The sequence below is a fragment of the Amborella trichopoda genome, chromosome 6, assembly GCF_054954075.1.
Source record: "Amborella trichopoda isolate Santa Cruz 75 chromosome 6, AtrichopodaSantaCruz75HAP2 v2.0, whole genome shotgun sequence".
NCBI classification, from domain to species: Eukaryota; Viridiplantae; Streptophyta; class Magnoliopsida; order Amborellales; family Amborellaceae; genus Amborella; species Amborella trichopoda.
Window position 1 is genome coordinate 33,277,208 of NC_142341.1, and position 72,089 is coordinate 33,349,296.

The 72,089-nt window shown below is 38.2% G+C and overlaps 2 protein-coding genes across 2 annotated transcripts; one reads left to right on the top strand and one right to left on the bottom strand.

The window, feature by feature from the left end:
- The first annotated feature begins 855 nt into the window (after window positions 1-855).
- LOC18435002 (uncharacterized) lies at window positions 856-3,511 on the top strand. Its single transcript, XM_006845059.4, has 3 exons — window positions 856-1,002; window positions 2,216-2,304; window positions 3,181-3,511. Exons 1-3 carry the CDS (start codon window positions 964-966, stop codon window positions 3,326-3,328), a joined length of 276 nt encoding a protein of 91 aa, XP_006845122.1. The 5' UTR covers window positions 856-963; the 3' UTR covers window positions 3,329-3,511.
- Window positions 3,512-11,781: 8,270 nt separating this feature from the next.
- On the bottom strand, window positions 11,782-30,127 carry LOC18435003 (uncharacterized). Its single transcript, XM_088870485.1, has 3 exons — window positions 29,993-30,127; window positions 28,735-29,868; window positions 11,782-13,508 (listed from the first exon to the last, which is right to left on the bottom strand). The coding sequence occupies exons 2-3, from the start codon at window positions 29,449-29,451 to the stop codon at window positions 12,117-12,119; spliced, it is 2,109 nt and encodes a 702-aa protein (XP_088726611.1). The 5' UTR covers window positions 29,452-29,868; window positions 29,993-30,127; the 3' UTR covers window positions 11,782-12,116.
- Window positions 30,128-72,089: the final 41,962 nt, after the last annotated feature.

A 72,089-nucleotide genomic window follows, 5' to 3' on the forward strand; every position in this document is an offset into this window, starting at 1 on the left:
TACCAATAATGCTCAAGTGATTGTATGCTACTGGGAGTTAAGGGAATAGAAGAGCACATTTGCTCACTCTAGCACTAACACGCTAAAAAGATTATCCTTTTTCGCATGGGAAAAATGATAGAAGCATGAAAATCCCAAAAACCGTGAAAAAAAATCTGGCGCAACATATTCTTATGGTTGGCAGCCTGGCCCTAAAACTAGGGCCTGGCCCACAAAATGTGGCCCAATGGTAGGGCTGGCCTAGTTTGGCCTGGTCAACCCTCATATGTTTTTATTTTTTCTTTGAAACTTTATTTAGCCTAGCTGGCCTTGAGAAGGCTAGGTTTGGGCTTGAGCCAAGGCCTCTTTGACCCGGTTAGGATTGAGCTAGGCATGGGCCGACCCTATAGGGACTAGGGTCAAAGCTAGCCCAACCCAATCCTGGCCCCGATTGGCAGCCCTCGATATTCTATCACAAAAACCTATTTCTCTCAAGTCATTTATATGTTGTTCCCTCGACCAAAATAAATGGTTACAACAAACTTTATAAACCACCCAAGGTGACCAAATCTTTGTCCTTAATTTGGTTTGGCAAGGCCCATGTCCTACTGTTGAGGTTGCCATGTGGTTCATGGCCCTCGTCGCCAAGACCAATTGCTTAGCCTATTTAAGGGCAAGTAATTGGACTTTTTGACTGGTCATGAAGCCCCGTAAGTCCCATTCTCGTGTTATAAATTGTTACTCCTAAAATTTGGAGTGGAACACAAGGTAGGGAGGACGAATAGGGTGGAGAAGAATTAATACAAACCACTTGATGTGGTCAACCACTTGCCCCCCACACTCTCTCAAAAAAGGGCCTTTCCTCTATGAAAGGGTGGGGGCCGAGGTCCGGAGGGAAGAGAGAGAGAGGAGGAGATCCGATCGTAAGTGGCCTGTCCCTTTCTCTTTGTTTCTGTGTCTCTCTGTCTTTGTGCACCTTTGGCAATGGCTTCTTCCACCTTTAGCCGATGGTTGAGGCCAGAGGTACTCTTTCTCTTCTTTTTACTATGTTGTTTCATGTTGCGCAGAGTGCATTTCAAAATCTCATGCTAGGAACATTGTTTTAGAACTTAGGACTAGGTTTTGAGCCGACACTTGCTGAATCGGTTCTGATCATCGAGTCGGACAAGTTTGTTAGGTTAGATTGCAGTAAGATGATAACTAAAGATTAACAAGGAAAAATAAGAACCGGGGAATAGGCGATTCTAGCTTTTCTTAGAACTAGATTTTCCCTCTGCTAGTTTTAGGTTGAAGCAGATGATTATGGTTCGATTTCGATCCACTGATTTTTCAAACATTGCTCGTATGAGTCCTTGCAAAACAAGTTTCAATGCTCTGCTTTAAAGAAAGGAAACTAAATCGATCCTCAATCCATTCCCAGTTTTTTTGAAGAATTTTTTGAAGAGTAAAGCTACTAAAGAAATTCAGGTCGACAGGGTCTTCAAAGACATCCGACAAAATTAGAATGATACAAGAAGGAATTCAGGTCCATAGTCTTCTTCAAGACAAAAGTATATTGCAAGTGATGGGAAAATGAACTGGCAATCCAAAAAGATTCAATCCGTTGAGGTTGGACATGACCAACATGCCGTCTTTATAAATCTCTACATGATAAACATAACTTAGTTTGATTATTATAAAAAAGCTTCAGCTCATTCTTTGTTCTTTTTTTTGGTGTTGAAAATTATTAGGATGGTGTGATAATATATTTTTATCTCTAATTGTAACATTTTAAACTCCAATTAATTCAAATCGAGCAGATCTATAAACACATAAAAATCTTAAAAAAAACAGTCCAATTAATGTGTTGCAAGGTGTATAATTTTTAGGACTTGATATCTTTCTTTTCTTCACTTCCATACATGTCAATCTTGAGATAAATAATTGGGTTTTTTTTTTTTTGTTTTTTTTTCCAACATTAAAATAGCCTTTTATTTAAGGGATTTTTTAAATGAACTTTAATTCTACATTTTAAAATGTCAAACCTAAATAAACTCTTTTCTTTTCTAAATCTTTCTTTAAGCTCTTGAAGTCATGAAGTACAACTACGACATTAGCTATTGACAAGAGGTTCTGACATGCTTAGAGAGAAAATATTATGGCACCTATTTGCTCTCTCTCTCTCTCTATATATATATATATATATATATAGGTGTAATATATTAAGTGAGTTCAATGCTGGTGTTTGTTTGAGCAGGTGTACCCAATCTTTGCAGTCGTTGGGACAGCAGTTGGTATATGTGGCCTCCAACTTGTAAGGAACATACGCACTAACCCAGATGTCAGGTATAATACCATTCAACGCTTAAATTCACAACTAGAAGAACTACTTCTATTTCCAAAATTGGAGAAAAATGTAATTTGCATGGCTGCAAATCTCAAGTTTGATATGACAACCTTTTTTATCATATTACTCATGGAGCCACCTATCTATATTACTTTCTTCAGAGAGTAAAAGAGTAAAAAATAGTTCCATCACCAAATTATACCACATATTACATTTTAATTGTATGACACCCCCACATATTATTCTTGCCAGAGTACCATGGCTTTAACCTAATTCAAGTCAATTGGAAGTTTGAAAAATAATAGGAGAGAGATAAACATGTCCTTTGGGCTCAATTAACATATCCGTTCTGGTGAGGGAGGTCAAGGGCTCAAATCATAAAAGTTTGTCCCAAAGAACCATACAAAATGACTTATCTTTTATTAAATGTAAAAAAAACATAAATTGCTTACGATAACAAAAGAAAATGACTTAGATTTTTTCAAAATTATCATTAATATAATTTTTTTCTAATTAATTGGGGTCGGCTATACCATTCTACTCTATTAAATGCCATACCCTTGGTGAAGCCATAAGTCCCTATACTTCGATCCACATGCCTTTGCCCTTGTCCTCTCAAGTCCTTTTACTTGAAACTCACGCCTCCTAATAGGTGTAATACTTGGTAGGCGCCACATGTGACCAGCCCACCTAAGTCTATTTTCTTTTATATTATCGCTTAACCTAAATTCTCCTGAATGGATTCATTTCGAATTCTATATCTTCTTGTCTTTCCACTTAGATTTTTTTAAAGATAATAAAAAGTATATTTTATATACTTGGAAAAGAATGGAGCATGAACTCATATTGGATCTGTTTGCATTGATGGGCGGCAGGGTTACCAAGGAGAAGAGAAGTGCGGGAGTGCTAGAGAACTTTGCAGAGGGAGAGAGATATGCCCAACACAGCCTCAGAAAGTTTGTGCGTAACAAATCTCCTGAAATCATGCCATCCATCAACAAATTCTTCACTGATCCGAAATAAAAAAGACACCCACCCTTTTGTGTATGGATTCATTGCTAATCATTCATTCTTTCTCTTGAGAGAGCACAATTGAGTCTCATAGGCGTAGTAATAGCTTTGTTTTCTTGTTTGTTGACATGATCTTATGTTGCTTGTACCATCTCAACCTTTTTTGAAATAAATCTTTTAGTCTTGAGGATGCAATGGGTTCATTCACAAAAAAAAGAAAAAGAAAATCTGCAGCAAAAGAGAGATGCTTGTGGGTCCGCGATGGGGATCACATCTCTATAGCAATGCGGCCTGTATTGCTATACCTTTTGAGCATTCGAAAGTCTCGAAAGAGTCAGTGTTGAATTTTGGAATTTTCTTCTCTTCGAGGTCTTTTTCGGGTTTTGATATGTTCCGTTCTATTCTAGGACCAAATAAACTCAATTCAACCCCATAAAGATTTAATCCCAACTGAACTCGAATTTCCTAACCCCATTGAGCTAGAGGTTATAAAAGGCCTACATAAATACCCCTCTAGTGCGTTTTAGAACCTAGTGAAAGTTGGACAAATGTGATATAGCATGGTGCATATAATTTTTTATTTTTATTTTCTTATCGACTAAAATACTTACAATGATTCAATTACAATAAATTCAACTCGAAAAGAATAAATAAATGAATCGGTGCTCACTTACTGCCTACATTTACAACTTTCTTTTATTGAATAAAACCAACACAATGGTTTATAAGAATAAGAAATAACCCATAAATTGTCCTCAGTTTTATTATATGCACAGATATTTAAGAGTTTTCCAACTCGACTGGCCTAGCTCGTCAAGCTAAGTCCGAGTATCGAAACATAGAATTTGCATATCATGGTCCACAAACGACCACACTCCCACTGAGTTTATGTTCCACTATATCATATATTGATTACATGCTCTCATAAGACTTTTAATGGCTACAGAAGCCCAACACCTACAAACCTTAGGATTTGAAATCCTAATTTCCCACCTAGAGAGCCATAACCTAAGCGTCAAAGCCCTAAAATTAGAATCTCATAATCTCAGAACCCTAATTCCATTCACAATCTATTCCATCATTCCATAAGTCATTCATCCAATCTCTATTCATCCCTTAGGTTAGAAAAACCTTGGACGCCTTAAATTCATTTTTTTCCCTAATCTTTGGCCAAAACATGCAATTTCAAACTTTAATTCAATTCAATTCATTATCATCAATACTTTGAGCAAGGGGAAGGGGAGCTTGTAAGAACAGCTCGATCCAAGCCCCCAACTCTACCTGCAGGGCCATGGGTCCAGACATGCAAATAAGAATTCTCCTCTTTTTGTTTTAATTTTAGTTTATTTCAGTTTGGTTTATCTTTCCTAGTCTTTTTCCTTGGTTTTTGCACGATTGCATTTTTTGAAGCTGGCCTTGCCGATGGTGTATGAGGATAAACATGTTCCCATAGATCTATCTTCTCTTTCATCAGATCCCACATATTTCTACCGATTTTTTAATTTTTTTTGTTGAAAGCATAAATAGGAGAGGATTTTTTCCGAGATCTCCTGAATTTGGCTATGACTAATAAAATTGAAAGAAGAGGTTGGTTAGGACATTTGTGAGGGATATTTTATTATTGAAATGTACAGGGCATTTGAGCTCTTGGTAAATTTGGGTACTTCCATGGTAGTTTACATTAAACTGATTGATTTTGTGAAATCTAAACTGCATAAACAATTTGAAGGGAGTCTTTTTCACGATTTGTTGATTTCCTGATGAAGAGATACTCCTTTGCTATCTAGAGGACCCTCTCCAACCAAATGTGACTAGTTTCTAACTTTAATCACTAAAATAAATATTGGATGCAAAAATACGGTTTCCTGGCTCTAATACATTGCTAGAAACTCCATCAGAGTTTAGTCGTCCTGCAAGATTCAAATTGGTGTATGACACTAACAATGTTTCTTGCATAAAACTCCATCGAAGGTGAGGTCTTCAATTTTAAAATGATATATGCCTCTAAATTTACATTTGAAAATCTTGTGGGTTGTGGTAGAATGTTTTTCGCACTTTTGACTTGACTCAAGTTTCAATCTCATTAGTGGAATACAAAAAGCTTTTACCACAAACCAATCAAGCTTTTCAAGGACTTCGCATTTACTCACATTTTGGTTTTTCAAGTTGGGGACAAATTTCAAATTTCTGATCACTATTTCTAATCTAGCAATTGTATGTGCCACGACGTTCTGATCACTATGTCCAGGTTGGTATGTGCCACGAAGTTTGAGAAACTCTTCTTTGGACTTAGAGTCTGGTTAAAGATACACTTACAGCCACGTTGTTTGAAATTTGATAGACAATAATGATTGTGACATCTATATATTAAAAATAAATAGTTTCTTTACATATGTTTTCGAAAAAAAAATCCATGCCCCTCAATACGAAAAAAAAAAAAAAAAAAACTATTTAACATCGATTTGACTCGCAGAAAGTTCAACCTAATAATGCTCCTTAGAGGAAAGGAGGTGCAATTCATTTAGAGATAGATTTCTTAAAAAACATAAACTATCATTGAACCAGGTCAAAGTCGTGCAATTTTTGAGGTTAGTCATCATATCCGACACCCCGTTGGATCTGAGCGACTAAAGCAAGTTCGAGCCCAAATCAGCCACTATAACTACCAATATATAACTATGGGTGTGGTTTCTATAATGTTACAATCCTAAACAATCCAATTAAGGCACACCTCCAAATTTTATCATAATGCGTAATTTTGGTTTAAAATTCTTAGGATTATCTCAAAATCTATTTTAATATGTAATTACAAAATTTTAAATTTCAAAAATGGTTAAAAATCAAGTAGATCTATAAACATATGACAATCTTGAAAATGGACGGTCTAAATAATGTGTTGCAAAATGCGCTATTTTTGGATTTCAAAAAATATATATATTTTTTCTTGATATTCATACATCTCGATGTCGAGATGATCAATTAGAGGGTGTTTTAATATTAAAACAACCCTTCCCAATAGATTTTTGAGATCCATCTTTAATTCTACATTTTAAGGTTGCAACCTTATATAAGCTTTTTTCTATAACTATGATAGATACTCATACGTCTTATTCATATCGACAACCATACGACTCTTCCGCATTGTGTTCCATAAACACATCATCTTTCATGTTGTATCGTGTGTTGTTACTTAAATGGGCCATCCAAACAGGTCGTGACATATAATTTTATTGAACTACAATACGCATTGATACTTGGTAGGAGTATCGTTGCTCGTTTTACAACTAAGGACTCATGGCCCATATATAAGATTCGATGTTTTCAAATCTAAATATTAGGGACGGGATTGCAACATGTGATGTTTGGGAAGCACCATGTGGAGGGAACAAGCGTGTTTGAGTATTAGTAAATTACTAATTATATAAGATATAAAGAGGTATTTAATGTAATTTTAGAATTTATTATTTAATTGGAAAAAAAAGAATGTCAAAGTTCTTATGCAATATTAATTGAAATTTAAAAATCTTTCCATATTCTGAATTATATATTATACTTCGCGGATGTTTGCATAGAGTTTGGAAGCATCACCGCCCCTTGGCATAATTAAATAAGCAATGGAAGCAACCACAACTTTTTGGCACCAGATATGTCTGAAAGACTGCCCGTGTATATTTATGGAGACAGGTTTCGTAGTAGGAAAATACAAGAAAATTAAGATTTGGGAAACCATACACAGCCCGTGTATATTTATGGAGAGATAACTTACAAAAAAACGGTTGATTTTGAGATCATGCATAATTTTGTAGTTCTGGTAACTTTACGGAACTATAACTTAGCCTAACAGGGGTATTTTTCCTGTGATGCTTGATGCAAAATGATCGAGACGGATTCCCCATCTTTTTTTGGTTGGAAAATAACAAGAAGCCGCAACATCTCAGAGAAATCGATCAAAATGTGCTTATAGAAAAGTGCATGAAACCCAAAATCGGAAAAATGGCTGAAAATTCGTCGACCCTTGAGGTTTTCGTATAAAACTTGTCTTAAAATTATTGCAGCAAGTCTGATCTAAATTTTCTTGGTGATAGATCAATTATTCTGGCACCCAAACATGCAAAACAAAGGCCCCTAGCATGTGGGTGGGAAGAGGCTCTTTTATAGACTAGATCATATTTTGGATGCTGTTCATATCTTTTTTTTTTTTTTTATCCACCCCTGAATGGGGGTGTCTATATAAACCCCGGCTTTAGGCCGATTTTTTCTTGCTTGATTAGAAAGAGAAATTCTATGACTAAAGCTTGAAGATTTCTCTCCTAGTGAGAGAAAATCCTACTCTTGCCCTTAATCCTAGTTAGGCATCCTAACCCACATTCCCAATCCTAGTTAAACCCCAATTAGGTCTCTTCATCTAACCCATTCCCCTCAAATCTTCAAACCCGAACCCAAACTCGAACCCCATCCCAACCTCAATTAGGTCTCTACACCCAAGCCACTCTCCTATACCTTGTATCAAACCAATAACTCAAACTCTACCCTCACCTCAACCTTGGTTAAGTCCCTAAACTTAATTGAGTCTACTTTTTCCTCAATCCTAGCTTTAAAAAAACGGATTGGTAACTCGAGTCGGTCACACTCATACCCGTTACGGATCGGAAGAATAGGTAATTTTTGTTTCGATTTTTTTTTAAAATAATCATCGGAATCGGCGGTTCCACGAAAAAATCGACGATTCTACTATTTGAAGCCGCCCGAATTCCCTTTTTTAGCCTAATCTAAAGCGTCTTGAGAATTCTGAACCCGAATTGCCTAATTCCAAATCGGATCACGAATTTTTTAAAGCCCGCTAGCCCCGATGACCAACTTCCCCAACTCTACCCCATATCCTAACCTCAAGCTTAAATCCTTACCCCAACTTTGGTTAAGTCTCTGCACTTAACCACACCACAACTTCCCTGACTCAACGCCAAGCCGACCATAGTAGGCCCATAAATAGGGCATCCCTTGTTTAAAACTCAAGGGAAGTCGAACCTGATTACGCAATTCTAAATTCATCTCATGACAATTAACACCTGCTCTGAGGTTTTTGGGTCACGCGGATCGGACTTAGGCTCCCCCTTCAGCAACTTTAGCGTGTTTGGCCCAAGGGCTCACCTTCAGAAGAAATTGAGACGAGTGCTCACCTCTCGAAGATATTTCCAGAGCACTCGCATTCTCGCTACCCGACCGCTGATCGGGTGGCGGAAGAATTCCCACGTATCATATGCACCAGGAGGACTAAGGGGACTCCAATCCCGGACTCGTCTGAACCATAGTTAGTAAATCTCTGCTTACAACACAATTTTTTTAAAAAAATCTTTGATTATTTGAAATAAGTTTAGAACCCCGAGTTTTTCAAAAGATATTAAAGAAGTCTTTGTTTTTTTTTAATTGAACTGATATAAGGGCAAGGTTTATATGCTTCTCCTATAGCATAGAAGTTCTATCTTTCCCTTTATCCAACCGTCCATTCTGAATGAAAGGTTAAGATTGTCTCAATCATAATGTCGTGTCTCTATACTATTTTATTTTAAATTTTTTTTCTATAAACTATTTTGACACCAAAGTTTGGACGTCAATTCCTCTATTAAACTTGCACTAGTGAAAAATATAAAAACAATATTTTCAATAAAATAAAATAACCAAAATACCCCTGAAATTTTTAAGGGGTATTTTGGTCATTATATTTTATCGAAAAATTATTTTTAATATTTTTTATAGGTGACCCCAATGAGAATATGACACGTACCAAATTTTATATTCATACAATTTGTATAAAAAAAACTAAAAATAAAATACTTTGAGACGTTGGATCTAAGATCAAACGGTGAGTGACTCTCTTGATCAAAATTGGACTGCTGGATGGTAGGAAGAGGATAGAACTTCTATGCTGTAGGGGAAGAATAGAAACCTTTCCCCTAATATAAATCTATGTTTTATCTTTTTTCAAAAAAAACTTTTCAAAAAAACTTCTTTCCTATAACTTTATTTTTTCATTAATTTAATATTATTGAATTTTTGTTTAAATATATGTACAATCGTGGGAGTAAATTAAGAATCTTGATTTAAAAAAAAATTCCATAAAAAATTTCTTCAACGAGTTCTTTTAAAAAAAGTGTACGAAAAAATACAAATAATATATTCCTAAAAAAAAATAATTTAAACAATCGTATGTTTTAAAATAGTAGGCAGAATTAGAAGAAGAGTAACCTAATGAAAAATCTATTTTTTTTCCTCTTTTAACCCGTAGCGTTCTTATAAGGAACAAAAGAGAGATTTAATAATATTAACGATTTAGGTAGCTAGGAATTTACTGCAAGATTCAAATTTTCTTAAGCATGGTTGTTGTTTTTTCTGCATAGAGAAGTTTGATTAATTTTATATTTTATTGCTATATACAACATAAAATTTTGGATGGACCACTTCTTTGAAAAATAATCCTATACGGTTCACAAATTCTTGTTATTTGCTAATTAGTTCGTGTATTGCTGTTGTTTCATTTTGTGCTCCCAATAAATCTATGATATATTTTGTAATGTGAAACAGATTAAGCATTGTTACTGGATTTATTGAAAGTTTCAACAAAATGTTTTAAGTATTACTCTAATGACACTAATAAGCTATAAAATTATTGTTTAATGGCTTCAATATATTTATACAATAAGCTATAAAATTATTGTTTAATGGCTTCAATATATTTACACAATAACTGCAAATTATAATCCTATAATGTGTCATCTTTACATATCCATTTTTTTCACTACGTTTTTTTTAACCAAATCCGAAATATTCACAATTCTATAGCTTTCCTTATTTTTTGACGATCTGTATTTTTGACCCGATTTTTTCTCCGACTTTTTAAAATAAAGCAAATTTGTTACCGATGTATTGGTATGCAATATTTATAATTATCAAACTTGCTAACTACGGTCCAAACCCCAACTCCAAAACTATAGCGTGCCTATTTTATATAAATTTGTTGGTCGTTTGTGCATTGCTTTATCTACTATACTTTTAAGGGAAAAGTTTATATAGAGTTAGAGGCTCTAAACAATCAAATTTGAGCTTACCTCAAAAATTTTACTAGAAAAGATTGTTTTGATTCCCAAATATTTTCAAATTGATCATCTCAACATCAAGATGCATGTCCATGAAAAAAAAATGGATTGCAAGTTTTAGAAATAATGTATTTTGTAACGCATTTTTAGACCGTCAATTTTCAAGATTTTCAAGTTCTCATAAATATATCGATCTACACTATTTTTGAAGATTTAAACTTTATAAATAACTATAAAAATATATTTTAAGGCCATCACAAAAAATTCCAATATTAAAACCACATTTCTCGATACTATTTGAATGTACGCTCTAATTTGATTGTTTAGAGCCTAGGCTCTATACAAACCGCACCCTACTTTTAATCCTTGCACATGGGTTCACATACACACATGCGGGCACACGCCTGTGCACGCACGAGCACACAACACGGCCACCCGAATTGAGCTTGGAACATTTTAGGGAAATATTAATAGTATTAGTTTGCTCTCAAAAAAATAATATTAATAGCATTAGTAACACAATCATAAAATTATTGACGATATTAAGAAAAATATTATAAGTATTACTAATAAGGTTTTAAAAGCATCATTTTGAAAATGAAAAATAGAAATAAGTATGTCTTTTATCTTTTTTTCTGTAAAATAGTTTTATATGTTCAAGTTTGATACTTGTTATATTTAAATTTCGATCAATTATCTTGATTCCTCGTGATTCTTTTGGCATGAGCCATAGCAATTGCCCCAACCAAGGCAACATTGGCATTGGTTTAGGTTGGCAGCGGATCACAAAATCTTGGTGATCTTAATCACAAAATCTTGGTGATCTTCGCTATCTAATCAATGGAAATTAATTGAATAAACAATTTAAAAAAAGAAAATTGCTTCATGCGGGCTGGACCGCATTTCTACACATGCGGTCTAGAAAGTGTAAAACATCCATATTAAAGATGATGCAAGTAGGTGGTCCATCTAAAAACAATGTAAACTAAAGGTCCAAGTATTTTCTTACTAGAATTATTATTTCTAATTTTTAAAATTATTTATTTTTTCATATTCATGATATCCATGTTAGAGATTACATGTCCTTCAAAATTAAATCTTAAAATCCATCTCAAAAATAGATTTATTAAGAGGCCTGCATTTCTACGTATGCAAGCATGGCCGGATAGATACCGGGTCCTTAGAAAAATCCAGATTCCTGTGAGATTCCTGGTATTCTATGATAGGTAATTTCAGTTTCTTCTAATAATGGAGAGTTTAACATACTATGTAGAATCAAAGACATTATAATGACATAATTTCCTATGCACAACTAAGAAGGTTCACGGAAATGTCACTCACATGGGTATCTTGAGGCAAGGAAAGCCAAAGATATCACACAAACAGGCTTTTATTAAAATAAAGCAGAACAAGAATTTTACAAGTGCATTAGGACACCCATACTTTTCTTTTTTCAGATAAGACTACAGCAGTTTAGAACACATTAAATCTACAGATGCTTACACAAGTAGGATCACTACTTCTAGAAATCGAGTTCCAGGACAGAAATAAGTTACCTCAATACACAATCAGATAGTGCTAGAAGTCGGTGCAAAGTTCCAGGACAGATAAAAACCTTAAACACACTTTCATAGTACTGATACCCTAATTGTCAGATGCAAAATCAACCCCCTCCTCGAGTCATTCTCCAAAACTAGAACTTCGATTCATTAAGCCTCTGAAAGGATTGAGCGCTTATAAAATCGGTTAGCACGGTGACCACCCACCATCTGGCTTTCATCATCATAAGAAAGCCCATGCGCTCCAAAACAAAAGTAATGGTTCATCAACCCATGAGTTGATTTACGGCCAGAATCCTCCTTTCCGTCCTTACTTGCAAACATAGTAGTAGTAATGGTAGTAGCACTAGAAGCAGCAGGAGCAGTGGATGGTGTTCTTTCAGAATCCGAAGTGAGCCCCTGGGTTTTATCTGAAGAAGGTGGAGACGATAACATTGGAGTCCTTGACAATGAGCTCGGTGACGACTGAAATACCAAATGGGGCATTGCCTGTAGGACACCATGAGTTAGCCCAGAAGCAAACTTCTTCTTTGTCATTGGACTTGGTAGAGCACTTCTAACGGAGAGGGTGCGCTTGTTATTGGGTAGTGACGGTGGCTTTGAGAATCGTAACCTCAATGGAGTAGGGATGTTTTCCTCTGGACTACATTTCCCAAATGAATCCAGTGAGGAGTCATCATCTCTGAACTTAAGAGACTTCTTAGCTTTGTCTCTTATCCTCTCTTTTCCATGAGACCACCCAAGAAGGATCCTCAATCTCCTTGCTGCAGAGTTCACAGGAGTAGATCTCTTGGTTGAGGCAGAACCATGGGTGGCCCCATTGCTTTCCAACAGACTTATCTCACTAGGTCGGCTGCTATTTGAGCATGAGCTTGGCCTTGCACTGCCTCTTTCATATAATTCAGATGGGTTTTCTGTGCCTGTGTACAAGAATATCTCTCCATCCGATATTCTAAATGAAGTTCCAGGGCTTCTACTACCAAGAGCCTGCATCTTCAAGTGAGAAACAATAGCACTTCTCATAGCATAATCCTTTGAATTTCCAATTCCTCCTGCCAAAATCAGCTGCCTTATGAGAAGCTCGGATGATGGAGAGCGTGGATGTAGATTAAGAACATCTAAAGGGGTCATTCCATTAGAGTCATGGATGTTGAGATCAATTCCTCGTACACTCATTATTAGTTCCACAAGGTTGGTGAGGATGTTTCCAGAGACTGCCATGTGGAGCACAGTCTTGCCTTCGGCATTCTTGCAATTTATGATGTCAGGCAAATGGAAAAGATTTGTCTCCGAGATCAAGTGTTCTATTAGCTCAATTTGTCGGTCTAACCTATGGAATCCGGGGGCTCGAAAACCAGCCACAGCCATGTGAAGGAAAGTCTCCCTTGCATTATTTGTGAGGGTGGGTAAAGATGGGGATGCACAAACAAGCTCTTCAACGACAGCCAAGTGGCCTCGGAAGGCAGCAAGATGAAGAGCAGTGTTTCCTTCATTATCTCTGGAGGCGATAATATTGAAAGACCCAATTAGATATTTCACTACCTGCAGGATTGAAATATGTGCAGCATTAACATGAATGAACTGAAAGCAGGTTCACTGCAAATAATGAACTCTTGAACATGTTCCAAGAAACATGTTGCAGATTTCCTTTATATATGAAAGAAAATATGGCAATAATATAGCAATGGATGCTCACAACTATTCATCTTTAGTATTTTTTGGTTCATGAACATCATATTTCCCATCAATTATGCACATACTTGTAGAAGCATTTAGTAGTTAGTTCATGAAAAGAATGTGGCTTATTGGTGTGATTTTGCATTAGGCTTGAATCAGCATGTTCATTGCATTTCTGTACTAGAATAGAACATTTGAAGCATTCTCTATGGCAATTAGACAGGGACTCCTCAAGAATACTTAAGGATATCACAAATCATGTTCTCATTGCAAAGTTAACAATTGCAGACAAAGATGAATGATCATGCATTAACATCAGATTTTTTCTCTTTTCATTGAAGTTTCTAATTTTGTCACCGTCAACATGTCACGATACATGCAAAAGTAATATATAAACCTGTAGGGAAAGGAACAAGCTCAAGGAGTATGTGGTATGAAACGAAACAGCACACAGACAATAGATGCATAAGTTTAAATTTGGTGTCTTCGAAAGATCATTTCCAGTAATTGGAAAGCATCAGAGAGCCCATTGCCCTGGAGAAGCAAATAAAATTTAAGACAATTCCTCTGATATCTTGCTTTCAAAGATGGAGATTATTCTGAGTACTTCTCATTGTTGAGCTTCTGTATACATGGAACAGAGTGTAGAGACATAGGAATGACAAATGATCAAAAACACCCCGAGTATAAAGTGAGGGCTACCAGTGGAAATAAACTTCCCTGCATCCAATAAGCTCAGATTTATTTTATAACAGACGCGTTTTCTTAGGCACACTATTTTCTTGTTCTTTCAATCACATGTTTACAGATTGCTTAGCTATAGCTCAGTAAAAAATCATATGTATTTATTGATTTGACATGGATGACCGAAAAGTCATTTTGCTCATTGTCCCAGATATGTACGAGTTGGAGATTGTTCACTCATAATAACATCAGGGGTATTTCGGTCTTCGAGAAGCTGCAATATTAATTTTATATATTCCTCCTAAATTTATTTCAAATTTTGCAGTTCTTGACATTGTCAGATATTACTTGAACTATATACTACTCACCAAGTGCTCTCAACACATTGTCAAGAAGCCTATAGAAGAGCCTCCCCGCTTCATAACCCCTGAGGTATTGACATTGCCACGGAAGATTCTCCCTCATGAGCCATAATCCAAAAAATTAAGAAATGTTTTCCCTACTATGGCCATCTGACATGAGTGTCACCCTTGATCCATGCCTCATGTGCTTGCCAAACCTCAGCCACCTCTGCATCTAAGCAAGGTCCACTAAGATCATATGCAACGGGGGCTTGATTTCAGGTCTTGCATAAACTAGCAAGGTATCATAGGCGTACTTATTGTTGGCTGCATTGAAAGGAATAGCAACATCGTAAAAGAACTATGCAGTCATCTTCTTCACTCGCATCCTTGTTGTCTTAGCAAAGCTGGACTTGAAGGTCATCTGCTTTGATGAAGCTTTGAAAGGAAATGGTCAACTTGACCATGGGCAAGCTGTGTGCATTCATCGGTTAAGTGGACTGAGGAGGTTCTCTGGCTTATTCTTTTCACCCCTGACTCCCCATGGACCTTTCAAAACTAAAGAAACTAATATCATCCTTCCTGTTCCTCCTAACCCCAGACTCCCAAGAAGGAGCCTCTTCTGACTGTGACATACTCCAAACTTGAAAGCTAGAGACCAATGAACAATTGGCAACTAAGTAGTCTTGAAACCTGAACCACACATAAAAATTTCAAAAAAATAGAAAAAAGCATAAAACATTTCAATGCAAAAAAAATTGTATTTTGTTAAAAAGACATTGTTTCTGCCAAATTGAACATGTTTACTTGGGGATTGCTTTATGCGTCAGGGGACATAACTACATTTGCATCTCCCAAGGCATCACTCACCCATCTTAAAGATGAATGTAAAGTGGTGGGCTCCCAAAACGGTTCAAAATTTTTCTTCAAAAAACTATGATTTTGAGTATTAAAATTTATTTATTTTTACATAGCAATTATCTCCATGATAGAGATTATATATACCTAAAAAATTAAGTCCAAAATCTATCTCAAAAATGGATCATGAAAAGGGGACACAGCTCTACATGAGTCATTGGACTCATAAAAACTGTGCAGTAAATAAAAGCAAAAAGCAATGCTCAAAAATTGGGGAATCTCAATTTTTTGAGAAATTATGTTCCTAGAGCTAATCTAAATGCATTTGCACGGATTCACATCCTTAAAAGCATCAAGCACTCAAAGACATGGAAATAAAAAATAAAATGCATCTCAATACTCAAAACATTTAGGGATCTTTTTTTTTTAAAGGAAAAAAAACCATTGTTTGTGCCTAAACTAAATCTATTTAAGTGGGCATTTGCATCCTTAAAAGCATCAAATATCTTAATACACATAAAAAGAATACTATAAAAAATTCCATGCAAAAAATGTAAAAAATACACAAAATTTAAAAAGAGTAGGGGAAAAACATGAAAAATGTAAGAAGTCCTAAAATCATGCAAATTTTAAGATAAATCAAGAATAAAATGGGAAGACCAAAGTATGGCAAAAAAAATAAATATTTACAAACATATTCCATGCTAAAATAAGAAAAAAAACTAACTTTTTGTCCTTTCTACAATGAATTTCTACATAATTTTAAAAAATAAATTACAAATTCAAATAAAGTAGAAATTTGAAGATAAAAATGTTGGGAATTTGTGGTCATTAAAGGCCTTATGAGAACATGCAATCAATTTTTTGATATAGTGGAACAAAGAACTTCTGTGGGAGTATGGTCTAGTGGGACCAAGATTAGTAAATGATGTTTGCCGAGACTCAGACTAAACATAACGAGTTAGGCCAATCGAGTTACAAAACCCTAAATACCTGGGCATAGAGCACATCTGATGAGGGTTAGTAGGGCTATCCCTTGATGAGATTGGAGTAGCTCAAGGTAGTGAGCCAAGGGACTGTGTGACCCTAGTGTGTGATGGTAGGCCTGTAGGGGCAAGAGCGAAAGCCTCATCTTGAACCATCACACAACATGTACATATGATAGCCATATTAGGAAAGTAAATCACCATTGAAGGTGATACGTGTATATGTGCAAGAGATAACCCCCATATGCACCATGGAGTTATGTGTGCATAGGTCTGTGTGACCTTGGATTGTCCTAAAGGGGAACCTGCAATCTATAGACTAGGATTGTGTCCCCTCACCTATTGACTGAATTTAGTAGCCCAATCACGAGTCCCTGCAATGGTCTGTAGGTCATGGGTACTAGTGGGTCAGTTTGAAAAATAGAGTATTGATTATTGTCCTCAATGGAAGATGGAGTGCTTCAGCAAAATTAATAATTCCTCAATATAGTTAGATCCAAATCCCATCAAATTAATTTATAATTAATTAACTTGATCTTAAATTATTTTTAGACTAATAGATTGAATTTTTAGAACTCTTTGGATATTTTATTTTCTCAAAATGAATTTATAAAATTGTTTAAAATTGAATTAATAGTATTTTAATATTAAGAGAGAAATAAAATAATTACCTTATTTTAAAAACCATTTTATATATTATATAAATCATAAAGCAAATGGGGGCCCATTATGGGCTATGGGGCCTACCATAAATATGCATGTTGGAAGTGCGCGGGGCCCACCAATTGGCCACCATTAAAGGCACGCCCCTCTTTTTGCATATAGTTTCTTATTTCGTAATGAGGCCATCAAGGCTCTCAATCAAGTTGAAACAAAAAGGAAAGTAAAATTATATTTTTCATATATTATTTATGTGATGGGATTAGTTTAGAGAAGCTAATGGATAAAGTTCTAGCACCTTCTTTTTAATCATGATGGCTGATCTAAAGATTGTAAGGCTTAGATCTCTCATCCCACCGGTCTCCTATGATCAATGGTCTTGATCTATTCTCTATAAGGATGGCTACCCCTAGAAACCCTAACCCTAAGAGAAAGTTTATAAATAGGCTCTATGGGGCCTCATATTCTCTACACCTTGAGCTCTCTCTCTCTCTCTATCATGAGCCACATGCCAGTCTCTCTTGGATCTCTCATCTCTCTCTAAGCCTCCCAAAATCAGTTAGAAATTTTAGTAAGAAAAATAAGGGGCATGCCCCAAGCATAGTGATAAGGTTCTAACACTTCTTTTTAATCATGATGGCTGATATAAAGAGTGTCAGGCTAAGATCTCTCACCCCGCAGGTCTCCTATGATTAATTGTCTGGATCTATTTTCCATAAGGATGGCTAACCCTAGAAACCCTAACCCTAAGAGAAAGTCTATAAATAGGCTCTTTGGGGTCACATATTCTCTACACCTTGAGCTCTCTCTCTCTTCCTTGAGCCACACACCTCTCTCACGGATCTCTCATCTCTCTCTAAGCCTCCCAAAATCACTTAGAAATTTTAGTAAGAGAAAACTAGGGGCAAGGCACGACCCAAGCATAGTGCTAAGAGAGGGGGCACACCCATGCATAGTGCTAAGAGAGAGGGCACGCCCCATAGAAGGTATTGAGGCCTTCTTGTTTTTGCTTCTAGTTCCACCATTGCTCTTTGATTTGATTAGCCTAAGGTTTCCCATACTTTGACGATCTAAGATAGACCTTGATCCCGTACACTATCGGAGGAGGAGACCTGGAATGGGGTATGAAAAGTTTAGTTGAGAAAATCTTCTAGCAATTTTATTTTATGCTTAGCAATTTATGTTTTCTTGTTCCAAGAGTCTTATGTAATTTTTGGATATTGAATAAAAGAGTTTTATTAGTGGCCGCAAGTGAGAACCTCTTTTGTAATTTATTCTTGTTTATTTTGAGTTGATTTTATTGTATTTGGACCACTGTATGTGTTCTAGCCGGTAAAAAGAAGAAAACTTAAAAAACCGCATATACTGTGCTAGGTCACCCAGTCCATCTTTCATTGGTATCAGAGCATAGGTTTCTTGCTGTCATTAGGTTGATTGATTTATTTTATTTGAGTCTTTTATTCATTTGGGACAAGAGCATATGGCTGCATGCAGTTTTACCTCAGAGATCCTAGGGACAAACTACTCCTCATGGAAGCACAAGCTTAGCGATGTGCTTTATGAGGAGGGCTTGCATGAGATACTTACTGAGCATCTTCCTTCCCATCCTAGAAGCGAAGCATCTCTTGTAGCCTGAGATGCATATGACGAGTGGAAACATAAGAATATGCACACAAGGCATATCTTGTGGGTTTTCAGGAATGAGTCATACATGTCTGAGTATGAGCTAATTAAAACTACTAAAGGCATGCACGATTGGCTCGAGGAGTATGCTAATCCTTCTCTTATGAGAAAATCATTGGCAGTGAAGAAGTACAACGATATGAAATGGTCGTGGGTACAAAAATAGCAAAGCACGTGCACATTTTCAGGATGCTTGTTCGAGAGATGGAGGAGATCAAGAAACGGCCTCTAGAACCCTTGCAAGTGGTTTACTTGCTGAGTACCCTCCCCACTTCTTGGGAGTATTCATCTCATCCCTTGTGGCCCAAGAGATTGCTCCTAGGCTAGAGGAGCTTATCACATTGCTCAAAGCCCAAGAGGAAAGGCAGAACGCACACAGTGCACCGGCACCCAAAGATGCGGTGCACATCATAAACTCTCAACCCTACTTTAAGCCTAATAAAGGGAAGGGTAAAATGAAAAATAAGAAGAGTGGAAAAGAAAAGAGAGAGAAAATAATATTAAGGGAAAGAGAGAGACTAGGGCTTACTACATATGCAAGAAAGTAGGTCATATAGCCAAGGACTATCGGTCAATAAGAACTCTGGGGTCAACAAAGAACTTGCATGTGTGGCATTCGAGAGATTATTAGCCGACCCCAAGGGCACATCTTGGTGTCTTGACTCGGGAGCTACAACCAACGTGTCAAATACCAAGGATAACTTCCGCACCTTTAAACCCATGGGGCCAAGTGAGCAACACGATTACATGGGAGCAACCAAAAGACCGATGTCCTAGGTGTTGGTGATGATTTTTCTCTTGAGATGAAGAATGGAAAAGTCCTGGCTCTGAAACAAACACTTTATGCTCCTGATATGTAGAAGTGTTTGGTTTCAGTCCCAAGGATGGCTAAGGTCGGGTTTATCAACACCTTCTTTGGAAATAAGGTGATCGTGAAAAACCATGATGAAATTGTCGTGAAAAACCATGATGAAATTGTCATAACCGGTCTACTTGTAGACAATCTTAATTCCATTGAAATAAAATAGGTGATTGCTCATGTCTCGTCTTTGAATGATGTTGATGCTTTCCTATGGCATACGAGATTAGACACATAGGATTTAAGATCATGGAAAGATTAAGAAAAGATGGAATTCTGGAAAATTATAAAGGAGATCTATCAAAGGTGTGTGAGTCATGCGTGCAAACAAAATTACTAAGAAAAAATTTCCTCCGGGGCACAAAGAGCTTCTAGCATACTAGAAATCATCCATAGCGACATTTACAGTCCTATCAAAAGCCGCAAGAGATACTTCATCACATTTATTGATTACCACCCGCAATATGGCCATACATATTTCATGCAAACAAAATCCAAAGCCATAGAGAAACTCAAAGAATAAAAAGCCGAGGTAGAGAACCAAAAAAAATCTGAAAATCAAATTCTTAAGAACTGATAGGGGCAGTGAGTACTCCTCACAACTCTTTAGGGACTTGTGTGTGGAGCAAGGTATTATTGACCAATACACCATGCCTTACACACCCAAGCAAAATGAAACTGTCGAGAGATAAAATAGGACCTTGGTAGAAATGGTGATAAGCATGATGGGACATGTGAAGCTCTCTCTAGATTTCTGGGGAGAAGCAATATTGACGACAGGATACATCCTGAATCGTGCACCCACTAAGGCTACCCCTCTTACTCACGAGATTTTCACTGGTCGTACTCATTCCCTTGATCACCTAAGAGTGTGGGGTTGTTCTGCCCATAGATTCCAAGACAATCAAATTTATATCCATTGGTTACCCTAACAATGAAAAGGGGTATCGATTCTTCAACCTTGAAATGGGGCAGTCATAAAAAGTTGTGCGCCCACTTCTTTGAGGATGAATTCCTTGAAACAAAAGCAAGACACAAGCAAGTCAATCTCTATGACATAGCTCGTGACAAGGTTGAGTCTCGAGAACCCGAACCACCACTTAGGAGAAGTAACCGAATTAGGAGACAGCCCGAATTCTTCACCTACCTAGTGGAACACTATGAGAAGGTTGGGGATGAGGCAAATCATGAGCCTTCCACTTACCAAGAAGCCATAACCTATTTTGAAAGAACCATTGGGTAGAAGTCATGAAAGATGAATACAATTCCATATCCCAAAACTAAGTGAGGGAACTAGGACCTCTACCTCAAAACCGTAAGGCAATAGGATGTAAGTGGGTGTTCAATAAAAAGCTAAATTCGGAGGGAAAATTAGAGAAATACAAAGCTAGGATATTAGCCAAGGGATTCACCCAGAAAGAAGGGATAGAATAAGAAGAAACTTTCTCCCCAGTTGCTAAGTTTCCATCTATTAGAATCCTGATGGCTATAGCTGCCCACTTTGACTTTGAGGTCCATCAAATGGACGTAAAGACAACCTTTCTCAATGGGGATTTTACAAGAGGAAATTTTCATGAAACAACATGAGGGGTTTGAAGAGAAAAGAAAGGGGAATTTAGTGTGTAAACTAATGAAATCCCTCTATGGCCTGCAACAAGCATCACGCCAATGGTACATCAAATTTTAGGAGACACTATTTGTGGCAGGGTTTACCTCAAATGAAGAAGACTAATGCATCTATAAAAAGATTAGTGGGAGTGACGTATTTATTTACTTGTATGTGGATGATATGCTGATAGTTAGTAGCTCGATTGCCCTCGTATCGGAAACAAAAAAATTCCTTACACAACACTTTGACATAAAGGATATAGGGGAAGTTTCATATGTGTACTAGAAAAATTTATAAGAAATAGAAAAGAGAAAACCATTCAACTTTCCCAAGAGACTTATTGCAAAAGAATACTAGAAAAGTTTGAGATGGACAAGTGTAAGCCCATATCGACCCCTATAGATAAGAAGACAAAGCTTAGCCTTCAAATGTTCCTTAGTGAAGACGAAGATGAATAAAAAGCCATAGAAAAAGTACTATATGGAAACGCAATAGGGTCCCTTATGTATGCAATGTAAGGAACAAGGCCAAACTCGCCCTTTTCCATGAGCATGATTAGCAGGATCCAATGCAACCTTGGGATTGAGCATTGGAAGGCGGTTAATAGAGTTCTAAGATACTTAAAAGGGACTGAGAACTACGCGCTAACATAAGGAGAAGGATCAAAAATTGCTATCCAAGGATATTCTGATGCGAGTTACCAGGGTGGTCCAGATGATGCAAAATCCACACATGTATATGAATTCATGCTTGGAGGAGGGGCTGTTTCTTGGAAGTCAAAGAAACAGGATGTGGTGGCACTGCCCACCTGTGACATGTTGCATAGCAGCCAAGGAGGCTACATGGATTAAGAAGTTTCTTAATAGGTTTGAGTTTAAGCCCGTACGATGTGTGTAAGAATCTTTTGAAACAACACGGCTACAATATGCGTATCCAAAGAGCGACGATTCTATAAGAAGTCCAAGCACATAAAGCCCTGCTTTTATCATCTGTGCAATGAGGTACAATGTGGACAGATAGAGATCACATACATACCCACAAAGGCAATGTTTGCAGATCTGATTATAAAGGGGTTAGCTGCACATGTTTTTGTGAAACATGTATGTGCGATGGGGCTAGAGAAAATGAGAAAGGGAGATTATAAGACCTTTAAAGGCCAAGTGGGAGATGTTGGATATTTGTGGCCATTAAAGGCCCTATGAGAGCATGTAATAAACTTTTTGATATAGTGGAACAAAGAATTCCAATGGGAGTATGGACTTGTGGGACAGAGATAGCCAAATGATGTTCGTCAAGACTCAAACTAAGCTTAACAAGCTAGGCCAGTAGAGTTTCAAAACCCTAAATACCATGGCATAGAGCTCAAACGATAAGGGTTAGCAGGGTTGTCTCTTGATGAGGTTGGAGTTACCTAGGGTAGTGAGCCAAGGGATTGTATGACCCTTGTGTGTGAAGGTAGTAGACCTGTAGGGACGAGGGCCAAAGCCTCATCTTGACCCATCACACGACATGTACATATGATAGCTATATTGGGAAAGAAAATCACCATTGAGGGTGATATATGTACATGTGCGATAGATAACCCCAATATTCACCATAGAGTTGTGTCTGCACAAGTCTATGTGACTATGGATTTGTCCCTAAGGGGGAACCTAATATCCATAGACTAAGATTGTGTCCCCTCACATATTGGCTGACTTTGGTTGCCCAATCATGAACCCCTGCGATGCTCTAGAGGTCATGGGAACTGCTGGGTCAGTTTGAAAAAAGTGAGTGTGGATTATAGTCCTCAACAGAAGATGAAGTGCTTTAGCAAAATTGATAATTCTTTAACATAATTAGATCCAAATCCCATCAAATTAATTTAAAATTAATTAATTTGATCTTAAATGATTTTTAGATTAAGAGAATGAATTTTTAGAAATTTTTGGATATTTTATTTTCTCAAAATGGATTTATAAATTGTCTAAAACTGAATTTTCAATATTTTAACTTTCAGAGAGAAAAATAAAATAATTACTTTCTTCTAAAAATAATTTTATATGTTTTCTAAATCATAAAACACATGGGGGTCCATTATCAGCTATGGGGCCCACCATAAATATGCATGTGGGAAGTGCATGGGGCCCACCCTTGGCCACCATGAGAGGGATGCCTCTCTTTTTGCATATAGTTTCTTATTTTGTAATAAGGTCATCAAGGCTCTCAATCAAGTTGAAACACAAGGGAAAATTTTGAAAATTAAAGAGATTTGATTTTTAAAAGAAAGCATGTATAAGATATTTATGGAAGAGATAGGAAAGAGAAATTATATTTTTCATATATTATTTATTTAATAGGATTAGGTTAAGGAAGTTGAAGGATACAGTTCTAACACCTTTTTAATCATGATGGTTGATCTAAGGTTTGTACGGCTACGATCTCTCACCCCACAGGTCTCTTATGGTCAATAGTCTAGATCTATTCTCCATAAGGATGGCTAACCCAAGAAATCTTAACCCTAAAAAATGTCTATAAATAGACTCTATGGGTCTCATATACTCTACACCGTGAGCTCTCTCTCCCTCTCTCTTCCTTGAGCCACATGCCCCTCTTTTTGCTCTCTCATCTCTCTCTAAGCCTCCCAAAATTCCTTAGAAATTTTATTAAGAGAAAAATAGGGGGCACGTCCCAAGCATAGTGCTAAGAGAGGGGGCACGCACCATAAAAGGCATCAAGGCCTTCTTGTTTTTGCTTCTAGTTCCACCATTGCTCTCTGATTTGATTAATAGTGACAGCCTAAGGCTTCCCATACATTGAAAATCTGAGGTAGACCTTGATATTGTTCGCCATTGGAGAAGGAGACCCAAAGTGGGGTGTACAAAGTCCAGTTGAGGTAATCTTTTGGCAGTTTTACTTAATGCTTTGCAGTTTATGTTTTCTTGTTCCAAGAGTCTTATATAACTTTTGGATATTGAATAAAACAGTTCTTATCAGCAGCAGCAAGTGAGAACCTCTTTTGTAATTTATTCTTGTTTATTTTGAGTTGATTTTATTGTATTTTGACTTCTGTAAGTGTTCTAGCCGATAAAAAGAAGAAAAATAAAAAACCGCATATGCTGTGCTAGTTCACCTTGTCCTTCTTTCAAAAAATACATATTCTAGTTGTTGCCTGAAAAGAAAGCTAGATCTAGCTGAAATGATACCTAGATTGATGTAAATCTAGAGTATTTTGACGAAACAAACCAAATCTATAATTTTATGGTGACAATTTTACTCTAAGAAACAAAAACATGAAACTTACAAACTATAAATAGTGTAAAAGCAATTAGTAGATACAAATCAGACATTAAAGTCTGCAAAAGCAGAAGCTTGAATAGTTTGGGAGCTAGGCTTCAGATTCCTAGTTCTCTCAAATCTGCAAAATTTTGTCAATCCTTTGCTATTCTTTTAAAAGATTCGATAAGGAGTTGCAAACAGGCCCAAACATGAAATTTGGGGGCTTAATACCCCCCGAAGGTTGCCATGAATACTACATTCATAGCCAGGTGCTGAGGAACTTAAAGATTTTAGGCCCATAAGTCTCATCAATAGTTCCTACAAGATCTTATCCAAGATCCTTGCCACTAGACTGAGAGGTATCTTGGGGTGGGGGATCTCCCCTACACAAGGAGCCATTGTAAAAGATCGGCAAATCCTTGACGGTGCCCTTGCGGTCCACAAATGCATCCACACCCGTCATCTGGCCAAATCCCTGGGGGTGATCATCAAACTTGATTGGGAGAAGGCACAAGACCATTTCGATTGGAACATCCCAGACACTACTTTATCCATAATGGGTTTCAGGCGTCACTGGCGATCTTGGATTAGAGTGTTCATTTCTATCCTTCTTGGTGCTGATCAATGGCTCACCTAAGGGTTTCTTACCTTCCTCTAGGGGTCTCAGGCAAGGAGACCCACTATTCCCCTTCCTCTTCATCATAGTTGCCGAGGATTTCAGCAGGTCGATCTCGGGAATGTACCAAAGTGGCCTCCTCAAGGGGTTCAAGGTCTGTAGAAATGGACCGGAAATTTCCTAGTTTCAGTATGCCAACGATACCCTTACTTTCTGCGACACTAACGCTATCCAATTGGAGTATCTAAGGATGTTTCTCTAAGTGTTTTGAGATGGGCACGGGATTCAGGGTCAATATGACCATAACTAAGATGATGGGTGTCGAATTGTCATCTGAATCACTCTCCTCCCTTGCTGATATATAGGGTCGCATGGTGGAACAACTGCCCTCCACCTATTTGGGCCTCCCTCTCTATGTTGGTAAACCTAAGACCTCTCAACGGAGTCACATTGTAGATAAAGTGGAGTGTAGACTCGTGGTTTGGAAGAATACCTATCCTCGGCGTGGCAGCTTACCCTCATCAAGGCACCCCTCTCCAGCATCCCATAGTTAGGATATGTCTCTATTTCTCATGCTGGCCTCGGTAACCGAACAGTACAACAAATTATGAAGAATTTTCTCTAGGCAGGAGAGGGGGGAAGAAGATTCCATCTCATTTCCTACGCCAAAGTGTGCTTCTCCAAATCGCAAGGGGGATTAGGTGTTTGTAATCTCAAAGCCAATTACTTAGCTCTGCTCGGCAAACGGTGGTGGAGTTTTGCCATGCAGGAGACCCACCTGTGGCAGGATGTAGTGCGACACAAATATTGTTGCCCAAACGACTCCTGGCTTCCTACCAAAAGGGTTGGTCCAAACTGCTCAGGGGTTTGGAGATCCCTCCTTGGCAGCCTGCCCCACTTCACCTCCCGGATCTGCTTCCACTCTCGTGCGTATCATCGTGTCCTCTTCTAGTCTCACTTGTGGCTGCACCAAACCCCGCTCAAAGACAAATTCCCCCTTCTCTTCCTGATTGAGACTAATCATTTGGCCATGGTAGCAGGCTGTTTTCAACTGGTGGGTCAAAGCCATGGCTAGCACCCAAGGTTTAGACATCCCTTGTTAGATCTAGAAATCTCTGAATTTCAGTCCCTTCCTTCCCTCCTCCATTCTACCTTCCTACCTTCTGAAGGGAGCGACAAGATGATTTGGGTCCCTGTCAACTCAGGCATCTTTCCGTATCCTCCTTCAACAAAGCCTTTCAATCCCCCCCCCCCCTTCTAACCTTTCTGTGCCTAAAGCCTGGTGCACCATGACCCCACTTATAATCCAACTATTCAGTTGGATCACTTTCTCCGATAAGAGCCTTGACTGTAGATCAACTCCGTGTAGAGGCCTACAACTACCCAACAGGTGCACTATGTGCATGGAGGAAGAGAGACTAAACCCCAATTGTTCATGCACTGCCTGCTAGCCAGCTCCTTATGGGACACCTTCTCCAGCTCTTTGGTTGGGTTTGGGTGACTCTATCCTCCATTCCCCAATTCATCGTGGCATTCTTTTCCCCTCCACAGCCAAAGCCGGGGAGCTATTTGAGGTGCAGCTGTTGCTGCTACACTGTGGGTCATTTGGTTGGAGCGTAACAACGAGGAGAGCAGATGCACTAGTTGTGCCTTATTAACAAAATCAAATCTCTTGCATTTTCTGGGCCAAGAACCACAAGCTTTTCGAGCATTGCTCACTTTTGGATTTCCAATTCAATTGGAGGAATTCACTTTCCCTACCGACAGTACACATCACCTGTTTCTATCTTTGGAGAGCCCCAGAACAGGGCCAAGTCAAACTTAACTTTGGCAGTTGCTCTCTTGGCAACCCAGGCCCCACTGGTATGGGGGCATATTGAGAGATCCCGAGGGCACCACACTCTCTTCCTTCTCCTTTTTTGCTGGGTACACCGACTGCTAGGCGGCCGAAGCCTTGGCCCTTCTGGTGGGACTCTGCCACCCATCTTGGGGGACAGCACTAGTAGTTGAAGGGGATTCCAAGAGTGTCATGGCTTGGGTATCTAGATCCTCCCCATGTCCCTGGAGATTGGAGCGCATCATTGACAAGATTTTTCACCTTGACAGGGCCATGCACGTGGTTCAGCGGCATACCTGGAGGGTGGCCAATGCTGCAGCAGGCAGCCTCGCTAAGGAAGGTGACTCACGGAAGCATATGCAGGGGATTTTTTAGCATCTTTTCAAGACCTAATCAGCTCTTTTATTTTACTTTACACACCTTATGCTGTATAGCATTTTTTGGACCCCATACGAGGTTTTTGATATATGAACACCCAGGTAGTGGGTGTTCCATTTTTTGTACACTTCCCTTCTCAATACAAAAGTTAAAACTTTGCAAAACAAAAATTATGGCAACTTTTAGCGTTCTTTTTGTCAGTAAAAAAAAAAAGACCTGGCAAGTTCTGGCCAATTCAGCGAGGACCTCAAAGGTTGAGTGCCTGAGTCCGACCAAGAACCAGCTGGTGCCTATCAGTTCTGAACCTAGATACCGAGAATGTTGAATTGGGACCCCCCAAACCAGGTAGGGGGCTGGGTCCGAGTGACTCCAGTGATTCAATGCCCATGGCAATGAGTCTTGAACACTGAAACTAATGATGAAATTATCCCTAACAGAAAACATAGAGATATCTCTTCAAAGCAAAAGAGCTTAAGCAATTATTGACACTAGTAGACACTATTTCCATCCTCTTTACAGAACACAGATATAAACAAGTATAATTAACCACAGAAATAAAACAATCTAGTATTTGGGGTTAGTAGCAGCAGTTTGCCCATTCTAGATCTGATGAAATGAAAGTTATGATAAACTAGTCGAGTGAATCATCCCTTAAAGGAGAGGCAGTGTGTGACTGAGCCTAGCGACCCCAAACACGTGGGTAGCATGGTGTGTCCCATGATTTCACACTTATTTTCAAGAATAGCAAGAAAGATGATAACTTTTGTCCCAAAGAAAGAATTCAAATTGAAAGAGGCAAACAACTAAGCAATTCACGTCACATCTGCTTCTCTTTTGCATTTCATACTTCAATGATGTCACTTCCTATAAAAAGGCCATCCAGCTGAACACTGAGGATCCATAGAAAAAAGCAAGTTTTTAAGAATAAGCCTTTTAATACTTGATTTCAGCAATAGATCTAGCTGATTAACTACTAGGATGAGATCACATAAAGTTCTTAACGACAAAATTAGAATCGGAAGTGGAGATGTACATATATATATGTACTCAAATTACAAAAATTCCAACTTTGATGAGGTTAAAGACTCTGAAGTCTGAACATTTTCAGAGAACTGAAGTAAATACAAGGAACTGTCGAACTCCAACTTTTAACAGCACATACATGAAAGCCAAACCACCTCAAGGTCCATGCAGTGGAAAAAGATCCAAATCATCCATCTATATTCTACATTATATGCAAACCTGCCAGATGTAAATTGAAATCCTGGATGAAGCAGTTAAAGAAGAAGACCTATGTCAAGAAAGAAGAAAGACAAGCTCACCTCAGTCTGGCCTCTCCCAGCTGCCGCATGAAGCAGAGTCGAACCCTGCAAATCCCTATAAACCAAAGGATCAGGGAGATCATTCAGAAGCTCTTTAAGCATCTCGAAATTTCCCCCTCTCGCGGCAGCATGAACCGCCCTATTCATAATCTCCGACCTAAATAGTGGAGAGACACCATTGATCTGTCCTTGCCCCTCCTCAACATCTTCAGTACCCCAAGATCTCGGATTGATGGCAAACTCAAGCAAGAGTCTGAAAACCTCAGAATTCTTGCTCCTTGAAGCCGCATAGAAGATATCGGTGATCCCGTACTCCCCTTCTCCAAAAACCAATCTAGGCTCCCTTCGCAACAACTCCTTCGCAAAATCCAAGTCACCCGCTGAAGCTGCAGTGTAGAGGAGCCAGCCGCCATATCCAGCTCTGATAAGGGCATTCGGGGAGTGTTTGGATTCAAATTCGAAGAGGAGGGCCTTTGCGATGGTGCAGCGGCCGAGAGGTGCAGAGGAGAAATTGTCATCCCAAACTGTCTCCAAGCGGCGCAGCCTGCGCAGGGAAGTCAGCTTTATTAGGAGGTTTGCGTCCACCCGAAGCAGCTCCCGCACCACATCCAGGTGCCCGTTGGCGGCAGCCCAGTCAATAGGGGTGGCATACCACCACTGGTCCCCAGTACTCTCCCATCGCAGAGGAAACAATGGACTGGGGCTGCTGCTCTCCATTTGCTCTCTCCCTTTCCAAATTCCTTGGCTTTTTCCTTCTCCTTCTTTACAAGAGAAGGAAAACTTTGGAAATATGCTGGTCTGAGATGAAATTCAACACTGAAACTACGCACGAGAGAAATGAAGGGAAACCTTTCTTGCTGTAGATTTGGGTAGGCAAATGGCAGTGTTTTGAGAGGGGGAAGAAGTTGCAGAAAGTAATTGATACAAATACACAGAAGTAACTGCACTATGTATGTTTTCCAAGTAATTAGTTAATGGGGTGGATGCTAATTTGGGTGGACAGGGACAGGAGGTTGGTGGAGGATAAAAGAGAGAAAAGGCAAGGAATTGAATACCCACTAACACCCATTGCTTTTTCTTGGTCATACACAAACACTATCCTCTGCAACTACTTAAAACCTCTCCCCCCTGAAACTGAAAATGAGAAAGAGGGATAGATACATAGATAGAGGAGGATCTGAGAGATTGTTTCACAAACAAGCAAAGACTTGAGTAAAACAGTAAAAAAGAGTAAAAAGGAGGATTGAGCTTAGCTTACTGCGAAATATATCCCCTTTCCAAGCCACTCTAAAGCAAAGTCTCTCTGGTTTTTTGTTTTTCTTGAATGTTGCTGGGTTTGTGCAGAGAGATAATATGAGGAGGAATCAGAAAGGGAAATAATACGATGAGGAATAAGAAGAAGTAGAAATGGGTTATTGATATTCCTTTTTTTAAGGCTGACGATGGAAGGCTTTACAGATAAAAACGATGATGAACGAGTCTCTGTGGACTGAGTACACTGTTCAACCAGACCAGTGTGGGGCAGCAGGAGCAAGAGTAAAAAAGAGGACTCGCTCTCTCTTTGTTTCCCTCTCTTCTCTAGAGGGAGAGTGGGATGGAAATGACAAAATACCGAATTGAGTCATTAACCGTCGGTGGTGACTCCAAAGCGAGCCCACTCAACCTCATCCTTTTTTTTCACTATCAATATCGATGAGCCCACCATATTAAGTCATTGCGGCAATGCCCTTCAAATATCTTATAATCAAATGTAAACGGTTTTTTTTGGACTTTTAACACAACTATAAAATTTCATAAACAGTGATAACGGGATGGAAATACCATTTAATCGCATTAGCAAAGCACGCTTCAATTACCAAACAGACATACGGATTATACGTGACCCCACATCTCAGCCATTTGATTTAAATAACCCCATATCTCGGCCATTTGATCTGAATACACTTCTAAAATTGATCATATCATAATGTCGCACATAACCCACATCTCAGCCATTTGATTTAAATAACCCCATATCTCGGCCATTTGATCTGAATACACTTCTAAAATTGATCATATCATAATGTCGCACATAACGTTACTTGATTGTCAGTTTCTTTTATACAAAACCTTTTTAAGTGAAATTTGGGGCATCTCATCTTTTTTTCCCGATAGTTACTAGAGGTAGAAATGAAACTGAAGATTTTATGTTGTGGCGTCGGCCACCCTAACCATCTTCATAGTGGAGCGTATGTAGCAAAAAAAAGAAAGAAATTTTGAAAAATTAATGACCAAAATGCCTCTTAAAGATTTAAGGTATTTTGGTAATTTTTATCAAACAAAATGCTTTTTATGAATTGTTTCATGTGCGCTCTTGATGTATACATCCCCAAATTTTGCTGCAAGAATAGGTATTCAAAATAAAATATTTTGATCCATCACATCAAGATCTGATGCTCCAGAGCCGACTTGTGACATTGTGTCTCAATCCACCCTAACCATCTACTCAAATTTGATGGCTAAGAGCATAATTACGTATACTTTATACATATAAAGCTGATGTTAATCAAATGCAAACTTAGAAATAAAAGTATAGGTGGTGTTAATCAAATACTGTCAAATGGACTTGTTTAGGGAGAAATCTATGCATCCTTTTCCAACGCTCACATGGAGGCGTTTAATTTGTAAACTTATAACGCCTTGATTTGAGCTGTTACCACAGGATTTGGCGTTACCGCTCGCTAGTGCAACGGTCGGCCGTTACAACCTGCACCGCAACTAACTGAAGCGGTTAATAGTGAAATATATATTGGAAAAAGTGTATATAGTGTTTAGACACTTTAAAATGCAGATTTAAGTTGCACTTCTAAAATATTTCAAAATAGGTTATTTTGATGTTGGAAATATTTCTAATGGATCAATTTTATAGATATTAAAAAAATAAAAATAAATTATAGTCTTAACATAGTACATCTTTCAACACATTATCTAGATATCTCGTTTTCAAGATTTTTATATGTTTATATATCAGCTTGATTTGAATCATTTTTAGAATGTAAAAGTTTATAATAAGATATAAAAATAGATTCCAACATTATTTTAAAAAATTTAAACAATTTCTAGAGTGCAAAAGTTTATAATTAGAAATAAAAATAGATTCTAACATAATCTTAAAAACCTCTAACGCCAAAATTACATCTCATAAAAAAGTTTGAAAGTGAACCTCACTTGAATTGTTTGAGGTCGCAACCTTGTACAAATAACACCCATATATTTTCTGTCGAAAATTTGTGGGCTTCCGATGGATTATGAAAAAAAGATTTAGGCAATCCAACGGAAAGAGTTTACTTTAATGGTATTTGGAGCATGTTGGGAAGTTGGGGAAGAGGAAAGCAAAAGAAGAGACAAAGGGCACGGAATGGAGAGATGTGTCATGGGAAAGGAAGAAGGAATGATGAAGTGGCAGGCAGTGGCACGTCAAGCCATGTGTGGAACGCACCCCACATGTATATATTATTAATATACCACATGTCACGTGTCCCACCCACTTATATATCCATCAACACACCAAATTTCCATTGCTTTTTCCTCGAAAAACCTAGAACCTAATGTCTAATTGATATAGCTCTAATGCTCTAATTTCTTCGGGGGAGAAAGGGAAATTATTGATTTTTTCTTTTAATATTTAGTATTCGAAAAAAATTGTATAGGGTGAGGTTTGTATAAAGCTGAGGCTCTAAACAATCAAAGTAAAGCACGTCTTCAAATAGTGGAAATATTTGTGATAGTCTTAAAATATATTTAATTTTTAATTATAAAATTTAAAGCTTCAAAAATAATGTAGATCGAGCAAATTTATGAAAATTTGAAAATCTTGAAAATTGATGATCCAAAAATGCAAAGATGCACTATTTTCAAAACTTGAAATCCATTTTTTTCTCATGTCCATGCATCTTGATATCGAGATGATCAATTTGAAGATATTTGAGCATCAAAGCAACCTCTTCTAATGAAATTTTTCAGGTGTGCTCTAATTTGATTATTTAGAGCATCGACTCCTAAACTTTTTTCAAATGTATATGATGAAACTATTTACTTTTGATACAAGAAGGTCACAATCATTTTCAATTGTTGAATGTGAAATTGGATGGGTTGTGAAATGTCACTAATTGAAAAAAAAGTTCAAAACAAATTTTCTCCAAGGTTGCGATACATTTTAATATGTTAGATTTCACATCTATTGGTTAAGAAAAATTGTGACCTTGTACCCATTATTGTTAAAAAAAAATTCAAATTCACATTCATACCTATTTTTCGTTTTTAAATACCTAAAATGCCTTCATAGGCGCAATAATGTCGCAACAAATTTTCTGTAAAAGTCATGACATTTGGCCTTATGCACCCAAGTGGGTGCTTGGGGCTGTCTTAACATGTCCATAATGGTAGCGAGCATTGAAGTAGTGTTTGGGGCTTTATAGACCTAAAAGACCTGTAAAGTCCCTATTACGTCTGCAATGGTCCCAAGCACCCACTTCGATGCCTCTTGGAATTTCAGGAAGCCAAAGAAGCATGTTGCAATCACTAACCTAGGTCTACGATGATCTTAAGTCACAACTTGGGTGTCCACCCATTTTGTCTTTTATTTCCTTGTCTCTCTTGCCTTTCCTCTATGGTGATCTCTCTCTCTCCACTGGTGCCCTAATCTCTTTTCTCTCTCTACATCACTCTTTCTCTCTCTCGCTTTCCCTTATCCCCTTCTATCTTCTTCTCCTTCTCTCGTTCGAAATTGCATGACAAACTTGAACAACTGCAAATCAACGGTACCCCCGCTCCCGCAACCTTTCCTCTCTCTCCCTCTCTCTTTCTTGATTAATACATTTTTTTGGTTTTTATTGGTTTAGGGCTTCTAATTTAAGTACTGATCTATTTTTATTTTTTTGCAATCTATTGATTTATACTGATCCAGTTCTTTACATATAGTAATAGTTGATATTTTTAATATGATTTTGGCATCTAACGTTACAAGTAATTTTTTTTTCCTATTTTTTACCGTATTCTCTTTGCTTCCTCTTATGTATATTGGTCTCTATTATTTGCATTTGATATTTGTTTCCTTTTGGGAATTGAAATTTCTTAGAAGTTATTCAGTTTGTAAGCATAACAATGGGTGATGAGAGACTAAAACTAGCATTATTAAAAACTTCATTAGGAGGAGAAGATCAAGCAATAGATAAACACATGTACATAACACCCAAAATATCTGCTTAACGTCGCCCTCACATCGGCTTTGGTGTTCGTGCAACATTCATTTGTTATGTGGGGGGGGGGGGAAGGTTATGGCATATCATTTGTTATGTTGGGGGGGGGGGGGGGGGGAGGGGGGGGGAAGGTTATGGCATATCATTTGTTATGTGGAAGGGGGGGGGGTGTTATGGCATATCATTGTGTTTTGTGATGCCCACTATGGCAACATTCATTAGGTTTGTTATGAGGGGGGGGGGGGGAGGTTATGGCATATCATTTGTTATGTGTGGGGGACGGGCGGGGGGGGGGGGGGGGGGGGGTGGGGGGGGTGTTATGGCATATCATTGTGTTTTGTGATGCCCACTATGGCAACATTCATTAGGAGGAGAAGATCGTTGTGTTTTGTGATGCCCACTATGGCATATCATAATGACATTAAGACTCATATTGGTGAGCTTGAAGCTTTTAGCGCGGTCAGTGACGATTGCAAGAAGGTTAGTCTGCATTGGAGAATATAACAAGTCTTGAACATGGCAAGTATCCCTTTTTTGAAAGAGTGTGATCATTTCATTGAGGTAATGAAGGGCAATTACAGCGAAGGAAATAAAGGAAGCAAGCAACAGGAAAGAAATACACAGAAGAAAAGAAAAGAAAAGAACAAAAACAGAAACGGCATCAGGTAGCAGTTACCATCTTAGCCAGCAAATCAGCGTCCGAGTTGAAGCCTCGATCAACATGGACCAAGGAGATATCATGACCACTCAGCAAAATGAGGATCTCATCCGTTATAGCGCCAAGCCTCCATGGTGTGAGATCTGGATGCAAGCACCACCTGATAACGATGGCAGAATCTCCTTTGATAATGACCTTGTGCTGTGCCAAATCAAGCTTTGAAACTCCCATCTTTAAAGCCCAAAGCTTTGCCTCATTGATTTTACAGTCATGTAACTTGCTAGAGTAGGACTAAATCATCTCTCTACTATGATCTCTGAGCAAACCCCCATAACCAGAGATCTAACGTCTAACACTCCCATCAAAGTTAAGTTTAAACCATCCCTCCAGCGGCTTAGCCCAAGCATAGATGCACCGATTAGTTCTAATCTTGAAGGATAGAAATTCTCCGAAATGGGTGAAAAGTTCTTTTGGCACCGAAGAAAGGGGGAGAGAAGAAAAAGCCCAAGTAATGAACAAATGCTTAATTGCTACGCCTATATATATATATATATATATATATATATATATGGGAAAAGTCTTTCCAACCTCTATAGGTGAAAATGAATAGTGATTTTGCCTATCTTCATCATCATCCGAATTTCATCGCGCGGTCACGATTGTCCGATAGTGTTTTATTTTTCATTTTTTTTTCTATAAATTGGAATGACTTGAAATTTGAATGATATGTACATCTTACTGAGGCGCATCTAATAAAAATATAAAAAAAATTATCCGTAAAAGAAATTGACCAAAATACCCCCAAAACCTTTTGGGAGTATTTTGGTCAATTTATTTCATATAAAATATTTTTTTTATAAATTTTGAAGATTCCCCTATTTTTGATAAATACGTGCTCTAAATTTCAGGTCATTCCAATTTGTAGAAAAAAAATGAAAAATAAAACACTACCGGACAATCGTGATCGCGCGATGAACTTTGGACGGTGATTGGGGTAGGCAAAATCACTGTTCATTTTTGCCTATAGGCATTACGTAGTGTTTTCCACACACACACACACACACACACACACACACACACACACACACACACATATATATATATATATATATATATATATATATATATATATATATATATATATATATATATATATATATATATATATATATATATATATATATATATATATATATATATATATATATATATATGCGTAATGATCCTACGAGATCCTCCCACACCTATGTGTGTAGGACCTCAAAGGATCACCATTAAATTTAGTACAGATCTCTATAAAAGTTATTAAATGGGTGTGAAACTTGACTTTTCTAGATATTTTTGCCAAATTTAATGGTGATCCTTTGGGGTCCTATACACATGGATGTGTGAGGATGATCATCTGGGGTCCTACACACATGGGTGGGTGTGGGAGGGTCTCATAGGTTCATTACTCCCTCTCTCTCTCTCTCTATATATATATATATATATATATATATATATATATATATATATATATATATATATATAAGATATTACGGAACACCGACGGGTGTACCTTTAAGAATATGCCCAACGGCTCAGATTGAATTTGGTTCGATCTGACGGTCACGAGACGGCCATGACCTCAATTTGTGTTTGAATTTTAAATTATTTTCTACAAATCCATATCACTGAAAATTTTAGGCATGTGTTATTCTCATCAAGGTGCACCTAATAAAAGTATTACAAAAATAATTCGTAAACATAAATTGATCAAAATACCCCCCGAAATGTTTTGGGGGTATTTTGGTCAATTTATTTCATGTAAAATATGTTTTTGATATTTTTATTACATTATTCTATTTTTAAAGAACATACATATAAAATTTCAAGTGATTTAGATTTCTAGAAAAAAAATTCAAATTCAAACACGAAATAAGACCATGACCGTCAGATCGGCCCAGATTCAATCTGGGCCGTTGGGCGTTTACTGTAGTAGTACGCACATGATCTTTTTCCTATATATATATATATATATATATATATATATATATATATATATATATATGAGTAATGATCCAATGCAACGGTTGTATCATAGTATAATGCAACGACACTTCTAAAAAACCATATTTGTGGTATTTGTATGACCCCAAATTTTGCACACAGACTCTCTTCATCTCAATAATCAATTGTCCCCCAAAACAAAGTTCAATTTGAACCCTAGGTATGGTCAAAATGAGTCCCCTTTAAAAATGAATCTAGATTATTCATTTTGTGAATTTCAAGATCTTGGCCTTTATAAACTCAAAATCAATTTTTTTTTTCTTTTTTAACATTGTTCATCTAATGATAATAAAGCCATCCAAAAAAATTGGAAATGGAAACATTCTTCTAAGGCCTAGATCTAAGCATCTCACTAAAATGAACGTCCTATGTTAATTGGGATAAAAATATACTTTCTAAGTTGTGTTTTCAATTTTTTCTTTTTTTGTGATTGTTCATTAGAATGAAAAGAATGTTCATTAGAATGAAAATAATATATATTTCAAAATTTGGATCAAACAAATGGCTATAAGATGGTTTTTTAAGGTTGTTGGATCATATTACTATACAACGGTTGTATGGAATCATTCTTATATATATATATATATATATATATATATATATATATATATATATATATATATATATATATATATATATATATATATATATATATATATATATATATATATATATATATATTCTAGAGTTAACAATCCCTCAAAATACAAAGGTTCAAGTTAGAAGGGGTTGTGATGGGTGTATTTATCAAAACAATCATTACTTTTTTATTAAAAAAATATTTAAATAGGTAACTTTACTATTAAACAAGGGTAAATATGAAATTTTCACAAAAGTACAATGGCATTTTGGAAGTTAGTGTCCTAGAACTTTATTAGTAGAGCGCCCTTGTCCTTTAATTAAAATTTAAATTTAACCCCTTATGAAGATGACAAAAGTACCATTTATCTTGTTGTAATATTTACAAAATTGCCCCACAAAAGTAACTTTTTTAAAGAATAAACTACAAAATTAATAAATCCATCTTTCACAACTCTCTCTATCATGAACCTTTGTAATTTGAAGGGTTGCGACGTTTAGAGTATCCCACATATATATATATATATATATATATATATATATATATATATATATATGGATATATGGGAATGATTTCATGCAACGATTGTATAATAACATAATACAACTACACATCTAGAAAATCATGTTTTTGGCATTTGTGTAACCCTAAATTTTGCTCACACATTCTTTTCATCCTCATTATCAATGTTTGGGAAAAAATTCAATTTGTACTCTAGATACGGTCAAAATTAGTACCCTCTAACAATGAATCTCGACCGTCTATTTGGTGAATTTCATGATCTAGGCCTTAACAAATTGAAAATCACTTTTTTTCTTTTTTAGTATTTTTAATCTAATGATGATAATACCATATAACAATTTTGGGAATAAAAGAATCCTTATGAGGCCTATATCTAACTATCTCACTAAAATGGACGGGTTATATTAATTGGGCTAGAAAAACACTTTCTACGAAAAATTTTTCAAATCTTTTTTTTTGTTGTGATTGTTCTTTAGGGTTAAAAGAATGTAAATTTAAAAATTTGTGTCAAACAAATGTCTTTAACATGGCTTTTGAAGATGGTTGAATTATACAATTATACGACCGTTGCATGAAATCATTCCCCATATATATATATATATATATATATATATATATATATATATGGAAAATACTATAAAACGCTTATAGGTGAAAATGAGCAATGATTTTGCCTACCCTCATAACCATTCAAAGTTCATTGCACAGTCACGACTGTCCAGTAGTATTGCAGTTTTCATTTTTTTTCTACAAATCAGAATAATATGAAATATAGAGGTGTATTCATATAAAATAGAAGAATCTACGAAAAATATCAAAAAAATATTTTACATGAAATAAATTGACCAAAATACCCCCAAAAAGATTCAGGGGTATTTTGGTCAATTTTATTTGAACGAATTATTTTTTTAATATTTTTATTAGGTGTGCCTCACTAAGATGTACACATGCTCTAAATTTTCGATCATTTTGATTTTTAGAAAAAAAAATGAAAAATGAAATACTACTGGATAATCGTGACCGTTCGATGAACTTTGGACGGTGAAAAGGGTAGGAAAATCACCGTTCATTTTCGCCAATAGACGTTAAGAAAAATTTTCATATATATATATATATATATATATATATATATATATATATATATATATATATATATATATATATATATATATATATATATATATATATATATATATATATATATTTATACATATATGAAAAGTCTTCCCAACGCTTATAGGGTGAATACTGATTTTGCCTACTCTCATCACCGTCCAAAGTTCATTTCAAGGTCATGATTGTTCGGTAGTGTTTCATTTTTTATTTTTTCTATAAATTGAAATGTTCTAAAATTTTGAGTGTATGTACATCTTAGTGAGGCGCACGCAATAAAAATATAAAAAAAATAATTCGCAAAAAAATATATAGACAAAATACCCCCAAAACATTTTGGGGGTATTTTGATTAATGTTTTTCATGTAAACTATTTTTTTGATATTTTTCATAGATCCGCCTATTTTTTATGAACATACGCTCCAAATTTCAGGTTATTCCGATTTGTAGAAAAAAAAATGAAAAAAATAAAATACTACCAGATAATCGTGACTGTGCGATGAACTTTGGATGGTGATGAGGGTAGGCAAAATCACTCTTTATTTTCGCCTATAGGCATTTTGTAGTATCTTCCATATATATATATATATATATATATATATATATATATATATATATATATATATATATATATATATATATATATATATATATATATATATAAAATATGTTATGCTTCCCCCCCCTTTTTCTCTATCAAAAATAGGCAATATGTCTCTTTAAATCTCTTGATATTCTTTACTATTTCTAGTACCAAACATGTTGCCCTCACATACATATACTAAAGTATATCTTGATAACATCTCTTAATTTTCCATCTTTGTTTGTATTCCTCACATAAGAATCGTTCTTCACTAACAACTTTGGATAGAGTTGCCAATCATGAAAAGAGATAAATAAGGAACTCCAATTAAGAGTTTCCATAAACTAGATAATTATTAAGAAATTTGTCATTCAAATAAAATTTATTTATTTTTATATATTTTCAAGATTTGTTTACATTTATTGTATATTTATTTATTTAATCAACTCTCTATTATCAAGGAAAATTATCTCCCACGATCTATCTTCCTTTTACATCTATCTTCAGTATAATATTTATCAAAGTATTTAATCTTCTCCCACGATCTACCCTCTCTCTATATCTATCTTCAATATAGAAATAGAGCTCTCTTCCCTTGGCGTGCGTACTTTGATTAAGATATAGGATATCACAACTCTCCCCCTTAAATATGAGAATGTCTCTTACAACCTCTATAGAGTTAGGGCCCCTTCTTATTCTCATGACATATGTCCACCCCTTAACTCTTGCTTAATAATGAAGTATCGATAAACTTAATATTTCCTAAAATCTCTTCATTCCCGTGATGACGAAAGTTCTTTTCTTATCCAATTTTAAGGGAGAAAAATTTCAAAAGATAAAGAATAATAAAAAGGGTACATACCAATTTTAAGAGGTCCTACAATTTTATTTTAAAAGTCACATGCTCTACATCCTCTCTAAAGCTAGGGTCCTCCTTTATTCTTATGACATGTATATACCCATTAACTCAGCCTTAACAATGTACTTTAAAGTTGAGAAAACATGACAATGAACAATCTCCATTTTTTACAAGGATTAGCATGCCCCTTATGTTGGCTTGCCTAAAGAGAGAAATAGATCAAAGATGAGCTCCCCAAAATGAGAGAGAGAGAGAGGGAGAGAGAGAGATTTACAGTAAACCCAAAACATTGGCAAATCATGCATATACTAGAAAAGAGTAAGAACAGTGTTATGGGTTTCCAGTGAAGAGCATAGGGCTCTCACAAGAGTGAGAGGCACAACCATGTGAGTTGGTTCAAGCATAATAAAGAGAGAGTTTTGAGATAAAATACTTGTGGCAAGGGGCTTTGCTTTCTCCATACCTCTTCTACATTTGAGACCTGTTCTCTTCTGAAGACCAATCTCGAAGGATGACAAGTCCTTGCTTATATTTACAGGTATATGGGCCGATATTCCCTCGATGTCATCTTTTCCCTTTAACATGTTTGTAGTTTCTTCTTTAGAAATGAATTTATAGGTTTCAAAGTCAGAATAAAAAGTATTTGGCTTATTTTAATTCTTCAAGTCGATGTAAATGTAACAAAAGATTAAACCTCTGGAATTGCTCAGTACCCAGTATAAATAATAAAGCATGTGTTTTTTATATGAAGTGCACGGGTAAATTTTGCCCTAAATGCGATGTCCTCTGGTTTTCCGTCTAGAGTCTAATATTTGTCTAAACATTCCGCATTTCTTCAATGTATCCACGTTTCGAAGCAACCAAATATATGACGAGTCCACTGGGGAGTAATTTATCTTTCATCTCTGACAGATTTTAGGAAGTTGAATCTCTTTCTCTGAATATGTCTTGATTCATGGTCTTTCTTACTTTGCTCTAGTGTCTTTATTTACCCTGACGAGCGGACCCCTACATTAATCACAGGTCGTCAGAGGTAACCATGGCTGTAATAATGATATCCTTCGAACAATGGAGGTTCCACTGCATGCCTCCCAACCTTCTTGTCCTAATGTGCAGCTACCCCTCATGTTGAGAAAGCAACGACTGGGGCGTAAGAAGCCAAGCCACGAACCTTGAAGGCTGGGGTAATGAGGAAATCTAGCCCTCAAGTAGATTTATTCATGGGCAGCAAACCTTTGAGGATGATTTTGACTAACCCCAAATGGTGCCTGCAAGCAAAGCCTAATAACAACACCATCACTCGCAATATCCCAAAAGAAGCACAACCACTACGATATGTGAACCTAGCTATCCATGTGCTAAAGAAGAGAGGTCGGACTATTTCTGCAATGGCTAAGTCCCAATCTAAGTCATCTTGGCACCTCGTTTCTATGCCCTCGGGTTCTCGTTTACCTTTAATCATACGAGTTCCACGCTCAGCTGTCAAGGACACTTGTAAGCTGTCGGTTAGGTGTTCCTATGGAGCTAACTCGCCCAACTCACTCGACACTCATCGACTGGTAGTAAGAAATCCTCGCGATGCAAACCTGCCTAAATTGTCATATGCAGCCCAGATGCCGGCAGTTAGACATTCCTATGGAGCTAACTCGCCCGACTCACATCACTCATCTACTGGCAGTCAGAAATCCTTGCGATGCTAACGTTCCTAGATTGCCGTATGTAGCCCAAACGTCGACGGTTAGACTTTCCTATGGAGCTAACTCGCCCGACTCACGGAACACTCACCGACTAGTAGTTAGAAATCCTCGTGATGCTAACCTGCATAGATTGCCGTATGTAGCCTAGATGCTGGCAGTTAGATGTTCCTATGGAGCTAACTCGCCCGACTCATGTGTCACTCATCGGCTGGTGGTTAGAAATCCTCATGATGCTAACCTTACTATATTGCCATATGCAACCTAGATGCCGGCGGTTAGACTTTTCTACGACGCTAACTCACTCAACGCAGTAGAATGGGTGGGATATGGGGCAAGGAAATTACAAGCCTCCTCGTGTTCCCAAGGCGGAGTCCAAAAAGTACAAACAAGCCCACAAGGCGCATGTTAAGATAGTCGTCAAGCATTCACATGAAGTCTTTACTTAGTACGTCCTGGACAAATCAAGGGAAGTCATTCGAGTAGATCAATGTCATATACGACCACAACAAGGCCACAGATCGGGATAGATCTGGAAGGAGATCTCGCATGACCTAAGAGACGAGTTTCTCGAGATATGGCCTTGTGACATGATCAGAGCAACCACCCAAGGCCATTAAAAAAGACAAGGCTTGTCCCATTCTAGAAGAGGTATACAATCGACTTCTAAACCCTAAGCCTAAGAAGAAGTCTCAATGGCCTACAAAGCCTAACTTGGGGGAACTGTGGAAGAACTCCAAGGGAGAAAGTTCTTCAAATTATGAAGCATGTCACATGCTGGTGTTTCATGAGGGAAGCACAACGGCTGTAGTTGATCGAATGAGGTTGAGATCAGGAAAGAGACTCAAACCAATCCAAATACCAACCCTGCCTAAAATCCTAAAGTACCTTGGACGACCACTGGTTCCCTATCCAAATACACTGCCTCCATTCAAGAAACACCCCCTTTTTTAAATATCTGAGACCACCACCAGTCTCTTACCCAAATCCTTCACCTTCCTTCTTCAAAACCCCCGAACCATCACCGCCTTAGTCTTGTCCTGTCTTACCTACACCCACTCCAGCTGCGCAACCCAACTTGCATTCTCTTCCTCCTCCCACAACTACAACCAACCCTTCCTTAGTGGCTGTAGAAAATCCTTCCCCTTAAAAGCCCACTCCATTACGACCTGTCCATCAAAAACTAGTGGTCAACCAAGGAGCTATCTTTCTTGAAGCTGACAAAGTCAAATAAGATGTGATTGTGCACTTGAGGAGACTTCCAACTCTCTTGAGTGTCTATCATGCCCTCATGCTATCAAATGAATTTCACATGGCTCTTGTACAAGCTCTCTCTCGGCCTTAAGTCTATGAAACTGAGATTGAGTGGATTGAGGTAGACCTTGCAATTATTAACAGTTGCATGACTATCACTGCCTCTGATGATGACCTTCAGTTGGGTGAGAGATTTCATAATTGGCCTCTTTTTGTGACTAGTGAACTACATGCTTGCCAAATTAATCGGATCATGTTGGATGGGGGATCTACAGTGAACCTTATGCCAAAGAGGATTCTTACACGAATTGTGATAGGTGTTGAGCAGCTTGAGCCAACAAGCTTGACAACACTTCGGATTCGCGTTGTGAGGCTTCAATTCCCCAACATTCAAGGTCTTGCAAGAGACCTTTGAACCAATCAAAAGTCTCCTTGTCATAATTGACCACCCTCAAAGTACAGTCCTTGACTACATTTATCTATGCTATAAGTTCAGAGAGGGAGCATTCATTTATCCCCTGGAGACTTGACGTAACAAGTTTCTCACTAGCAAAGCCTTCTTGCTCGTTATTGAAGAAGGCAAAGATGAAGGGTCATCACTTAAATTGGACCGAATCATGTAGTTTTTGGGGTTATCACTTGAATTGGACTCAAAGAGGCTTTTAATGTCTTCACTCTCATTGGATGTATTCCAGGACCTTTTAATGTCGTAACCCTTATTGGACGATTGCAGGGGATCTTTAAGGTCTTTACCCTGCATGGACCGTTGATGGGTGCTTTTAGAGTCTTCACATTTATTAGACTGTTCTGGGGTGATTTTAATGTCCTCACCCATATTGGATGGGTTTGGGAATGTTTCCATGGTAATGTACTGACCACCCTCAGCAAAAAGGACTTGCCCTGGCATGAAGTCATACAAAGTAGGAAGAGGGGGAATAGGGGAAAGGAATGCCATTTCAAGTGGAAATTGGGGGAGTTTTGCTTTGCGACGTTGAGCTTTCGAAGGCCATTTGTTCTTCTTCCTTCTCATAACAGGTACGATCTTGTAAGTTTATGGGGTTGAGGGCCACGTCCAAGAGTGAGAGAGAGAGAGACGAGAGAGAAAAATATGCTCGATACGCCTAGGTCAAGGTAATTCTCTCTCCTCCTCTCTTCTCTCTCCTCTTCTTCTTTTTCTTTCTTTTTCTTCTTTCTTCCTCTCTCTTTTCTTCTTCTTTCTTTCTCTTTCTTCTTCTTCCTTCTCTCTTCTTCTCTCTCTTCTTTTCTGTTGACATGTATAGTTATTCATGTCTATCTTTCTATCTACCTTTCTCTTTCACCTTCTCTCTCTTGATATGCATGATAGTCGCAATGTTGTGCATGCTTCTCTCTCTCTTTCTCCCTCTCGTTCTTCTTTCTCTCTCTTCATTTTCCTTCTTTTCTCCCGCTGGCTTCTTTCTCTCTATGCTCTCTTTCTTTACTCACTGTCTCTCTCTGCTCACTCTCAACATGCACGGTAGTGGTAGTGCTGTGCATGCTTCTTTTTGTTTCTTTCTCTACTCTTTGTCTCTTTCTGCTTACTCGAAACATGCACGGCAGTGACAGCGCTGTGCATGCTTCTTTTATCTCTTTCTCTCTCTTCTTTTCTCTCTTGATATGCACCGCAGTGGCAGCGCTGTGCATACCTCCTTTTCCTCTCCTTCCCAGTCTTTTCTTCTCTCTTTCCTAATCTTCTTCTCTCTTTCCTAATCTCTTCTCTCTCTTTCCTAATTTTGCCTCTCTTTCTTGATCTTCTTTTCTAAACTCTCTTTCTTTCTCTCTCTACTTTCCTTTCTTATTATCCCTCTTTCATAAACTCTATTTCTTTCTCTCTAGTTTCCTTTCTCTTTCTTTCTCTCTCTACTTCCCTTTCTTCTTTATCGACTTCCTTTCTTATCTCTCTTCTTTCCTATTCTCACTCTATTCTATCTTTTCTCTCTCTCCCAGTCATGCACAATGTTACCCCATCACCTCGCACGACATTCCCCTTCTTTTCTTATCTTCTGGAATGTATACAGTGAGCCGGGCCTTAACCCGAGTGGCGGGCCAAGCCTCTGTATAACTTTCTCTTTCCCATGTCGTGCACGACATTCCTCGTCGCTGCGCATGACATTTCCTCTCTTCTCCTCTGACAAAGGCACAAAACCGGGCCCTTTCCCAAGTGGAGGGTTGGGTTGTTTCTGAGTCTCTTTTTATACACACAGCGATACCTAAAGATGTGTGTCCTTTCTTTTCTCTCTCCTATCTCTCTCTTCTTTGTCGTGGATGGCAAAACCCATCGCAATCTATGCTCTCTCTCTCTTGTCATGGGTAGCAAAACCCATTATCGTCCATGTTCTTCCCCCTATCCTCTTTTTTTCCTCTGTCATGGACAACGGAACCCCATCGTCGGCCATGCTTCTCTCCCCTTTCTCTCTCTTCTGTCATGGACAGCGGAACCATCATCGTCCATGCTTCTTTCCCTTTTCTCTCTCCTCTGTCATGAACAACGGAACGCCATCGCCATTCATGTTTTTTTTCTCTTATTCTTCATCCCTATTTCTTTCTTCTCTCTCTCTTCTCCTTCCTTCTCTTCTTCTCTCTTCACTGTTCATTTTTGTCATCCTCTTCTCTCTATTATGTTCTCCTTTTCCCTTCTTCTTCTCTCTGCTCTCTTCTCACTTCTCTCTCTTCTTTCTTCTTTCTTCTTTGTTCTGTCTTCTCTCTTCTCTCTCTTCTTTCTTCTCTCTTCTCTCTCTTCTTTCTTCTCTCTTTTCTCTTTTCTCTGCTCTTCTCTTACTCTCTTTTGTCCTCTCTATTTCCTCTTCCCTGCTCTTCTCTTTTCTTCTAATCTCTCTCTTTCTCTCTCTTTCTTGTTTATTCTTCTTTCATTCTTTTCTCCTTCTCTCTCTCCTCTCGTTTGACCAAGGGATAGGCTAAGTCTAACATTGTCATGACGGTCTTGTCGTCAAGTAGTTTAGCCGTCGTGTCAGTCAAATTTACCTTACTCCATCTTGCTACCACGTTAGATTAGTCTTTATGCCAGGCCAATCTGTATTGATTCTGTCGTCGAGTAGTTAAGTTGTCGTGCCGATCACCGTGCCTGCCTTGCTACCACCCCAAGTCAGTCACCGTACTGGTCTAGCCACTATGTCAGTCTAACCACTTGGTCAAATTTCTCTTTCTTCTCTTTTCTTTCTTCTATTATATTTCTTCCTTCTCCTTTTATCACCAAAATTTTCATCTCGTTATTCTTCTCTATCTTCTTTTGAATGTGCAGGCCTGTGTGTAATCGCCCAAAGACAAGGTGGGATCCCTTAGCTCACTTGTCTTATAAATGAACCATGTACGTGTGATTACAGAAACATGAGAGTACAGGTTAAGGGAGGCGATTTCGAACCAGTTGTAGGACTGAGGTCTTTTCCACTGTGATCTAAGAAAGCGCCCGTGCGAGTTAGCCCGAGTGAGTCACAGACCCAGGTGAGGTGTGTCCCGCCTCATATCAAATTCCTCTCTCATTGATTAGTGTACCTGCCCTTGTTTCTTAACAAGGTTCCTGAGAGAGCGGTCTCAAGTCTCAAGTTTTCCTTGAATCTCGCGATACGTGCCACCAGATCATCTAGATCCAGGGGCGAGATCGAGGCATTTGACCAGTGATAACTTTGTGGTTACCCACTAAAGTGATGGTTTTAGAATAACCAACCATATGAAGAGAGGGAGTGGTGTTAGAACCACTCTTGAGCTTATGACTGGTAGGGAGTCTACTAGTAGCAATGTGAGCATGAAGAGCGGCATGTTTAGAACCGCTCATGCAATTAACACCAATAGACTTGCCTTTGATGCTGGTAGAGAGGGAGTAAGGGATTTTGGTTCCCTTTCTCGAGTTTCCCTAAGCCTGAGCTTAGGTGATAGATTCAGAGAGACCACTCAAAAGATACATGGGAGTAGTAGATTCAAGAATCTTACTTCCCAGAGGTACATTCACAATTATTGGGATGATGAAATCCTCAATTCGGATGAGAGAGCAGTAATTAGACTCCATAACAATTTTTAAGAAAGAGTGAGATGAAATATCAGTTTGAGAGCGAACCGAACCAACTATAGGGTGGCTTATCCCCAGTGGAGTCGCCAATTGGAAGGGCTTGGATCTACCCCGCTTGGGCTCCCTTGGGGACTCGGGTTCGATTGACCCCCTCTCGAACAACTACCTTGACCTCACGAGCGCATGTGCGACTCGTGTGTCATGCGTGTATATGTATGTCAAACAACGAGAGGATTTTAATGGGATGAAGAGATGGACTTGAGCACCTACCTCACTGCAGTTTTGCATTTGTGGGATAAGATTGGGCTATTGCCATCTTAGGTCAATAAACAAAAGCCCTCTGGTTGTCCGGCAGCGCGGTTTGGATATGCCCCCGTCTCTAAACTCAACACCTCACCTGGACTCTCACTTGAAAACTACTAATGAAATCCAAATATACTCCTCTTTGATGGGCTTTATGGGTGAATGGTTCTAGTTTTGGGGATAGAGTTGTTAAAGAAGTAGGAAAGAGAGGGAAGACAGTAGAGGATAAGAATGAGTTAATGTGAACTTGGTTTAGGAGAGAAAAGAAGAAGAAGATGAAATAGAAGGAGTGACAGACCTACCTAAAGAAATTTGAGCAGCCTCCCGACGTTACCTCTCCTAAGAGGTATTAACAGAGACAAGAAAAAGCACCAGGCTTGAAGGCTTGGTACCGGAGGCTTTGGAAAGTCGAGTTATAGAACTGAGCCTATAACTATGTCACTAAACCAAAGAAACCCCCTAAAAGTGATCAAAGGAGAGAATTACAAATGACTTCAGTTCCGTATATAGAACAACCCCTTAAAAAGGGTGGAATGATAAAAAACACCCAAAATTGTCCAAAAATACCCATTTTATGAATTTAATTATTGATCCCATTTTTAGACCAAATGACCAAAATACCCCTAGGCTGTATTCAACAAATGACAAAAGCATCCCTCCATGAGGGGTCTTCTTCCATTGCTAGACCTCATGAGCTTTTTCGGATGTTTACGATGGTAATTCGTGCGATCAATCATTGTAGAATCAATGCTTGAACTATTACGCACGTTTTGATACCCTTTGATCGTTTTGAAACATATTTTTAAGGTAGAACCCAAAATCCGGCGAAGTTTCATAAACTTATGATTCTTCGATGACCAATTTGGAACGTTCTGTGACGTTCAAAGTCTTCATTTTGATAACAAATTGAAGTAGATATATCACAATCATTTTGCAATAAATTTCATCCATTTTGGTCTCCTTTGGAGCATGTTCCAATTTTGGGCAGTCGTCGGAAAATGGTATTTCGACGACGGGAAAAGTATGTCATTTTCAACCTCAAAATTTTTGTCATCCGGCCTTCGATCATACATAAAAATTATATCAAACTATAACTCTTCGAAGCACGGTCGCAACAGACCAATACTTGCGATGATCCGACATTGGGATCTTGAGCTATGACCTCTCAAAGAATTGGATGTTCTTCTTTATAAACTCTAAATTTTCATGTTTTGAGCCCATATTCTCTCTAGAAATTCTCTCGTTTTGAGCCACGCCATGATGCATGCCATACGTCAAATTGAGCAGGTCGTCGAGATCTAGCTCGTGTCTGAATTTGAACTTAATTGAACTCAAAACGAGCGAGTTATGAGCATATGAAAATTATCTCGAAATGAGAAAGCGTCGTTTCCATAAATGGAAACTGGTTCACCGCGGTTGCACCACAATAGTATAAAACCCACACACACACACACAGTCTCTCTCTCTCTTATGCATTAAAAAATCATGAAGGTGCGGGTCCGTCTCTCTTTTTCTCATACTCTATTTCTCTCTCTCTCTCCTACTTGGACGAAAGGACCCGCGTTTAGGGCGGGTCCATCACTCTTTCCTCTTTATCTTCTCTCCACTGTCAAATGCCTGGATCCATGCCTTCATCTCTCTTTCTCCTCTCGCCTTGCTCTTCCCTCACAATGAAAGTTTTGGGCTCATGCCTGAGGCGGGCCCGTTATCATTCACTACTTGCCACCCTCATGTCCACATGATGAATCTTTTGGGCACGCACTTAGGTGCGTGCCCGTCATCCTCTAATCTCTTTTTCTATTCTCTCCTCATTAAAAAGTCTCGGGCCTGTGCCTAGGGCAAACTGATCATCTCATCATCAATTTCATCTCTCTCTTCTCTCTTTTAATAGGTGTAGACCTCCAACTAAAGGGCAGGTCTATTGCTTTCTTTCACTTCATTCCTTTGTCGAGAATCTCTCTCATCTATCAACTCAGCTTATCACCAGCAGTCTGTTCAGGGTTCCAAACTCAATGGTGGCAACTAAACATGAGGGTTGCGCTCACTGCGGGACTTAACCCAACACGTTACGACAGGAGTTGTCGACAACCATGCACCACCTGTGTCCGAGTTCCCAAAGGCACCCCTCTCTTTCAAGAGGATTCATGGCCTGTCAAGCCCTAGTATGGTTCTTCACTTTGTATCGAATTCAACTACATGCTCCACCGCTTGTGTCGGCCCCCATCAATTCCTTTGAGTTTCATTCTTGATAACATACTCCCTATGAGTTAACCATGAGCTCAGCACACACTTGTGCACATTAACACTAGGTGAACAAAGGAGTTATGCTTTCTGCTCTACCTACACACACTAGTCCCCCAGTGGGTAACCTTGAGCTATGTCTTGCCCATAGCCTCATCTTTTCAAACCCTTTTAGTTCAAACCTTGAACCTATTAGCCCAATATAACCCTAGGTTTAGTCTAATGAGTTTTGATGGATATATATATATATATATATATATTATCCTTAATGAACTTAATCCCCAGCAGAGTCATAACCTTAATATGCTTGATCCCCAACGAAAATAAATTGAGCATTTTTGCAAGGATAATTTTTGTCCCTAGCATGATCAAACACTACTAGAGATGAACCTTTGCATAAAATTCCAAATTTGTGGTCAGCCTTCTCATTTGGTTGATGCATGGCTCACAAAACCATGACTACCACTGTAAACTCTGATGACTCACAAAAACCATGGGAGTCCCAATCATCCCATCAACTAAACCTTTTATCCTTAAAAATCATAAATTACTCTTTGCCAGCTCAGCCATTATCATGAATCATCCTAGAAACCCATGTTTACTTAGGCTTCACCTCAGAACTCCATTACTCATTGAACCTTCATGAGACCCCATAAGTGATACCATGCTCAAAGAGTCATAAGAACCCTTGATGGTCTATCATCCCCAATGGGTCACTACTTCAAGTGGACTATCAACCTCAATGGTCCATCAACCCAAGTGGTCCATCAACCCAGTGATCCATCACTCAAATGGTCTCCATTAGTCAATGATACTCAGTGATGAGTTATCATCCTCAGTAAGTCGCTACCCCCAGTTATATAGATACACTATGACTAGTCTTTAAAACAGATTGTACCCTCATAACCCAAGGGAGCCTTTCAAACCCCAAGGAGGTAACCACTTCTTTACTTTGAAAACACATTTTACCCCCTGGGAGCTTTTTCATGCATTAATTATCTACTGAGTCATTTAAAACCCCTATACCTAGCAAGTGTGAATCATTCATCACCTTGCAAAAAACCAAAAACATCTTCAGTGGGGTTCACCTCCCTAATAAAAGCCTCACATATGATATTTGTTACCCGAGCCTTGTACAGTTATAACCCCTCTATCCTATGCATTGTCAAGGAGGGGGTTTTTCTCTTAAAAAGAAAGAAGTCAAGGATGATGAGCATCCAATAAGGATCATCATGAGTAAAAGTGAGAACTTCAGCCGAACATAGCCATGAGGCTATGGGTAAGATTTCCAAAAATAATAAGTTGGACATGGTGAAAACCCGAAAGGGCACCATGAGTAAAAATGAAAGACGGGCATGGCCATGAAGCCAAGAGTAAAAATGTTCTAAAAATAGAAAATCGTGCATAATGAAACCCGAAAGGTGCCATGAGTAAAAATGGAAATAAAAAGGTGGATGTGACCTCGAAGTCACGGGTAAAAGATCCTCAATAAAAAAATAAGTTGGTAAAAACCGTTCTATGACGCTAGTTCTATCCAGTTTAAATGAAAACCCGAAAGGGTGACTAGACTAATAAACAGGTTGATGCAACATTCAACCAAGGCGGCTTCAAACAATTACAACAAAATTTTGGTGGTTTAGGAATCAATACCCTTGATAGGTTACCTTACCATCAAGACAAAAAAGAAAATATCTTACGAAATTCCAGCAATTCGGGTCATCCTTGTTGAAAGACCCCTACAGATCAGAAGATTTATCAAGATGGCAAAACAAGATAGCCATTTGTTGATGAGATTGTCCAATCCAAGACGTCAACCAAAACCAGGAAGAGCACATTACCAATTCGAGATAGAAGTTCTTATAAGAAAATTGATTGCCTAGCCTGGATCGATGCCCTGGTTCTAAGGGTAACCAACTTACTAAGGCTCCCATTGTCGATAGGTTTAGACTTTCAGGACGTCCACCAAAAAACCCCTGACTAAGCTCAGTATATTGAGTGTAAGTCCACCAAGAGACTATCCTACTGAGGCTCTCATTGCCGATAGGTTTAGACTTTCAAGATAGCCACCAAAGCACACTTGACTAAGCCCGGTATATTGGGTGTAAGCCCACCCCTTGTGCCATCAGTCCAAGTCCTAGTAAAGCAGTTCATATGCCCCATTAAAGGCCCTCCTCGGTTGTCTATCTAAAGCAACATAGGCTGACAAAATGTTCAATGTAAAAGGGGAAGGAATCTCTTAAGCAAAGAAAAGATCAAAGGTTCTGTGTAAAAGGGGAAGGAAGCCCTTAAAAAAAGCACCCCGCCACTAGCCTTTCAAAGAAAAAATAAATTGATTGGGAAAAAAGTCTCCAAGCGAGGCCCTCGACTGTCTGACACATATGAATTATGATAATATTGGGAAGGAAGCCCTAAAGCAAGGCCTCAGTTGTTGGAAAAAAAAAAGAAATACCACTGGATTGGGATCAAGACCCAAGGGCACCCACTAGTTGGCTCATTAGGAGGTATTGTTGAGTAGGGAAATTAATCCCTTCCACAAGGCACTCGGTCAGCATGCTCCCCCAGAAAACGAATTCTAGTAGTATTGGGTTATCAAGCCCTTAAAAGGCCCCCAATCGCTAGGATCCACTTAAGTCAACCCTCAGGGAAGAAGCTTGACATGGTCTCATCCTCAAGGATTGTGTTGATGTCGATAATCGAGAAGAAAAAAATTGTTGAGAGACAATAAAAGTGCCTTAGTAAGGATTCGAAAGATGAGCTTTGACGAGGTTTTGTTTCGAATGTTACACTTCTCGCTGCTCTCGAAGAGTGACATTCAGTTGGGCAAGTTGTTATACGTTATTTTTGACATACTTCTATTTCTGAGGCGAATAAGCGGAGAACCAGTAGTAATCTGGTCTCGTTGTTTCCCAAGACACCGCCAGACCAAGAGAGCACTGTAGCAATAAGCCTAAAATTGGGTGAGCTTCGAAGAAGCGTCAGAATGGCCTCAAATTTCATGAGAGAGTAGGTTTAGATACCCTAAGGACACTCACAAAGTTTCTTCATGTTCTGACGAGTTTTGATATGATCAGGATGGAACTTGATTTCAAATCCAGTTCCTTTCATGCTGAAATGGACCCTATACTATAGCCATAGTTTCTATATCTCAAAATAGTATCAGATCACCGCCATTGGATTCAAAACATTGAAAAACCCCCAGGTACCAAATTTTGGCTCAATCGGACAGCCCGGGACTATTTTGGGCCTAACTTTCCATAAAAGGGTGGGTTTTACACTATTGCAGTGCAACCTTGGTGAACCAGATTCTATTTATGGAAACTGTGTTTTCTGACTTTGAGATTATTTTAAAATTTTCATAACTCACTCTTTTTTATTCCAATTAAGCTCAAATTCAAACACGAGCTAGATCTCGACGACCTGCTCGTTTTGACATATGGCATGTGTCATGGCGTGGCTTGAAACTAGAAAATTTCTAGAGAGAAGATGGGCTCAAAACATGAAAATTCAGATTTTATAAAGAAGAACATCCAACTCTTTGAGTGGCCATACTCAAGATCTCTATGTCGGATCATTACAAATATGGGTCCGTTGCTACAGTGCTTCGAATAGCTACAATTTGATATAATTTTTATGCATGACCGAAGGCTAGATGACAAGAATTTTGAGATAAAAAAAGGTATACTTTTTCAGTCACCAGAATCTCATTTTCTAACAACTTCCCAAATTGGAACGTGCTAAAAAGGAGACAAAAATAGATGAAATTTATTGCAAAATGATCGTGATAGTATCCTCTTCAATTTGTGATCAAAATGAAAGATTGGAACATCATAGATCGTGCCAGATTGGTGGTCGAAGAATCACAAGTTTATGGAACTTGGCCGGATTTTGGGTTCTTCCTTAAAAATCCGTTTCAAGACAATCAAAGGGTATCAAAACGTGTGTAATAGTTCAAGCATTGATCATATGACGATCGATCGCAGGGTTATGAATGTAAACGTCTAAAAAAGCTCTTGAGATCTAGCAATGGAAAGAGGTCCCTTATGGAGAGATGGTTTTTTTATTTGTTGAAAAGTGCTTAGGGGTATTTTGGTCATTTGGTCCAAAAAAAGGATTACATAAAATGTATATTTTTTTGACAATTTTGAATGTTTTTGAGCATTCTGCCCTTGCTTAGTGGTTGCTCTATATAAGGAACTCTAGTCATTTGTAATTCTCTCCCTTGATAACTTTTAGTGGGCTCTTTGGTTTACTGATATAGTTATAGGCTTAGTCCTATAACTCCACTTTCCAAACCCTCTGAGTACCAAGGCTTCAAACCTGGTGCTTTTCCTTATCTCCGGTAATACCTCTTAGGAGAGGTTACACTGGGAGGCTGCCCAAATTTCTTTCGGTTAGTCTTTCACTCCTTCTACTTCTTCTTCTTCTTCTTTTCTCTCCTAAACGAAGTTCACAATAACTCATTCTTATCCTCTTCTTTCTTCCCTCTCTTTCCTACTTCTTTTACAACTTTATCCCAAAAACTAGAACCATTCACCCATAAAGCCCACCAAAGAGAAGTATATTGGGATTTCATTAAAAGGTTTTAAGTGAGAGTCCAGGTGAGGTGTTGAGTTTAGAGAGGGGGTCGTAACTAAACCGTGCTGCAGGACAGCCGGTGGGCTTTCATTCATTGGTATAAGAGGGCAATAGCCCGGGCTTATCCCACAAACGCAAAACTGCGGTGAGGTAGGTGCTCGACTCCATCTCTTCATTACATTAAAATCCTCTCATTGTTGGATATACCTATCCACACGTGACACACGAGTCACACACGTGCTCGTGAGGTTAAGGAGGTTGTTCGAGATGCGGTCAATTAAACTCAGATCCCCTAGGGAGCTCGAGCGAGGTAGATTCAGGCCCAACCAACTCGACGTAAAGTTGGAAATCTATACTATCTGGACTAATTGCTTATGCCAATCTCTTTAGTCTTTGTTGTCTATGTCATTGATGACATATCTTTATGGAATCAATGCCTTGGTCACATCTCTAGTTCTCAATTACAGTTTATATTATCTCATAATGTTCTTCATACTATTGAAAATAAAAACTTTATTGATGTCCAACATTATGAATCTTGTATGCTTTCTAAATCTCATGTTTCACCATTCTCTCGAAGTAACTCCATTTCATCTTTTATATTTGGCCTTGTACATATTGATTTGTGGGAACCTGCACCTATTCTATCTAAAGGGGGATCACAACATTTTGTAACCTTTATTCATGATCATACTCATTATACGTGTGTTTTCTTTATGAATAATCACACTGAATTTTATAGAATTTTCACCCAATTTTATTTATATAGAAACCTAAGTTTTAACCAAAATTAAAGCTTTACACTCGGATTTTGGAGGGGAATACATCAGTGGATTACTTTAAAAAAATTTCACTGACAAAAACATACAACACCAAAAAACTTGTCCTTACACTACAAAAACAAAATGGTCTTGAAGAGTATAAAAATCGCCATATATTAAAAACCACAAATGCACGTCTTCTATCTACATTTGTCCTAAAAGAATTTTGGCAGAAATTGTTCGTACAACATTTTATCACATCAACATTATGCCATCCTCCATTTTTATCTGGAGAGACACCCTTTGAAAAATTGTTCAGTCGATCACCTCACTATTCCCTTGTGTGTGTGTTCGGTTGTACTTATTTTGTAATGTTACCCTCAATTGCCAGAGACAAGTTAATCAAAAAATATATATATGTGTCATGACCCCGTCCCTTGACCCCTTACTATACATACTGAAGGGCGACAGAGTACGGGACCGTGACTAGAAGTAGTGAATGCCACTTAGGTGACAGTGCACTTAATGCGTTTTATACGGCAGAATCAAAGCAAACCATGAAAGAAAACAAAAAAAAAAAAACCATGCACATAGGTACAAAGAACTAGACAAAATAAAACCAACTTATATATATATATATATATATACATATACAGGCTCCAAAATTTAATTACAATCATGTCCAAGGCATCAAAGGCCCAACATAAAAACTTATACTAAACTTCAAACAACACAACTATAAGGCCACTGCCTACTAACACCTGCAACAGAAAGAAGCTTCTCTCGGCAAGCCCAGAACTTCAACCGCCAGCTCTGAGTGGCCCGCCGCCCGCTCTCAAAACCGCAAGTTATCACTCTACATAGAGAAAATCAAAGGGATGAGTTATAAAGCCCAGTAAGCGAATCAACATCATGCATTCCAGCCTATACAACGTTATTCATAAACATTGCCCAAAATTCATGCAGGTGTCATAACATGGAGTTATGTGTCATAATTCTTTTAGCAATGGTGGAAGAAGTGTTAATCAGATGTCAGAGTATCATACATCACGTGAGCTAATAGTTACCCCATCATTTTATCAAATAACATATCAGAATTTCAGGCGAAACAAATAGTGCATACAAGCAATTCTAGTAACGCCTACTCTCGAAGTAGAAGTCCCATTGATTAGGCCAAGCAAATCTTGTAACTTGGAACTTCTACCCTCACTCAGGAGGGAAGACAATGACAAATGGGTGACCCATGTTGTAATGTCTTCACACACATACACAATCCCCAGCGCGCTTTGGGGCTTTTGATAGGCTGTGGTCTTGTAAGATAAGACCCTCTCCTCATGCCTTTCAAGCGAGAGGGCGTTACATTACCAATAGGTGACCCAATGCGTAGTGCTCATGTAGAACTAGGGGAAGCGACCCTCCAAGATATCACATTTACATCAAGACTCCAATCCTATCATTGGGGTTGGGGCAAGATCTTAACTGCCGACATAACTTTCTTATCATATCAGAACAAATTACACTACCAACGGGTGACCCGTTGTGTAGTTCCTTATATAAAAGTCTCATAATCTCATGTCACACTACCAATAGGTGTTCTATTGCGTAGTGGTTCATATCACAATCTCATCATATTAGATTCCCACTACTGATGGATGTTCCATTGCATAGTGGTTCATATCACAGTCTTATCATATTAGATTCTCACTACCAATGGATGTCCCATTGCATAGTGGTTCATATCATAGTCTTATCATATCAGATTCCTACTACCAATTGATGTCACATTGCGCAGTGGTTCATTTCACAGTCTTATCATATCAGAGTATATCTATGCATATGCATATCTCGTAAGCATTCACTCATGCCCAAGCATGTCTTATCACAATTATTCAACAGTTCATGAGCATCCACTGTATCGTAAGCATGCATATTCAATAATTCATAACAGAACAAAATTTTCATTATGAAGACCTATTAAAAATTTGGCCTAACTTCCATTCCATAGGGGTTTTAGTCATAGTCCCAAAACCAACTTAAAAGTAAACTCATCCCCCTTTTATTTAGAAGTGTTTTAGCCTTATTCAGAAACATATGGATCAATGAATAGTATTTCATAAAACAAGCGACATTTCTGAAATTTCACTGTTAGAAGATGTTGGTTCGAAATTTTATAACAGTGACATATTTCATTAGAAGATGTTGGTTTGATGCTCAAATATCTTCAAATTGATTATATCGACATCAAGATGCATGGATATGAGAAAAGAATGGATTGCAAGTTTTGAAAATAGTGTATTTTGTAACACATTTTTGGACCATCAATTTTCAAGATTTTCAAGATATCATAGATATGTCGATCTACACTATTTTTGAAGCTTGGAAGTTCATAAATAAATATGAAAATATATTTAAAATCTATCACAAAGATTTTCAATATTGAAACCACATTTCTTGATGTTATTTGGAGGTAGGCTTGAATTTGATTGTTTAGAGCTTAGGCTCTATACAAACCGCACCCATTCCCAAATCACAGAAAATTTAACATAGTTTAAAATCCAATTTTGCAGTAGACACAACCTTATTTCAAATGAAAGTGTTTTGAGGTCATTTGGACACCATTTGGTCAGTGAACAATTCAGTATAAAATGAGCAACAGTTTTGGAAATTACTGCAACTAATAACAGTGATATGTCCACATAAACAGAGGTATAATTCTCAAATCATATGTAATTTCAACATGGATTCAAGACAAAATTTGAATTAGACACATACATAATTCATGCAAAAGTTGTTTGAAGTCATTTGGACACCATTTGATAGTCAAAAGTTCAGTACAAAATGAGCAGTAGTTATAGAAACTACTGCAACTGATAACAGTGACATGTTTGTAATTCCTAATCCATAACAAATTGCAACATAGTTTCAAAACTAAAACTGAATTAGACACACCCATATTTTAATTAAAAGTTTTTTTAGGACATTTGGACACCATTTGGCCAATTAAAGGTTCCTTACAAAAATATATAGGGTCCCTGGAAGTCCACAACAAGGTTTTAGTACACCTTATAGAATAATCAATAACTTCCAAAATAAAATGGATATTAACACAAAACATTTTTCATATTAATTTTGACAAACAGGGGTACTCTTCCATAGATTTTCATGACTAACATAGTTCTTTTCAGTACTAAATTCATCATGCCAATGAGGACTACAATTCTGTAAAAACAGTGCACAGACAAACACTATTTCACTAGTATGCAGCCATACTCCCATCAAAATCACACTTATACTTTGCTTAAGTTTTCATGCTAACATGAGTGTTAGGTGCACTTACTTGTGTTCCAAAATCCCCTACGCAGTCAAGTCCCAAGCTCTTCAACAATGGCTCCAAGCGATGGCAACTCTAAGTGTTGAGAATGGGTTCTCAAGGGTGAGAGAATGAGCAAAATCTTGGAGGAGAGAAGGGGGACGGGGGGGTCGGGGGGGGGGGGGTGTTTAAGTAAGCCAAAAGGGGCAAGGTGGCAGCTCGGATTTGCCTAGTGGCACTCACAGGAGCATGTAATTGGGCAAGTAGCACGCAATGGAAAACTGGCACCCCAGTGGCAGGCATGGGTTCGATGGTGTAGCACAACGCACGAAGGCATCACGCACGGCGGCGTTCACACTGCCGCGCACTCTCACATTGCTGTGTGCTCTCACACTACCGTGCCAGCTCTCACTGCAGTGCACTCACACTGCCGCGCGCGCTCATACTGCCGTGCACTCACATTGTCATGTGCTCTCTTTACGACGCGCTTTCATTGCCGCATGCGCTCACACTACCCCGTGCGCTCACACTACCCCGTGCTCACACTGCTGCACGCTCTCTCTTCTTCTCTTCACTGCCACATGTGTCTCTTCACTATCACATGCGTCACTTCACTGCAGCGCACACTCTTTCTTCTTATTGCCAAGTGCTCTCTCTTCTTACTACAGAGCGCTCTCTTTTCTTCTCTCTACTGCTATGCGTGCCTCTTCACTGCTGCGAGCGTCATCAAGCCAGAAAATCTGGGTCATTACATCATCCCCCCTTTAACAAGGATTTTGTCCTCAAAATCATATTTCTGCTAATCGAACAAATGGGGGTACTTATCCCAGATTTCATCTTCTCGCTCTTAGGTCGATTCTTCTTGTGAATAATATTGCCACAAAACACGGACCAGAGGAATTTCTTTGTTGTGCAACACCTGCACCCTTCGATCTAGTATCTCAATTGGTTGCTCGATGTAGGTCAAGTCTTCTCTGATAGGAACTGGCTCATATCTCAGAACATGGGGCGGGTCAGGCTGATACTTCCTTAACAAAGATACATGAAAAATGTTGTGGATGTTTGCTAACTAGGGTGGCAGGGGAAGTCGATATGCCATGCTTCCAACTCTTTCCAGAATTTCAAAAGCTCAAATAAAACGTGGGCTCAATTTTCCCTTCTTACCGAACCTCATGATGCCCTTAGTTGGCGATACTTTCAAGAAAACCCGATCACCTACCTCACATTCGAGGTCAGTTCTTCGGTTATCGATGTAACGTTTTTGCTAAATCTGAGCTGTCGTGAGCCTCTCTTGAATCAAATCAATCTTTTTTGAGGTCACTTGAACAATTTCTGGCCCTAAAAGCTTCCTTTCACCAACCTCATCCCAACAGATGGGCAATCTACACTTTCTTCTATATAGGGCATCAAAAGGCGCCATCTGAATACAGACTTGAAAGCTGTTGTTATAGGTGAATTCTATTAGAGGCAAATGGTCGTCCCAGCTTCCTTTAAAGTCAGCAACACAAGCCCTTAACATATCTTCCAGGGTTTGAATGGTTCTCTCTGATTGTCCATCAGTTTGGGGGTGAAAAGCAGTGCTAAAAGTAAGTCTTGTCCCCAAGGCTGGCTGCAGACTAGCCCAAAACCTCGAGGTAAATCTAGTGTCCCTGTCGGACACAATGCTAATTTGGTATTCCATGCAACCTCACTATCTCTTTGATGTATAATCGGGCCAATTTATCCAAGGTATAGGTTGTGCGGACCCGTAAGAATTGGGCGGCCTTGGTCAACCGGTCAACAATGACCCAAATACTATCATATCCAACACCCGTTCTAGGTAAACAAGATACGAAGTCCATAGTTATATGTTCCCATTTCCATTCTGGCACGGGCAAGGGTTGCAACAAGCCGACGGGTGTCTGATACTCAGCTTTCACTTACTGATATGTCAAGCACCTAGAAACAAACAATGCTACTTCTCTTTTCATGTCATTCCACTAGAAAGTTCTCTTCACATTTTAGTGCTCCCTAAGTGCACAACATAACAGGAGCGGTGTGCTTCTTCTAAAATAACCATCTTCACATCTTCATCATTTGGAACACAGACCCGATCCTTGAATCTTAACAAGCCATCAATGCTCACAGAGAAATCATCTTTCTTCCCTAGTGTCATCTCTTCCAAAATTTTCGTGAGTAGGGGATCTGCCTTTTGTGCCATCCGGATTTGTTGAGAGAGTTGGGGCTCCACCTTTATACAAGCAGTCATACATGTCCCATTACCAAGGGGTGGAGCTAGGTGCCACTCTACTGCATCCTCTAATAATTTCATCTCTCGAACCATTAGGTGTGCCACTATTACTAAGGGCTTTCTGCTTAAGGCATCTGCTACCACATTTGTCTTGCCCGGGTGGTAATTGATGGTACAATCATAATCATTCAATAGATCTATCTATCTCTTTTGCTGCATGCTCAACTCCTTTTGAGAAAACATGCACTTGAGGCTCTTATGATCTGTAAATACCTTAAATTGGGCTCCATAAAGGTAGGGTCTCCAAAATTTCAAGGCAAATACTATAGCAGTAAGCTCGAAGTCATGAGTTGGATAATTTTGTTCATACGACTTTAACTGTCTGGAGGCATAAGTAATGACCTTCCCTCTCTGCATAAGCACACACCCGAGCCCTTTATGAGAGGCATCATTGTAGACCACAAAGTCCTCGTTTCCTTTGGGTAAGGTCAGTATTGGAGCCGTAGCCAATCTCTTCTTTAGTTTTTGAAAACTTTTCTCGCAATCATCTGACCACACAAACTTTACTTTCTTCTGGGTTGAGCGAGTCAGGGGAAGTGCTATTTTTGTAAATCCTTCTACAAAGCGTCTGTAATAATCCGCTAATCCATAAAACTGTGGACCTCTGCCACACTTGTTGGTCTTCCCCCCTTAAGTACTACTTCAATCTTACAAGGGTCAACTGCGACCCTATCCTTAGAAACAATGTGCCCCAAGACGGCCACTCTAGGAAGCCAAAACTCACTCTTACTCAACTTAGCATACAAATTTTTTGACTTCAGAGTCTGGAGGACCATTCTTAGGTACTGCTCATGCTCTTCTAAGTTCTTTGAATACACTAAAATATCATCTATAAAGACTACCATAAAATTATGTAGAAAGGGTTTGGAAACCCTATTCATTAAGTCCATGAAACAGCTGGGGCATTGGTCAACCCAAACAGCATGACTAAAAGCTCTTAGTGGCCGTATCTGGTTTTGAATACGGTCTTGGGAATATCTTCCCCCTTGACCCGTAGTTGATGATAGCCTGATCGGAGATTAATATTGGAGAATACTTGGGCCCCCTGAAGCTGGTAAAAGAGGTCGTCAATCTTAGGCAGGGGGTACTTGTTCTTTACTGTGACCTAATTCAACTGCCTATAGTCTATACACAATCTCATGGACCCATCTTTCTTTTTCACAAATAGGACATGTGCACCCCAAGGTGATACACTGGGTTGGATGAACCCCTTCTCCAACAATTCATGCAATTTCTCTTTCAACTCCTTTAATTCGGTTGGGGCCATCCGATAAGGGGCTTTAGAGATGGGAGCAGTACCTGGGACCACATTATCTTAAACTCTATTTCCCTGACTAGAGGCAAAGAGGTCAACTCCTCAGGGAAAACTTCTGGGTATTCTCTTACTACTGGCATCTCTTCTAACTTGGATTGGACGTCCCGATTCTCTACTATATAGGCCAAGTACCTAACACATCTCTTAGCCAGAAGACGGGAAGCCAGAACGGCAGAGATAAGGTGTAGAGGGGGAGCATCCTTACTACTATCAAAGTGCAACTCAGGCTAGTTTGGGCGTCTAAAGGTTACAGTTTTATTATAACAATTAACTATAGCATGATGTGTGGACAACCAGTCCATGCCCAAAATAACATCAAAGTCTTGAATGTTCAAAAGTATCAAATCTCTAAGTAGAACACCCTTCAAGCAAAACCCCACATTGTTTATATACCACATCAATTTCTATAGATTCCCCCATAGGTGTGCATACTACCAATGTCCAGTTAAAAAGTGAAGATCTAGCATTTATATGGCATGCAAAGTGAGGTGCAACAAAAGAATGAGAATATCCAAGGTCAATCAAAACTGTAGCTTCCATACTACAAACATGGAGCATACCTCAGATTACAAAGGTAGACGCCTTGGCTTCTTGTTCCATGAGTGCAAACACCCGACCTTGAGTCTTTGGTCTGCTCTTCGGTCCTTCATGGGGCAGTCCTTGACAAGATGGCTCAGCTTGCCACATCGAAAACATAACCTCGCCACCTTATAGCATTCGGCCACGGAATGGTTGCTCAACCCACAGTAAGAGCAGGCCAGTCACCAATTATCCCTTATATCGCTCGGGAGGCCTTTTGGGTCTCTGTATTGCCCTGATTGTTTCTTCCCCTAAAACTTCTCCTAAGAGGCGGTTGAACCTTCCTCCCAAAATTCCAAGATGGCGCAGGACCCACTCTCCCTTCTTTCCTTAACCGGAACTCTTCACAGTCTCTCTCAATCTTCATAACAAGGTCCACTAAAGGGGAGAAGATTTTGAGGTGGCTGAAATTACTCTTCCTCTAATGTCTGGTCTGAGCCCCCTCTCAAACTTGTTCGCCTTACGCGCCTCTGTATTAATGATGTGTGGCACGTAACGGGAGAGCTCAGCAAATTTTGCTGCATACTGTTCCACGGATAATTTCCCTTGCTACAGCTCAATAACCTCCACGTCTTATCTCTCTCTGACTGAATCAGAGAAGTATTTCTCATTAAAAGCCTCTAGAAAATTCTCCCAAGTTGCCATGGTCCCTGACTCTTCACTAGGCCCCACCAGTGCTCAGCATCCCCTGCTAGCATGAAAGCTCCCAGTCTAACATTTTGTTCTTCTGAACAATGCTGTATATTGAATATCTTCTCTACTTGTCTCCTCCACCACTCAGCTTTTTCCATTCCCCCATGTCCCAAGAACGTCGGAGGTGCTAGCCTCCTAAATCTCTCAATTAGATTACTATTAGTCTGGTCTGGGACAGGGGTAGACGGAGCCCGCATATGGTCTTTCATCATCTGATTCATGGCCCCTAAAGTCCTGAAGAATTCCCCGAGGGCCTCGGTATCCTCATTACTAGAACTCGCATTATTGGAACGAGTCCGCATCATCTTGACCTAAAACAGAAACACCCGGTTACTAACCCATCCAAAAATTATTCTTCTAAGACTCTCTAAGCTAAGAATCCTATCCTGGCCGCTCAAATATCATAACTATCTTGACGCCTTCCCCTGACCCCCTACTGTACATAACGAGACAGAGTGCGGGGCCGTGACCAGAAGTAGCGAATGCCACTCAGGTGGGAGTGCATCCAACGATTTTTAGAAGGCGGAATCAAAGAAAACTATGAAAGAAAACAAAAAAAAAACCATGCACACAGGTACAAAGAACTGGACAAATAAAACCAACTTATATATATATATATATATATATATATATATATATATACAGGCTCCAAAATTTAATTACAATCATGTCCATGGTATCAAAGGCCCAACATAAAAAAATTATACAAAACTTCAAACAACACAATAATAAGGCCACCGTCTGTTAACACCTACAACAGAAAGAGGCTTCTCTCGTCAAGCCCAGAACTTCAACTGCAAGCCCCGTGTGCCCAACCGCCCGCTCTCAAAACCGCAACTTATCACTCTACATAGAGAAAATCAAAGGGATGAGCTATAAAGCCTAGTAAGCGAATCAACATCATGCATTTCAGCCTATACAACGTTATTGATAAACATTGCCCAAAATTCATGCGGGTGTCACAACATGGAGTTATGTGTCATAATTCTTTTGGCACTAGTGGAAGAAGTGTAAATCAGATGTTAGAGTATCATACATCGTGTGAGCTAACAGCTACCCCATCATGTTATTAAATAACATATCAGAATTTTAGGCGAAAGACATAGTGCATGCAGGCATTCCTAATGTCACCTACTCCCAAAGTAGAAGTCCCATTGATTAGGTCAATCTAATCCTGTAACTTGGAAACTTCTACCTTCACTTAGGAGGGAAAACAATGACAAATGGATGACCCATTTCGTAATGTCTTCATGCACACACACAATCCCCAGAGCGCTTTGGGGCTTTTGATAGGCTGTGGCCTTGAAAGACACGACCCTCTCCTTATGCCTTTCAGGCGAGAGGGCATTACACTACCAATGGGTGACCCAATACGTAGTGCCCATATAGATCTGGGGGGAGGGACCCTCCAAGATATTTACATTTACATCTCAATTTCATTCCTATCATTGGGGTCCGGGCAAGATCTTAACTGCCGACATAGCTTTCTTGTCATATCAAAAAGTATTACACTACCAACGGGTGACCCATTGAGTAGTTCCTTATACAAAAGTCTTAGAATCTCATGTCACACTACCAATAGGTAGCCCATTGCATAGTGGTTCATATCACAGTCTCATCATATCAGATTTCTACTACCAATGGATGTCCCATTGCTTCTTGGTTCATATCATAGTCTTATCATATCAGATTTCCACTACCAATGGATGTCTCATTGCGTAGTGGTTCATATCACAGTCTTATCATATCAGATTCCCACTACTAATGGATGTCCCATTGCACAGTGGTTCATATCACAGTCTTATCATATAAGAGTATAACTATGCACATGCATATCTCATAAGAATTTACTCATGCCCAAGCATGTCTTATCACAATTATTCAAGAGTTCATGAGCATTCACTGTATCATAAGCATACATATTCAATCATTCATAATAGAACAGAATTTTCATTATGAAGGCCTCTTAAAAATTTGGCCTACCTTCCATTTCATGGGGATTTTTGTCATAGTCCCAAAACCAACTTAAAAGTAAATTCATCGACCTTCAGAGATACATGGATCAGTGAATAGTCTTTCATAAAACAAGCGACATTTCTGAAATTTCACTGCAATTGATAACAATGACATATGCATGCATACAAGGGCATAATTCCCAAATCACAAAGTAGACACATCCATATTTCAAATAAAGGTGGTTGAGATCATTTAGACACGATTTGGTCAATGAAAAATTCAGTACAAAATGAGCAACAGTTTTGGAAATTACAGCAACTGATAACAGTTACATGTCCATACAAATAGAGACATAATTTTCAAATCATATGGAATTTAAATATGGTTTCCAAACAACATTTTAAGTAGATACATCCATATTTCTTTAAAATTAGTTTGAAGTCATTTGGACACAATTTGATCAGTCAAACGGTTAGTACAAAATGAGCAGCAGTCCTAGAAACTATTGCAACTGATAACAGTGACATGTCTATACAAACAGAGGCATACTTCCTAATCCATAAGGAATTTCAACATAGTTTCAATACCCAAAACGAAAGTAAATACATCCATATTTGTTTTAAAAGTAGTTTGAGGTCATTTAGACACCATTTGGCTAGTTAAAGGTTCATTACAAAAACATGTACAGTCCCTGGAAATCCACAGCAAGGTTTTGGCATACCTTATAGAATAATCAATAACTTCCAAACTAAAATGGATATTCACACAAAACCTTTTTCATCTTAATTTAGGCATACAAGGGTACTCTTCCACAGATTTTCATGACCAACAGAGTTTTTTTCAGTACTAAATTTATCATGACAATGAGGACCATAATTCTGTAAAAACATTGCACAAGCAAACAGTATTTCACTAGCATGCAACCATACTCCCATGAAAATCACACTTATACTTTACTTAATTTTTCATGCTTTAGTCAACTATGGAAACATGAGTGTTAGGTCCACTTACTTGTGCTCCAATGTATCCCAAAATTCCCCACACAGTCAAGTCCCAAGCTCTTCAACAATGGCTCCAAGGGGTGGCAACTATAAGCGTTGGGTTCTCAAGGGTGAGAGAATGAACAAAAGCTTAGGGCAAGAGAGAAGGGGGCCAGGGGGGGTGTTTAAGTAGGCCAAAAAGGGGAGGGTGGCAGCTTGAATTTGCCAAGTGGCACTCACAGTGGCATGCAATTGGGCAAGTGGCATGCAAGGCAGCAAGCAGTGGATAAATGGCCCTTCAGTGGAAGGCATGGGCTCGACGGTGTTGCGCACAGTAGCACCACGCACAGTGGCAGCAAGCACGATGGCGTTCATACTGCTGCACGCTCTCACACTGCCACGCGTGCTCATACTGTGGAACGCTCACACTGTTGCGAGCTCTCTCTGCCGCACACTCTCACTGTTGCGCGCGCTCACACTGTAGCGTACTCTCTCTTCTTCTCTTCACTGTCGTGCACATCTCTTCACTGCCACACACATTCTTTCTTCTTACTACCGAGCGCTCTCTCTTTTTACTATCAAGTGCTCTCTTTTCTTCTCTCTACTACCGTGCACGACTCTTCACTGCCGCACCCGTCATCAAACCAGAAAAATCTGGGTCGTTACAATATGCTATGACCCTATGAGCAAAATACTTGGGGTAAACCAACATGTGTTTTTTGAGCATTTTTTTTTTTAAAATAAAAATGATTACTCATCGTCTAACATTTATGTTCTAGTCCCCCTTTTTAATTAGGTTCTAACTTCTTCTGAACCTTCTATTTTTGTCCTCAACTTGAAGACCAGGAAGAAGCTGCACCTGCTGATCCTATATCGCTCCTTACTCTTTAACGAAGCTTATTCTGTCCCACCTACCCGGCTTGTTGACTATGAAATTTTTTTACATAAGCACGAAGCCTTACTTGCTTCTGTTCATTCGTATTCTGAACCCCAGACTTACAAAGAAGTTGCAAGTCAGCTTGAGTGGCAACAAGCAATGATGGATAATTAAATCCTCTTAATCGCATGCATGCTTGGGACCTCTTACCTCTTCCTAATGGAAAGGTTGTCGTCAAATGTCAATGGGATATAAATAAAAGAAAAAGCAGCTGGTAGTATTCAACGATACAATGCTCACATTGTGACAAAAGGTTACATCCAACAATACAAAATTGACTTTGCATAAACACCCAATGGCTCATATGACTACCATTCAAACACTGATTTCAGTAGCCCCTATTCAACAATGACCCCTGTATTAATTAAATGTTAAAAATTCTTTTCTCAATGGTGAGCTTGATGAGGAAGTGTTTATGAAGTTACCTTCTAGAGTTACGGATTCTCAAAATAGGGTGTGTAAATTTTGATGAGTCCTCTGTGGATGCAAACAAGCACCCTGTGGTTGGTTTGACAAATTTCACAATGAAGTTCTCCCCATTGGATTTCGGCAAAGTCATCACGAGCAGCACCATTTGTGTCTGAAACTTCTGAAGGGCGATCCCTCTTATTATTATACGTGGATGACATGAGTCATCTATTCCCCTCATGGTTATCTACTTTCACAATGAAATATGCCTCAAAGATTGTTTCCTAAGCTTGACTAAAGGATGATACAAGAAGAGTTGATACCCTTTGTTTTGAATATGTTTTTTTGTCATTTTCTCACTTGTTTCAAAACAGTAATGGAAATATAAAATTTTTAGTAGTTCTATACATGAGTTGTTTGAGCTGTACATTCTCAAACACCAATCATATACTATGATTCATCGACTCAATGGCTTTGATCTCACATTTCTCTACACTCATGATTACAGTGATGTATTGGGTGATCATCAACTATTTCATAAACTTCAAACACATGCTTCTAGATTGGTGATTTCTCTCTTTCTCATGTCATTGCAAGTGCATTAGATACTAGCATAACATGATATATAAACTATATTTTGAGATTTAAAATATGGAGCTATGGTGCCATCATCAAATGAGTAAATAAAAAGTAAAAAATGAAAAGAAAATCTCTTTTATGTCTAGAGTATCAAGATCTAACAATCAAAAAATTGCAAGGCCTATGGCATAATATTACTTGGAGTTTCTAAAATGTGTCTTGAAATATTGTAGTTCAAAAATTTGTATCGTAAAAGTACTCCTAGCTAGGGTCATGCTAGAGGAAAAAACTAAATAATGGGTCGTGGCGTTTGCAGTTGTACTGTTGAGCCTTATGATGATGTTACTCATTTCATTCTCACCAAAGGGTGAGGGCTTAAATCCCCACTGTTGAAAAAACTTGAGAGAAGAGATGGACCCACTCCTAGAATTAAGGGCAATGTCTTTAGACTATCGATCGCAAAGATCAGGCTTTTACCAGAACTCGAGAACTCTGTAAATTTCTGTGTACCTCTCCATGGCCATGAAACTATTCTTAAAGAGGAATGGAGGAGGTCGTTCTTCAACGTTTGGCTTCTTCCTGAAATCTTTGAGAAAATGTGGCCATGTAATCCTGAGAAGTGGGTGATTACTTTCTAGCTGTTAAATAACGACACTTTCTCTCTTTAAGAAGCCTCCCTTTTTTAGTGATAAGCATTAAATTATAAGAGAGAGAAATATTGCATGTTTAAAGGCCCCATGGCCACACACACGTACCAATATCTCCCACTTGGTCATGAGGGCCAGATATATTGAACTATCATAAAGTCTTTACCATTTAATGAATTTAACATTTATGTGCATATTTTTGTCGTGAAGCTTTCACGCAAGTGTGGTTATACATCTCATAATAAAAAATATTTAAAGTCATGTCATGGTTTTTCACGCTAATGTGGTTTTTCCTCTCATGATTAAGATATCAAAAAATATCCCATTTGGGAGTTTCTGCCTTAAATATTTTTAAGTCCTATCAAAACTACATGCTTTGATAATATTTATGTACTCAATCCCTTTGTTAAAGAATCAGCAATCATATCTGAAGTTTGCAAATAACTTACAGTTATTTCATTCTTTCCAATAATATCATAAATATAATGATAATCAATTTCAATGTGCTTACCCTTGGAACTATAAGTTCCATTTCTAATTGATGAAATAACAGCCTGATTTTCACAAAAATTTTAACAGGTTCGTCAGCTATATCCAGCTTCAAATCATTTGTGAAGTGTTTAATCCAGATGGCATAAGTTGTAGCAATGCTACAAGCAATATACTCTGCTTCCATAGTATACTGAGCTACACAATCTTTTTTCTTACTAGACCAAACAACACATCCACCACCAAAGAGGAATGCAATTTCAGATGTTGATTTTCTATCATCTAGGTCTCTTGCAAAATCTACATCAGAGTACCCAGTAACCTCTAAGTGGTCATCTTGGAAGCACAACTTGTAATTTTTAGTTTTCTGAATATATCTGAGTATCCTTTTTACAGCTTGACAATGAGTCATCCCAGGATTACTCTGAAATCTACTTACAAGACCATATGCATGACTCAAATCAGGTCTTGTACACAACATAGTATAATTTATGCATCCTACAACTTGAGCATATGGAATTCTTTCCATTTCAGCTTTGTCACTATCATTTAATAGACATATTTTCTTTTATAATTTTAAGCCTTTACAAATAGGTGTATCTATGGGATTGCAATTTTCCATCTTAAATCTCTTTAAAACACTTTGTAAATAATTTTCTTGAGATAAACATAGAAGTCTTGAACTTCTATCTCTTATTATCTTAATGCCCAATACATATGAAGCTTCACCCATATCTTTCATTTCAAAATGGGAACTTAGCCATGATATGATATGGTTAATCATGCCAATATCATTACCGGCTATCAAAATATCATCCACATATAGTGACAATATAACAAAATTGCTCCCACTATTCCAGACAGACACACAATGGTCTAACCTATTGGCTATATAACCAATTTCAGTGATTGCATTATGAAAAGTAAAGTACCATTGCCTAGAAGACTGTTTTAGACTATATAAAGATTTTTTAAGTTTATATACTTTGTCTTCTTAGCCTTTAATTACATATTCTTCTGGTTGCTTTATGTATATATCTTCTTTTAATTCTCCATTTAATAAAGTTGTTTTGACATCCATCTGAAATAATTCTAGATCATAATATGCAACTAATGCAACGATGATCCTAATAGATGAAAATTTTGCTACTGGAGAATAAGTTTCTACATAATCTATGCCATCCCTTTGGGTAAATCCTTTAGCTACCAACCTAATTTTATATTTATCAATGGATCCATTTGCATTAAGCTTTTTTTTTAGGACCCATTTGCAACCGATGGCTTTTCTATCTTTAGGAAGGTCAACCAACTCCCAGACTTGATTTCTTTTAGTATAATCAAGTTCATCATCCATAGATTGAGTCCACTCAGCTGAGTCATGTGAGCTAATAGCTTCACTGTAGCTACGGGGTTCATCTATTGTATCCTTACTCATTGAAGAGTAATTATCTTCAGTCATAAATACATAAAATTCTTCTAAAGTCGTAGGTAGAGCTTTAGTTCTTCTAGGCCCATCTGGTATACTTGATTCAATTGAATCATTCTCACCAAATGTAGAGGGAGTCTGAGAAACAGGGTCTTCCAGACTCTTATCTTTATCAATTTCATGTAAGTCAATAGGCTTATTTAAAATATTTTTATCATCTATATTTTCTAAAAAATGAGCATCATGACTCTCTACTAATGATCTAGTATCATGGTCATAGAATCTATACCCTTTAGAATTTTTTGAATAGCCTATAAAAGAGTATTTTATAGTTTTACTTTGTAATTTATCTCTATTTTGTGGTGGTATAAGCACATGTGCCCAAGAACCCCAAACTTTCAAGATAGTAAGGTCAGTTTCCTACTTGTCCATAATTCATATGGGGTCAAGTCTATAGATTTAGTTGGAACACGATTAATGATATACATTACAGTGTTGAGGGCCTCACCCCAAAAATGAGGTGATAAATTTGAATGACTCATCATGGACCTAACCATGTCCATTAGAGTTTAATTACCCTAAGCTGAAAATATGGATCATCCATCCACATAAAAGAATCAAAAGAAGCATCAATATAACCAGAAAATGATGAACTTTCATTAATATTCAGTCAGTATAAATTGTCAACTTTAGTACCGTACACCAAAGCTCTAGAATGCTTCCCAATGGTAACCCGACCAGACCTAAACCTTATTTCATAACCCTTGTCGTCTAGCTTTGGAACAGAAATCAAATTGCACCTCATATTGGGCACATACAATGTATCAATCAATAAGAGATTTGTTCCTCATGGTAAATAGAGCTTGAAAGTACCAACACCTAGTACATCGCAGTAGGTGTCATTTCCCATATAAATCCGCTGGTTACCGGCTGCAATCTCTTTCAATTATGTGAATCCATCTTTGGTCCTCAAGACATGTCGAGTAGAGGCTGAGTTGACCCACCAATTTCTGAAGTCATGATCGGCAACTATTGATTCTAGGACTACGCAGATCAAGTCCTTTATCTTATTTTGATTATTTCGAACGTGGTTGTTAGATATATATATATATATATATATATATATATATATATATATATATATATATATATATATATATATATATATATATATATATATATATATATATATATATATATATATATATATATATATATATATATATATATATATATTTTGTGACCTATAATTTAGAGATTTTAGACATATTTTATTTG

Bases quoted from the DNA above. Each gene is read 5' to 3' on its own strand.
- LOC18435002 (XM_006845059.4), top strand. From the start codon at position 964: ATGGCTTCTTCCACCTTTAGCCGATGGTTGAGGCCAGAG. The intron at 1,003-2,215 runs GTACTCTTTCTC...TTGTTTGAGCAG, and splicing joins GCCGATGGTTGAGGCCAGAG to GTGTACCCAATCTTTGCAGT. The intron at 2,305-3,180 runs GTATAATACCAT...GATGGGCGGCAG, and splicing joins CGCACTAACCCAGATGTCAG to GGTTACCAAGGAGAAGAGAA.
- LOC18435003 (XM_088870485.1), bottom strand. From the start codon at position 29,451: ATGGAGAGCAGCAGCCCCAGTCCATTGTTTCCTCTGCGATGGGAGAGT. The intron at 13,509-28,734 runs GTGAGCTTGTCT...TCAATCCTGCAG, and splicing joins CTGGGAGAGGCCAGACTGAG to GTAGTGAAATATCTAATTGG.